Here is a 72,089-nt window from a genome sequence, read left to right as displayed (position 1 = left end):
GAATAACTTGAAGGAGGTCTTACAAAGGTTTAGAAGCTTCAAGTTGAAGCTGAAACCAAAGAAGTGTGAATTGTTCCGGCGCGAGGTAGAGTTCCTGGGCCGGAATGTAGGAGAAAACAAGATCTCTCTGAAACCAGATCAGATTGAAGCAGTGAGGAATTGGCCAGCGCCGCGCAACACGAAACAAGTGGAGAGATTCTTGGGGTTAGTGAACTATCACAGGACCTTCATCAAGAATTATGCAGCGGCGGCTGTTCCTCTGTACAAGATCACTGGGAAAAACATGTTCTGCTGGGGACCTGAACAACAGGAGGCGTTTGACTCTATAAAGGAGCTGCTTACCTCAGCCCCAGTGTTGACCATGCCCAACTTGCAGGATCCATTCATCCTGGACACCGATGCTTCGAATGAGGCTATCGGTGCGGAGTTACTCCAGGTTCAGGATGGACAAGAGAGAGTAGTGGCCTACGGAAGCATATCACTGTCTCCCGAACAGAGAAGGTACTGTGTGACAAGGAGAGAACTCCTAGCAGTGGTGAAGTTCACACGGCAGTACCGCCACTACCTTTTAGGTAACTCGTTTTTGGTGCGCACAGATCACAGTAGTCTCATCTGGCTGATGAACTTCAAACATCCTCAAGGGCAAATAGCCGATGGTTGGAAGAACTAAGTCAGTATCAGATGAAGGTGATACACCGCCCGGGGAAACAGCATGGGAATGCGGAGTACGCATTGTCTCGAGTTCCTGACACTGAGCTTTTCTGCGAGGAATTCCGGCTAGGATTCAAGTTAGAAGATCTTCCTTGTGGTGGGTGCCCCTACTGTGAGAAGGCTCACCGGAACTGGGCTCCTTTTGTAGAAGAGGTGGATGACGTAGTTCCCTTGGCATCAGTCAAAGGAGAACGGAAAAACACCATTGGCCAAAACCTTGAGTCAGGGTTTTGGACAACCCACATGGTGGTGAAATCGGACCCTGATCTACGGTCGGAAGAGGTAGTTGAGAGCTCAAGGCTGATCGCCGAGGAACAGAATATCTCCCAGGCGGTCGAAGAGCCAGAAACACCCCCGGCCGTGAGATCGGATTTACGGTCGGACGAGGTAGTTGAGAGCTCCAGACCGATCACAGAGGAACTGAATATCTCCCAGGTGGTCGAGGAGCCAGAAACACCCCCAGCCGTGAGATTGAAAGAAGAACAAGACAAAGATCCAGAATTTCTTCCATTACGGGAATGGTTGGCCACAGGTGAAGAACCTAGCGAGGGAACTATGATGTTATGGAGTCCCGAGCAGAAGAACCTGTGGATCAACAAGGATACATTTCACCTGGAAAATGGGGTAATTTACCAGAACAAGGGCGAAGGGGATTTACTTCTCATTCCTCACTCTATGAGGGAAGAATTGGTTAGACTTAACCATGATTTGCCCTTGGCAGGGCATGCTGGCAATGTAAGGGTGATCTCCAAGATGAAGAGGCGGTTCTTCTGGTATGGTATGGGGAAGGATGTGAGTGACTTTATCCGCAAATGTCCAACCTGTAACCAATGCAAGAAGTCTGCCAGACACGGGAGGAACCCTATGATCAGCTATCATGCTGGCTACCCCATGGAAAGGGTGCACTTGGATTTCTTGGGTCCCCTGCCAAAAACGGCGAATGGGAACGAGAATATCCTGGTAATGGTTGATCAATTCACGAAATGGGTGGAGTGCATACCTTTGCCTTCACAGACCGCAGAAGTGACAGCCCGAGCAGCGGTGGACCATTTCTTCAGCCGTTTCGGGTGTCCCCTGCAGGTCTTCACCGACCAAGGCCGTAATTTCGAGAGTCGTTTGTTTACAAGCATGTGTAAGATGTTGCAAATACATAAGGCGAGAACAACGGCTTATCGTCCTTCGGCCAATGGTCAGGTGGAGCGATTTAACCGGACGCTGATGGATGCAGTGCGTTGTTTCGTAGGCAAGAACCAGCGAAGTTGGGACGAGTTTGTTCCTCAAATCGCAGGAGCCATACGATCAACAGTGAATAGAAGCACCGGATTTACTCCCAACCGGCTAATGCTTGGAAGGGAAGTGACCCAACCGGTGGACTTACTGTTCCCGATGCCGCAAGCAGCACAACCAGTAGAAAGCGAGGAGTACTGTGCGAATCTGCGTAAGACATTAGCCGATGTACACTCGCTGGCCAGGTCTCATCTAAAAGAGACCCAAAAAAGACAGAAAAAGGACTATGACATGAAAGTGTTCCAGAGGAAGTATGAGGTAGGTGAACGAGTATACTTGTTGGACACTGCTCAATCCAAAGGGAAGTGCAAGAAACTTTGCCCTCCCTGGAAAGGTCCTGCATTGATTGTGGAGAGACTGTCTCCATTCCTGTACCGGGTCGAGTATAAGAATGTTAGGATGACGGTGAACCATGACCGCATGAAACCATGCAGAGATCGGACTATTCCTCCGAATAAGAAAGGGAAGAAGCACAGGCACGAGGAGGTGTATTGCCTTTGCAGGAAGCCCTGGGGAGGAAAATTTATGATCCAGTGTGATAAATGCGAAGAATGGTTCCACGGTCAGTGCGTGGGAATGTCCGAAGAGGAAGGCGAGATGCTGGGGTTGGATGAAGAGTACCATTGTCCGGGATGCGCATCTAGGACCTAGGGAAATCCACTCCTTTTCTCAAGAACCTCTAATGGACATGTGGGTCTTGGTATATTATTTATGGGGTCTGGGAGATAAGACAGAAGGAAATTGTGACTACCGTTCAGGCAAGCGTGCTGAAACGGATCACAGGATTGATCGATCAGAAGGAAAGTGTGACCATCGTTTGGGCAAATATGCTAAGACATGTCACAGGTATCATTGGTCAGAGGATGACTGTGACCACGGTTTCGGCCAACTTGCTGAAGCGGATCACTGGCGTTATTGACCAGAAGATGTCGCTCATAACCACCCTTTCGGCAAATGTGCTGAAACGCATCACAGGCACCATCGACCAAAAGATGCTCTCTTCGGTGTGTTTGACTTCTGCTTTGCATTTCAGAGCTAGAAGGTCTGGGTTTTGTCAGCTACAGGCGGATGTCCTCAAATCGACGGATAGGTTTTTCCTTCTGGAAGATTATGAGGTATTGGGCCAGGCTCACAGTGCGGAAGTAATAGCTCAGGGACTATCTTCACTGGGGATGGAGGAAGTTGGGACCCAGCTACAATCCTCGCCTCCTGAGTCAGACCCAACAATCAACCGCCTGCGAGAGGACAAGGTAAGTGACCACCCGCAAGGTTACTGGGGAGAATTGACTGGGCCTGTGTCCGTCACCTCTCTCCAGGACTGGTAGTTGTGGGAGAGCGGAACGGGTAGTGAGGATAAGGTAAATGGAAATTAGGCAAACGGAGTATCTTGGTCCATGGCAGATTTTAGGACTCTGAGATATATGTTACTGTGTTGTCAGCTGTGTTAGCTATGTATTTCCCTATTATTCCTCATGTCCCGCTCTGTAACTGAATGGTATGCCATCATGTGAAACATGTTAAAGATTACTGGAGATATTCCTTCGGTCGTCTAGTAGTGCCAGCCTCGCAACACCAATGGGTGAGGCAAGGAACCCATTTCCATCCTGTGTTCAATGTGGAGCCAAGTAGTCCACTAAGGAAGGGGCAGAGAACTTATCCTCGCTCGCCTTTAGGACTGGCATTCCAAGGAGTAGGGTAGGGAGAATGTTCTTGCCTGACTTATGGTGTGATGCTGAGTAGCTTGCATGAAGCTTATAATGTTTCCTGATGGTGTGCTTATAAGATGAGATGCATCCTTCTGTGTGCTATTCAGATGTTAGCTGTGTTAGCTGACCTGGATAACGTAGTGTTCTAGTTTTTGAGCTGTGCTGGCTTTAAGTAGCTATATGCCCTCACTAGATACTGTGTCAGAAGTGGATGATCGTGAAGTGATTTAAGTATATACCCTGAGGCACCGGGTGTTATATTTCATGTTTCGCTTCCGTCTTCTCTTACTGTGGCAGTGGCTGGCAAGAAGAATTCTTCTTTGCCAACGCCACGACAGTTAAGGAGAATACTTCTTGAGGTATGGTCGGCAGCTGGATTGTGCAGCCGTACCATGAACATGTTCGAGATGGGTTTACAAAGGATGTTCTTTCCAGGGCGAGATGGATACTCAGAATTTTCCATAATGATCTCCGAGCATTGCAGTTGCCACATGCTGATAACCCTGCTTTGGTGGTGCAGTACTGGATTGTCAATAGCATTGCTCTGAGCTTGTTGTAGGCTGGGCTTCTCTATGGAAAGAGTTTCTTTTAGTGACTAGTCTCGGATTGTGTCCGATCATGCTAGAATGAAGTGTGTAAGCCTGGAACTTACGGTTCCACTTGCCAGTAATTACTTGCCATGAAGATGGAGAATTCTCCTCTTCTGGGATAATTCTTCGAGAATATCTGGAACACGAGCGCCGTCCCTGTTGTATATTTTATACAGGTGGATGTTCGCGACTTATTGCCGTCGGATGTAGTGCGTTTTGCATAGCTCAGATTCTTGCTCTAGATAGTTCAGGATGTTGTCGAAGAGTTAGAGTGAGTAGGATTTGTATCCAAGCACTGGGTTAGTGGTTTACCCAGTGGGCTGGCATGGCATAATTTGCAGCCCTTAGGAAGTTTATGGGAAGTGAATACTAGGTTTGGTTCGCCTATGACTCCGGTCTAGATAATGGAGCCTTGCTCTTATCCCGTTGAGTCATGGATACCCTGTGCTCTGCGGAAGCTCTAGTGAGGACCCAATGTCCAAGCGGGGGTGCCGAGTGAGCAGTTTCCGAAGGTGGTTAACAGAACTACTGATTGTTGTGTTTTGGCTAGGTTCAGATAGGGGTTGTTGGCATTCCTCATGGGTGTAGCCATGGCCGAGGCACTTTCTTTCGGGTTCCAACGGTCTTGCTCATCCAGAGTTTGAGTGCTTCTTCAGAGATCCCCGTATCGATCCTCAAAAAATTGGGAAGGGAGCAGTGTAGTGAAAACGGCCAGGCCGATTTGGCGTTTTCAGCTACTGATCCTTGTCGTCTGCTACCATCGTCGTCTGCTGCTGGAGACCTCATGGCAAGCCAAGATGTAGTGCCGCGTGCAACTTCACCAGAGGTGACCAATCAGAAGCAGGGATTCGACACCCCGTGATAGAGGATGCGGACGGCATCGCCATCTTTGGATACTGCTGAGAGATGTACTGGAACCAACCTATTGAGAAGTTATACTGTTGTTATTGCTGAGTTATATTGCTGTTTTCTACCAGTTCAGTTGTTCTACTGGATTCATCGTGGGACAGAACTTACGGTGAGTCAATATACTTTTGACTGAATATATGTGATGCATGTATTTCGTCTTTTGTGCAGTACATTTCCACTTTTAAGATTGTTCGAACTGAGCACTCGAACAACACTGTCAAACGGCACTATACAACATTGTATCGGCATTTTTTTAATATCAATGCATTGATTATATAATTCTGAGTAATTTAATACCTTGATCAACCTTCTACGACAAGTAATAAAGGAATTAGCCTCCATCAAAGTTTACAGCACGCACGCGCGCGCGCACTAACCATAGACAATATATGTGCAAAAACATGCCTATACAAAACTCATCATAGCTCTCCAGGTAGTCCATTGACCCCCGATTTTTTTTTCATATTCCAATAGTGTATAAATGGGAGATATGATTTCATGTCACATTTGACCCTTAATTTTATCATGACGTCATCAAAGTGGCGTCGAAACTCAAAATTACCACTTTGCTACCTATGACGTCATCATAGTTATGCAAATTTGACACTAACTCCTCAAATATTGGCCAATTTTCGCTCAGTTTTCAATATATTGTAGCTGAGGACGTACTCTTTTTAATTTGATTGCTATATTTTCTTTTAAAGGAATGAATCATCCTGAAAAATGGCAAATTATAGAGGCATGTCATTTTCGCTCATTTTGTGTGCAATCTCTATGGGAAATGACTTTTTCTCAAAACTGGATTTTACATTCTTCTATTTCGCGAGCCATATCTCCATTTCTTTTTGTCAGTTTTCTCTGAGCTTGGAGTATGTTGTAGCTGAGATTGTAAGCTATCGCTAGTGTGGTCTTCATTTTCCAATCAGAAAATCAGATCATGCCCGTATTTCACTTGCAAAATTGGATTTGAGATCCTCTCAATTTGCTATGTGTAAAGTCTATGGGAAATAGTGCTTATGTGTATTAGTCTATGGGAAATAGCGTAGCTCAGTTGATAAGGCATCAGACTTGCAATCCTAAGGTCGAGGGTTGGAACCCAGGGGTGAACATGAGATTTTTTTGGTCAAAAGGAAAAAAAACAACAGTGACTACTGACTTACTTCGGCTGGCTGTCACGCAACTCTCACTTCCTAAGTTGGAGGCTTGGTTTAGATTCTTTCCAAACTTAATACATAAACATATGGCCATTGAGCACTCACACGTATTGCGAGGTTAGTATTAGTATACTAACCTCGCACCACGAACCGCGTTTGGCAGTGGATTTCTAACTAGTGGGTCGCGCGTGCTGAGATCTCACTTCTTGGGTCCACAACACACGACTTCTATGGCTTGATTTTTCTGTGCGCGGCGGCATGTAATGAACCCTTGGGTGATCTGTACAGGAACTCAATGGCCACCCAAGGGTTCATTACATGCCGCCGCGCAAAGAAAATTCAAGCCATAGAAGTCGTGTGTTGTGGACCCAAGAAGTGAGATCCCAGCACGCGCGACCCACTAAGGCACTAGTTAGAAATCCACTGCCAAACGCGGTTCGTGGTGCCAGGCGCGGATCCATGGGGGGGGGGGCCGAGGGGGCCTTGGCCCCCCCCCCTTCGGCTAAAAAAAAGAAGAGAGGGAAAGAAAGAGAAAAAAAGGGGGAAGAGGGGAAAGAAAAGAAGAAAAAGAAGAAAGGAAGAGGGGGAAGAAGGGAAGAAAAAAGAGAGGAAAAAGGGGGAAAGAAAAGAGGAAAGGAGAGAGGGAGAGGGGGAAAGGAAAAGGAAAAAAAAGAGAGAGGAAGAAGGAGGAAAGAAGAGAAGAGAGAGAAAGGGGAAAAAAAGAGAGGAAAAGAGAGAGGAAGAGGGGGAAGGAAGAAGAGGAGAAAAAAGAGAGAGGAAAGGGGGGAAAAAAAGAAGAAAAAGAGAAGAGGGGGAAGGAAGGGAAGGAAAAGGGAGAGGAAAAGGGGAAAGAAAGAGAAGGAAAAAGAGAGGGAAAGGAAAAGGAGAAAAAAGAGAGAGAGGGGAAGAGGGGAAAGGAAGAGAAGAAAAAGAGAGAGAGGAAAAAGAGGAGAGAAAAGGAGAAAAAAGAGGAAGAGAAGAAAAGGGAGGGGGAAGGAGAGGGGGATAAAAAAGAGGAAGAGGGGAAAAGAAAAGGAGAAAAGGGAGAGAGAGGAAGAGGGAGGAAAGAAGAGAAGAAAAAAGAGAGGGGAAAGAAAAGAAGAAAAAAGAAGAGGGGGGAAGAGAGAGGAAGAGGGGGAAAGGAAAAGGAGAAAAAGGAGAGAGAGGAAAAGGGAAGAAAGAAGAGAAAAAAGAGAGAGAAGGGGGGAAGAAAAGGGGAAAGGAAGAGAAGAAAAGGGAGGGGGGAGAGGGGGAAGAAAAAAGAGGAAGAGGGGAAAGAAAAGGAGAAAAAGGAGAGAGGAAGAGGGAGGAAAGAAGAGAAAAAAAAGAGAGAGAAAGGGGGGAAAGAAAAGAAATAAAGGGGAGAGAAAGAGGGGAAGGACGAGAAGAAAAAAAGAGGAAGAGGAGGAAAGAAAATGATGTTCGAACCAAAAGGGCGCCGAAATGATGTTCGAATGAATGTCAAAATGATGTTCGAACTGGGGGCGCCAGATTGATACTCGAACTAGGGGGAGGGGGGAGGGGCCGAATCGATGTTGGAACTAGGAGGACGCCAAATTGATACTCGAACTAGGGGGGCTCAGAATTGATGTTGGAACTAGGGGGCGCCAAATTGATACTCGAGCTAGGGGGGCCGAAATGATATTCGAACTAGGGGCGCCAAATTGATGTTGGACCTACATGTGGGGGCGCCGAATTGATATTCGAACTAGAAGGGCGCCGAAATGATGTTCGAAGGGATGTTAAAATGATGTTCGAACTGGGGGCGCCAAATTGATACTCGAACTAGGGAGGGGGCCGAATCGATGTTCGAACTAGGGGGACGCCAAATTGATACTCGAACTAGGGGGGGGGGGCTCAGAATTGATGTTGGAATTAGGGGGCGCCAAATTGATACTCGAACTATGGGGCGCCAAATTGATGTTGGACCTACATGTAGGGGCGCCGAATTGATATTCGAACTAGAAGGGCGCCGAAATGATGTTCGAAGGGATGTTAAAATGATGTTCGAACTGGGGGCGCCAAATTGATACTCGAACTAGGGGGGAGGGGGCCGAATCGATGTTCGAACTAGGGGGACGCCAAATTGATACTCGAACTAGGGGGGCTCAGAATTGATGTTGGAACTAGGGGGCGCCAAATTGATACTCGAACTATGGGGCGCCAAATTGATGTTGGACCTACATGTAGGGGCGCCGAATTGATATTCGATCAAGGAGGGCGCCAAAATGATGTTCGAAGGGATGTTAAAATGATGTTCGAACTGGGGGCGCCAAATTGATACTCGAACTAGGGGGGAGGGGGCGAATCGATGTTCGAGCTAGGGGGGCGCCAAACTGATACTCAAACTAGGGGGGCGCCGAATTGATGTTCGAACTAGGGGGGCGCCAAATTGATACTCGAGCTAGGGGGCGAAATTATTTTCGTACTAGGGAAGCCAAATTCAGTTCGAAGGGATGCCAAAATGATGTTCGAACTGGGGGTCGAATTGACGTTCGAACGGGGGGGGGGGGGGGGGCAAATTGATGATCGACCTACATGTAGGGGCGCCGAATTGATACTCGAATTAGGGGGGCGCCAAATTGATACTCGAGCTAGGGGGCGAAATGATTTTCGTACTAGGGAAGCCAAATTCAGTTCGAAGGGATGCCAAAATGATGTTCGAACTGGGGGTCGAATTGACGTTCGAACGGGGGGGGGGGGCAAATTGATGATCGACCTACATGTAGGGGCGCCGAATTGATACTCGAATTAGGGGGGGCGCCGAATCGATGTTCGAACTAGGGGTACCACATTGATGTTTGAACTAGGGGGCGCCGAATTGATATTCGAACTAGGAAGGCCAAATAGATGTTCGACGTAGGGGGACGCCGATTGAATGTTCGAAGAGGGAGGAAAGAAGAGAAAAAAAAGAGAGAGAAAGGGGGGAAAGAAAAGAAATAAAGGGGAGAGAAAGAGGGGAAGGACGAGAAGAAAAAAAGAGGAAGAGGAGGAAAGAAAATGATGTTCGAACCAAAAGGGCGCCGAAATGATGTTCGAATGAATGTCAAAATGATGTTCGAACTGGGGGCACCAGATTGATACTCGAACTAGGGGGAGGGGGGAGGGGCCGAATCGATGTTGGAACTAGGGGGACGCCAAATTGATACTCGAACTAGGGGGGCTCAGAATTGATGTTGGAACTAGGGGGCGCCAAATTGATACTCGAGCTAGGGGGGCCGAAATGATATTCGAACTAGGGGCGCCAAATTGATGTTGGACCTACATGTGGGGGCGCCGAATTGATATTCGAACTAGAAGGGCGCCGAAATGATGTTCGAAGGGATGTTAAAATGATGTTCGAACTGGGGGCGCCAAATTGATACTCGAACTAGGGAGGGGGCCGAATCGATGTTCGAACTAGGGGGACGCCAAATTGATACTCGAACTAGGGGGGGGGGGCTCAGAATTGATGTTGGAATTAGGGGGCGCCAAATTGATACTCGAACTATGGGGCGCCAAATTGATGTTGGACCTACATGTAGGGGCGCCGAATTGATATTCGAACTAGAAGGGCGCCGAAATGATGTTCGAAGGGATGTTAAAATGATGTTCGAACTGGGGGCGCCAAATTGATACTCGAACTAGGGGGGAGGGGGCCGAATCGATGTTCGAACTAGGGGGACGCCAAATTGATACTCGAACTAGGGGGGCTCAGAATTGATGTTGGAACTAGGGGGCGCCAAATTGATACTCGAACTATGGGGCGCCAAATTGATGTTGGACCTACATGTAGGGGCGCCGAATTGATATTCGATCAAGGAGGGCGCCAAAATGATGTTCGAAGGGATGTTAAAATGATGTTCGAACTGGGGGCGCCAAATTGATACTCGAACTAGGGGGGAGGGGGCGAATCGATGTTCGAGCTAGGGGGGCGCCAAACTGATACTCAAACTAGGGGGGCGCCGAATTGATGTTCGAACTAGGGGGGTGCCAAATTGATACTCGAGCTAGGGGGCGAAATGATTTTCGTACTAGGGAAGCCAAATTCAGTTCGAAGGGATGCCAAAATGATGTTCGAACTGGGGGTCGAATTGACGTTCGAACGGGGGGGGGGGGGCAAATTGATGATCGACCTACATGTAGGGGCGCCGAATTGATACTTGAATTAGGGGGGCGCCAAATTGATACTCGAGCTAGGGGGCGAAATGATTTTCGTACTAGGGAAGCCAAATTCAGTTCGAAGGGATGCCAAAATGATGTTCGAACGGGGGGGGGGGGGGGGGCAAATTGATGATCAATTGATGATCGACCTACATGTAGGGGCGCCGAATTGATACTCGAATTAGGGGGGGGCGCCGAATCGATGTTCGAACTAGGGGTACCACATTGATGTTTGAACTAGGGGGCGCCGAATTGATATTCGAACTAGGAAGGCCAAATAGATGTTCGACGTAGGGGGACGCCGATTGAATGTTCGAACTAGGGTCGCCAAATTGATGTTCGAACTAGGGGGCGCCGAATTGCTATTCGAACTTGGGGCGCCAAATTGATGTTAGAACTAGGCGGCGCCAAAATGACGTTCGAACTATGGGGCGCCGAAATGATGTTTGAACAAGGGGGAGGGGGCGAATTAATTTTCGAACTAGATGGGGGCACCAAATTGATGTTTGAACTGGGCGGGGCGCCAAATTGATGTTCGAACTAGGGGAGCGCCGAATTGATGTTCAAACTAGCGGGGCGCCAAATTGATGTTCGAACTAGGGAAGCGCTAATTTGATGTTTGACCATAAGGCGACAAATACATGTTTCAGAAGGGGGAGGGCAAAGTGATATTTTACATGGCGCCAAATTCATGTTCAACCAAGGGCGCCAAATTGACCTTGAACTTAGGGGATCCATGCAAATTCATGTTCGACCAGGGGCGCAACATTGCTCGTATTGTCTGTTTATAGTGAAATTTATTTCCTGCCCAAAAAGGTTAAATTAATGCGGCTGATTTAAAATATCCCGTTTTTACGATAATAGACAAAAATCAATGTGCTCGAGTTTGAAGTTTGTTTGGCAAGATAGGTATCCTGTTCAGGGTCAGAAAAGGGGTAAATATCAAATTCAGCTGGCGCTACGCGCTCGCAATATTTGATTAGTGAGGTGTATATCCTCTCCATCGATCACACGTACATAAGTCCTTAAAATGTTAGTGTTTTTCAAGTCAATATACATAGGCCGATCCAGGGGGCAAAGTTTTTGCCCCCCCCCATGGTGGCGCAAAAAAAGGAAAGAAAAAGAAAAAAAAGACGAAGAGAAAAAGGAAAGACTTTTAAAACAGGAATTATACCTTAAAAGAGTCCTTCCTAAGTCAGTACATAAAAAAATTGAGCTCGCGCTACGCGCTCGCATCACTGTTCAGTTATATACGCATCCCGACTTCAGTTTTTTTTTTATGCGAACGAGAAGCACAAGCTGAAAATATTTTATATTCTAATCTAACAACTGAAAATGTCCTTTTCATTTCATCATTTAAAAAGTTTTCAGCTAGCGCTTCGCGCTCGCATTCATTTCTTCATTACGTCAAACCCCCGTTTGGAGAAAGACCGCAGTTCAGATTGCAAACTGCGGTTCTATACCCCATTTTGCGTTTGTAAATCCCAAAATCATTTCCAAGCCCAGGGGGCCGTTTCATAAAGCTGCTCGTAAGTTAAGAGCGACTTTAAGAACGACTGGTGATCCTTTCTCGCGCGCTAGATCTTCGCCAATGGTGTGTACCATTTACCGCAAGACAGGATCACCAGTCGCTTTTTATTTACGAACAGCTTTATGAAACACCCGCCTGATCAATCCCGCTAGGCCAGGTAATCCCCGCTGTCTCAATTTTACCTCCACAGGCCAGATTATGAGCGTTGAGCCAAGGACGAAATGATAAACAACAGCTGTGCTATTACGTAAGACTTCTCTGCCTGTAGTAGGACCTTCGGAATGAAATTATTGTATTCGATATTTAATCACGTTTTCAAATGCATATTGTATTCAGAAATCCAATGTTAGTCCATTTTCAAGTTCGAACGAAGAAAATCGACCTCGAAATAAGGAAAGTAAGTGAATTAAAATGACGGCATGCTTTGCTCGGGCTGTTGTGTTATCTTCGGACCAGAAACAGGTGTTTTGATACTTAAATTGCTTGCTTGGGGCAGTTATGGTTTGTCGTACTTGGAGAAGAGAATTGATTGAGGGAATCTGGGGTATAGTGTTTTCAAATGAAAGGTTTTCGTCATGTAAAGGACAAGTCCACCCCCCCAAAAAAAATGTTGATTTGAATAAATAGAGAAAAATCAAACAAGCTTTATGCTGAAAATTTCATCAAAATCAGATTTTTAAACTAAGAAAATTATGACATTTTAAAATTTTGCTTATTTTTCACAAAACAGTGAGATGCAAATGAGACAGTCGATAATGTCCCTCACTCACTAATTCCTTTGTTTTTTATTGTTAGAATTATACAATATTTCATTTTTTACAGATTTTACAATATGAACCAACTTGATTGAACCATTTAGTATTAAACAATGCTAATTGCTCATGTTCAGGGAGGAATTAATCGTTGTTTCACACGACAACGGAGAAAAATTGAATATTTCATATTTCATATACTAAAATACAAAAAGAAGTAGTGAGTGAGTGATGTCATCAGTCTCCTCATTTGTATACCGACAAGGATGTGAATATAACTGGTTTGTGAAATTAAGCGAAACTTTGAAATGTTGTTGGCCTACCTATTATCTTTGTGTATTTTCTATAAGATTCTCAAAATATTCCTTTTCAGGTGTCTCGATTGTCAAAAATGAAGGCCTATGAGCTAGCGCTGTGCGCTCGCATTTTTATTGGTGATTTCTGTATACCTATACAGTGGCTTAACTACCAGGGGGCATGGGGGGCACGTCCCCCCCCCCCCCCAAAAAAAAGAAATTATTGTTTATTATAATGTTATTACATAAGAAGCATTTTTTCATGACTTTATGAAACAGTTTGCTCAGGGCCTATGTCTTCATTGTTCCTGGTGCTCGCATAGACTGTTTAACGAGATGTATAATCCTGTTGTACTAAAACCTCCCGTTTTTAAACCAATATACACCAAATATATTTCCTCGCATTTCGAGTTATTATTGTTTTATGTAGTGACATTTGCTTCTTTTTCATGACTACTTAAAGTGATTGCCCAATTTTAGGGACTTAATATAAAACATTTCCTGTCCGTGCTAACGTTCGCATTAGTTGATTGGTGAGATGTCTGCTCTTCATGAATTCCTAAAATCAGTTCTTAAAATGTCAATTTTTTTAATCTGAATATCAAAAATGTTTAGCTCGCGCTTCGCGCTCGCATCATTTGGTTAGTGAAATACGTAAGGACTTAGTGAATTCCTACAAACAAGCCTTAGAATGCCCCTCTTCAGGTCTGAATTTCATAAATTTTTAGCTCGCGCTTCGCGCTCGCAGTATTTGATTAGTGAGATGCGTATGATAATTATGATTACTATGACTACAAAAAGTGCTTCATACGTTTAGATGTAATTCTAACAAAATCAGCAAAGGATGCCACTATCATTAGATGACTATGCTGAGATATTTTTACTCTTAATGGATACCTAAAATATAGTCCTTAAAATGTCCTTGTTTGGGGGTCAATACATACAACAAGTGGAATGCCTCTGGCCGTCTCACCTGCATCACGCGATTCAATATAGCAGCAGTGCTGATTTTGAAAACTACTATGACTCGCACAAGATGTTCAGTGATACTTGGTTACTCTTAACTCTTGGAGCAAGTTAGCTTTTGTGAAAGCAGAAAAATCAAAGAATAAGATCAACAAAACTTTGAGTAAATTAGGACTAGCAATAAAAGAGTTATGAGCATTTGAATGTCGAGATCACTAATGCTATGGAGATCCTCCCATTGGCAATGCGATCAAGATCTGTGATGTCACACACGTACAACTCTCCCATTTGGACACTGAAAATATACCCCAAAACATCTCTTTTTGCTCATTCTAATCATATGACAAACGATTCATCAATGATATAATGTTGTGAAACCTCTGTACTTGTCATCTCATAAAGAGAACACCTCACCTTGTGATATACTCTATAAAAGTGAGAATATAAGTGAAATAAGTACTAAAGTAATGAGGGAGTTGTACGTGTGTGATATCATAGATCTTGGTCGCATTGCCGATGGGAGGATCTACATGGCACTAGTGATCTCAATATTCAAATGCTCATAACTTTCTTATTATTCATTCAATCTTCCTCAAACTTTCAACAATATGTTTCTTTGATTTTTCTCTTTGATATGGATTCAGCTGGTTTCAAGGGTTTCATTCTCCTTTAAAGAGATATGATGGCAATTCAACAAATACATGTACCAGCAACGTGGCCAAAGTTCTTTGACCTTACATGACCTTTGACCTTGATCATGTGACCTGAAACTCGCACAGGATGTTCAGTGATACCTGATTACTCTTATGTCCAAGTTTTATGAACTAGACCAACACACTTTCAAATTTATGGCTGTAATTCAACAAATACCCCAATTTGGCCAAAGTTCATTGACCCTAAATGACCTTTGACCTTGATCATGTGACCTGAAACTTGCACAGGATGTTCAGTAATACTTGATTACTATTATGTCCAAGTTTCAAGAATCAGATCCATAAACTTTCAAAGTTATGATGGTAATTCAACAGATACCCCCAATTTGGCCAAAGTTCATTGACCCTAAATGACCTTTGACCTTGGTTATGTGACGTGAAACTCATGCAGGATGTTCAGTGATACTTGATTAACCTTATGTATAAGTTTCATGAACTAGGTCCATATATTTTCTAAGTTATGATGACATTTCAAAAACTTAACCTTAGGTTAAGATTTTGATGTTGATTCCCCCAACATGGTCTAAGTTCATTGACCCTAAATGACCTTTGACCTTGGTCATGTGACATGAAACTCAGGCAGGATGTTCAGTAATACTTGATTAACCTTATGGCCAAGTTTCATGAACTAGGTCCATATACTTTCTAAGTTATGCTGTCATTTCAAAAACTTAACCTCAGGTTAAGATTTGGTGTTGACGCCGCCGCCGCCGTCGGAAAAGCGGCGCCTATAGTCTCACTCTGCTATGCAGGTGAGACAAAAATTACAGCTCGCACTTCGCGCTCGCATTGTTTGTTTAGCGAGACAGGTACGTATCACGATTACAAACAATTTGCTTATAATGTCTCTTTTTGGTCTGAATATCAAAAATTTTCAGCTCGCGCTTCGCGCTCGCATTATTTAATCAGTGAGATACTTATCCGTTCAATGGCATTGCATGTCCTTAAAATTTCTCTATTAGGTCAGCATACCTGGCAACTGAGCGCGCTCCCTAAGTGACACCAAATTTGTGGTGGTGCCCCCCCCCAATGCCGTGACCCACGGTACGTCAATGTACCTATATATTCTATAACAAACTACTTGAATTCCCCCCCCCCATTTAAAAATTTTGGATCGCGATTTGCGCTCGCATTATTTGCTATAAATGTATCAACCCATGAATGCTGTTCATGATTACAAAAAATATAAAATATCCAGTTTTTCAAGCCTCATGCACTGTCAACAGATTTCACGCACTCATTAGGCTTATTAGATTAATAAATGAAGAGCTCACTTGCAAAAGGGGTTAGGTCCATTTTTCATCAAATTTGATTTTTATGTCTCAATGTATAGATTTTTAGTAGCTCTATGAGATGATACCAAAGAAAAGTTGAAATTCCTATTAAAAAAAAGAACTAAAATGGCAAAGGGTCGAATTGACGTTCGAACGGGGGGGGGGGCAAATTGATGATCGACCTACATGTAGGGGCGCCGAATTGATACTCGAATTAGGGGGGGCGCCGAATCGATGTTCGAACTAGGGGTACCACATTGATGTTTGAACTAGGGGGCGCCGAATTGATATTCGAACTAGGAAGGCCAAATAGATGTTCGACGTAGGGGGACGCCGATTGAATGTTCGAAGAGGGAGGAAAGAAGAGAAAAAAAAGAGAGAGAAAGGGGGGAAAGAAAAGAAATAAAGGGGAGAGAAAGAGGGGAAGGACGAGAAGAAAAAAAGAGGAAGAGGAGGAAAGAAAATGATGTTCGAACCAAAAGGGCGCCGAAATGATGTTCGAATGAATGTCAAAATGATGTTCGAACTGGGGGCACCAGATTGATACTCGAACTAGGGGGAGGGGGGAGGGGCCGAATCGATGTTGGAACTAGGGGGACGCCAAATTGATACTCGAACTAGGGGGGCTCAGAATTGATGTTGGAACTAGGGGGCGCCAAATTGATACTCGAGCTAGGGGGGCCGAAATGATATTCGAACTAGGGGCGCCAAATTGATGTTGGACCTACATGTGGGGGCGCCGAATTGATATTCGAACTAGAAGGGCGCCGAAATGATGTTCGAAGGGATGTTAAAATGATGTTCGAACTGGGGGCGCCAAATTGATACTCGAACTAGGGAGGGGGCCGAATCGATGTTCGAACTAGGGGGACGCCAAATTGATACTCGAACTAGGGGGGGGGGGGCTCAGAATTGATGTTGGAATTAGGGGGCGCCAAATTGATACTCGAACTATGGGGCGCCAAATTGATGTTGGACCTACATGTAGGGGCGCCGAATTGATATTCGAACTAGAAGGGCGCCGAAATGATGTTCGAAGGGATGTTAAAATGATGTTCGAACTGGGGGCGCCAAATTGATACTCGAACTAGGGGGGAGGGGGCCGAATCGATGTTCGAACTAGGGGGACGCCAAATTGATACTCGAACTAGGGGGGCTCAGAATTGATGTTGGAACTAGGGGGCGCCAAATTGATACTCGAACTATGGGGCGCCAAATTGATGTTGGACCTACATGTAGGGGCGCCGAATTGATATTCGATCAAGGAGGGCGCCAAAATGATGTTCGAAGGGATGTTAAAATGATGTTCGAACTGGGGGCGCCAAATTGATACTCGAACTAGGGGGGAGGGGGCGAATCGATGTTCGAGCTAGGGGGGCGCCAAACTGATACTCAAACTAGGGGGGCGCCGAATTGATGTTCGAACTAGGGGGGTGCCAAATTGATACTCGAGCTAGGGGGCGAAATGATTTTCGTACTAGGGAAGCCAAATTCAGTTCGAAGGGATGCCAAAATGATGTTCGAACTGGGGGTCGAATTGACGTTCGAACGGGGGGGGGGGGCAAATTGATGATCGACCTACATGTAGGGGCGCCGAATTGATACTTGAATTAGGGGGGCGCCAAATTGATACTCGAGCTAGGGGGCGAAATGATTTTCGTACTAGGGAAGCCAAATTCAGTTCGAAGGGATGCCAAAATGATGTTCGAACGGGGGGGGGGGGGGCAAATTGATGATCAATTGATGATCGACCTACATGTAGGGGCGCCGAATTGATACTCGAATTAGGGGGGGGCGCCGAATCGATGTTCGAACTAGGGGTACCACATTGATGTTTGAACTAGGGGGCGCCGAATTGATATTCGAACTAGGAAGGCCAAATAGATGTTCGACGTAGGGGGACGCCGATTGAATGTTCGAACTAGGGTCGCCAAATTGATGTTCGAACTAGGGGGCGCCGAATTGCTATTCGAACTTGGGGCGCCAAATTGATGTTAGAACTAGGCGGCGCCAAAATGACGTTCGAACTATGGGGCGCCGAAATGATGTTTGAACAAGGGGGAGGGGGCGAATTAATTTTCGAACTAGATGGGGGCACCAAATTGATGTTTGAACTGGGCGGGGCGCCAAATTGATGTTCGAACTAGGAGAGCGCCGAATTGATGTTCAAACTAGCGGGGCGCCAAATTGATGTTCGAACTAGGGAAGCGCTAATTTGATGTTTGACCATAAGGCGACAAATACATGTTTCAGAAGGGGGAGGGCAAAGTGATATTTTACATGGCGCCAAATTCATGTTCAACCAAGGGCGCCAAATTGACCTTGAACTTAGGGGATCCATGCAAATTCATGTTCGACCAGGGGCGCAACATTGCTCGTATTGTCTGTTTATAGTGAAATTTATTTCCTGCCCAAAAAGGTTAAATTAATGCGGCTGATTTAAAATATCCCGTTTTTACGATAATAGACAAAAATCAATGTGCTCGAGTTTGAAGTTTGTTTGGCAAGATAGGTATCCTGTTCAGGGTCAGAAAAGGGGTAAATATCAAATTCAGCTGGCGCTACGCGCTCGCAATATTTGATTAGTGAGGTGTATATCCTCTCCATCGATCACACGTACATAAGTCCTTAAAATGTTAGTGTTTTTCAAGTCAATATACATAGGCCGATCCAGGGGGCAAAGTTTTTGCCCCCCCCCCATGGTGGCGCAAAAAAAGGAAAGAAAAAGAAAAAAAAGACGAAGAGAAAAAGGAAAGACTTTTAAAACAGGAATTATACCTTAAAAGAGTCCTTCCTAAGTCAGTACATAAAAAAATTGAGCTCGCGCTACGCGCTCGCATCACTGTTCAGTTATATACGCATCCCGACTTCAGTTTTTTTTTTATGCGAACGAGAAGCACAAGCTGAAAATATTTTATATTCTAATCTAACAACTGAAAATGTCCTTTTCATTTCATCATTTAAAAAGTTTTCAGCTAGCGCTTCGCGCTCGCATTCATTTCTTCATTACGTCAAACCCCCGTTTGGAGAAAGACCGCAGTTCAGATTGCAAACTGCGGTTCTATACCCCATTTTGCGTTTGTAAATCCCAAAATCATTTCCAAGCCCAGGGGGCCGTTTCATAAAGCTGCTCGTAAGTTAAGAGCGACTTTAAGAACGACTGGTGATCCTTTCTCGCGCGCTAGATCTTCGCCAATGGTGTGTACCATTTACCGCAAGACAGGATCACCAGTCGCTTTTTATTTACGAACAGCTTTATGAAACACCCGCCTGATCAATCCCGCTAGGCCAGGTAATCCCCGCTGTCTCAATTTTACCTCCACAGGCCAGATTATGAGCGTTGAGCCAAGGACGAAATGATAAACAACAGCTGTGCTATTACGTAAGACTTCTCTGCCTGTAGTAGGACCTTCGGAATGAAATTATTGTATTCGATATTTAATCACGTTTTCAAATGCATATTGTATTCAGAAATCCAATGTTAGTCCATTTTCAAGTTCGAACGAAGAAAATCGACCTCGAAATAAGGAAAGTAAGTGAATTAAAATGACGGCATGCTTTGCTCGGGCTGTTGTGTTATCTTCGGACCAGAAACAGGTGTTTTGATACTTAAATTGCTTGCTTGGGGCAGTTATGGTTTGTCGTACTTGGAGAAGAGAATTGATTGAGGGAATCTGGGGTATAGTGTTTTCAAATGAAAGGTTTTCGTCATGTAAAGGACAAGTCCACCCCCCCAAAAAAAATGTTGATTTGAATAAATAGAGAAAAATCAAACAAGCTTTATGCTGAAAATTTCATCAAAATCAGATTTTTAAAATAAGAAAATTATGACATTTTAAAATTTTGCTTATTTTTCACAAAACAGTGAGATGCAAATGAGACAGTCGATAATGTCCCTCACTCACTAATTCCTTTGTTTTTTATTGTTAGAATTATACAATATTTCATTTTTTACAGATTTTACAATATGAACCAACTTGATTGAACCATTTAGTATTAAACAATGCTAATTGCTCATGTTCAGGGAGGAATTAATCGTTGTTTCACACGACAACGGAGAAAAATTGAATATTTCATATTTCATATACTAAAATACAAAAAGAAGTAGTGAGTGAGTGATGTCATCAGTCTCCTCATTTGTATACCGACAAGGATGTGAATATAACTGGTTTGTGAAATTAAGCGAAACTTTGAAATGTTGTTGGCCTACCTATTATCTTTGTGTATTTTCTATAAGATTCTCAAAATATTCCTTTTCAGGTGTCTCGATTGTCAAAAATGAAGGCCTATGAGCTAGCGCTGTGCGCTCGCATTTTTATTGGTGATTTCTGTATACCTATACAGTGGCTTAACTACCAGGGGGCATGGGGGGCACGTCCCCCCCCCCCAAAAAAAAGAAATTATTGTTTATTATAATGTTATTACATAAGAAGCATTTTTTCATGACTTTATGAAACAGTTTGCTCAGGGCCTATGTCTTCATTGTTCCTGGTGCTCGCATAGACTGTTTAACGAGATGTATAATCCTGTTGTACTAAAACCTCCCGTTTTTAAACCAATATACACCAAATATATTTCCTCGCATTTCGAGTTATTATTGTTTTATGTAGTGACATTTGCTTCTTTTTCATGACTACTTAAAGTGATTGCCCAATTTTAGGGACTTAATATAAAACATTTCCTGTCCGTGCTAACGTTCGCATTAGTTGATTGGTGAGATGTCTGCTCTTCATGAATTCCTAAAATCAGTTCTTAAAATGTCAATTTTTTTAATCTGAATATCAAAAATGTTTAGCTCGCGCTTCGCGCTCGCATCATTTGGTTAGTGAAATACGTAAGGACTTAGTGAATTCCTACAAACAAGCCTTAGAATGCCCCTCTTCAGGTCTGAATTTCATAAATTTTTAGCTCGCGCTTCGCGCTCGCAGTATTTGATTAGTGAGATGCGTATGATAATTATGATTACTATGACTACAAAAAGTGCTTCATACGTTTAGATGTAATTCTAACAAAATCAGCAAAGGATGCCACTATCATTAGATGACTATGCTGAGATATTTTTACTCTTAATGGATACCTAAAATATAGTCCTTAAAATGTCCTTGTTTGGGGGTCAATACATACAACAAGTGGAATGCCTCTGGCCGTCTCACCTGCATCACGCGATTCAATATAGCAGCAGTGCTGATTTTGAAAACTACTATGACTCGCACAAGATGTTCAGTGATACTTGGTTACTCTTATTTCCACGTTTTATGAACTAGACCAATACACTTAAAGGAGAATGAAACTCTTGGAGCAAGTTAGCTTTTGTGAAAGCAGAAAAATCAAAGAATAAGATCAACAAAACTTTGAGTAAAATAGGACTAGCAATAAAAGAGTTATGAGCATTTGAATGTCGAGATCACTAATGCTATGGAGATCCTCCCATTGGCAATGCGATCAAGATCTGTGATGTCACACACGTACAACTCTCCCATTTGGACACTGAAAATATACCCCAAAACATCTCTTTTTGCTCATTCTAATCATATGACAAACGATTCATCAATGATATAATGTTGTGAAACCTCTGTACTTGTCATCTCATAAAGAGAACACCTCACCTTGTGATATACTCTATAAAAGTGAGAATATAAGTGAAATAAGTACTAAAGTAATGAGGGAGTTGTACGTGTGTGATATCATAGATCTTGGTCGCATTGCCGATGGGAGGATCTACATGGCACTAGTGATCTCAATATTCAAATGCTCATAACTTTCTTATTATTCATTCAATCTTCCTCAAACTTTCAACAATATGTTTCTTTGATTTTTCTCTTTGATATGGATTCAGCTGGTTTCAAGGGTTTCATTCTCCTTTAAAGAGATATGATGGCAATTCAACAAATACATGTACCAGCAACGTGGCCAAAGTTCTTTGACCTTACATGACCTTTGACCTTGATCATGTGACCTGAAACTCGCACAGGATGTTCAGTGATACCTGATTACTCTTATGTCCAAGTTTTATGAACTAGACCAACACACTTTCAAATTTATGGCTGTAATTCAACAAATACCCCAATTTGGCCAAAGTTCATTGACCCTAAATGACCTTTGACCTTGATCATGTGACCTGAAACTTGCACAGGATGTTCAGTAATACTTGATTACTATTATGTCCAAGTTTCAAGAATCAGATCCATAAACTTTCAAAGTTATGATGGTAATTCAACAGATACCCCCAATTTGGCCAAAGTTCATTGACCCTAAATGACCTTTGACCTTGGTTATGTGACGTGAAACTCATGCAGGATGTTCAGTGATACTTGATTAACCTTATGTATAAGTTTCATGAACTAGGTCCATATATTTTCTAAGTTATGATGACATTTCAAAAACTTAACCTTAGGTTAAGATTTTGATGTTGATTCCCCCAACATGGTCTAAGTTCATTGACCCTAAATGACCTTTGACCTTGGTCATGTGACATGAAACTCAGGCAGGATGTTCAGTAATACTTGATTAACCTTATGGCCAAGTTTCATGAACTAGGTCCATATACTTTCTAAGTTATGCTGTCATTTCAAAAACTTAACCTCAGGTTAAGATTTGGTGTTGACGCCGCCGCCGCCGTCGGAAAAGCGGCGCCTATAGTCTCACTCTGCTATGCAGGTGAGACAAAAATTACAGCTCGCACTTCGCGCTCGCATTGTTTGTTTAGCGAGACAGGTACGTATCACGATTACAAACAATTTGCTTATAATGTCTCTTTTTGGTCTGAATATCAAAAATTTTCAGCTCGCGCTTCGCGCTCGCATTATTTAATCAGTGAGATACTTATCCGTTCAATGGCATTGCATGTCCTTAAAATTTCTCTATTAGGTCAGCATACCTGGCAACTGAGCGCGCTCCCTAAGTGACACCAAATTTGTGGTGGTGCCCCCCCCCCAATGCCGTGACCCACGGTACGTCAATGTACCTATATATTCTATAACAAACTACTTGAATTCCCCCCCCCCATTTAAAAATTTTGGATCGCGATTTGCGCTCGCATTATTTGCTATAAATGTATCAACCCATGAATGCTGTTCATGATTACAAAAAATATAAAATATCCAGTTTTTCAAGCCTCATGCACTGTCAACAGATTTCACGCACTCATTAGGCTTATTAGATTAATAAATGAAGAGCTCACTTGCAAAAGGGGTTAGGTCCATTTTTCATCAAATTTGATTTTTATGTCTCAATGTATAGATTTTTAGTAGCTCTATGAGATGATACCAAAGAAAAGTTGAAATTCCTATTAAAAAAAAGAACTAAAATGGCAAAGGGTCGAATTGACGTTCGAACGGGGGGGGGGGCAAATTGATGATCGACCTACATGTAGGGGCGCCGAATTGATACTCGAATTAGGGGGGGCGCCGAATCGATGTTCGAACTAGGGGTACCACATTGATGTTTGAACTAGGGGGCGCCGAATTGATATTCGAACTAGGAAGGCCAAATAGATGTTCGACGTAGGGGGACGCCGATTGAATGTTCGAAGAGGGAGGAAAGAAGAGAAAAAAAAGAGAGAGAAAGGGGGGAAAGAAAAGAAATAAAGGGGAGAGAAAGAGGGGAAGGACGAGAAGAAAAAAAGAGGAAGAGGAGGAAAGAAAATGATGTTCGAACCAAAAGGGCGCCGAAATGATGTTCGAATGAATGTCAAAATGATGTTCGAACTGGGGGCACCAGATTGATACTCGAACTAGGGGGAGGGGGGAGGGGCCGAATCGATGTTGGAACTAGGGGGACGCCAAATTGATACTCGAACTAGGGGGGCTCAGAATTGATGTTGGAACTAGGGGGCGCCAAATTGATACTCGAGCTAGGGGGGCCGAAATGATATTCGAACTAGGGGCGCCAAATTGATGTTGGACCTACATGTGGGGGCGCCGAATTGATATTCGAACTAGAAGGGCGCCGAAATGATGTTCGAAGGGATGTTAAAATGATGTTCGAACTGGGGGCGCCAAATTGATACTCGAACTAGGGAGGGGGCCGAATCGATGTTCGAACTAGGGGGACGCCAAATTGATACTCGAACTAGGGGGGGGGGGGCTCAGAATTGATGTTGGAATTAGGGGGCGCCAAATTGATACTCGAACTATGGGGCGCCAAATTGATGTTGGACCTACATGTAGGGGCGCCGAATTGATATTCGAACTAGAAGGGCGCCGAAATGATGTTCGAAGGGATGTTAAAATGATGTTCGAACTGGGGGCGCCAAATTGATACTCGAACTAGGGGGGAGGGGGCCGAATCGATGTTCGAACTAGGGGGACGCCAAATTGATACTCGAACTAGGGGGGCTCATAATTGATGTTGGAACTAGGGGGCGCCAAATTGATACTCGAACTATGGGGCGCCAAATTGATGTTGGACCTACATGTAGGGGCGCCGAATTGATATTCGATCAAGGAGGGCGCCAAAATGATGTTCGAAGGGATGTTAAAATGATGTTCGAACTGGGGGCGCCAAATTGATACTCGAACTAGGGGGGAGGGGGCGAATCGATGTTCGAGCTAGGGGGGCGCCAAACTGATACTCAAACTAGGGGGGCGCCGAATTGATGTTCGAACTAGGGGGGTGCCAAATTGATACTCGAGCTAGGGGGCGAAATGATTTTCGTACTAGGGAAGCCAAATTCAGTTCGAAGGGATGCCAAAATGATGTTCGAACTGGGGGTCGAATTGACGTTCGAACGGGGGGGGGGGGCAAATTGATGATCGACCTACATGTAGGGGCGCCGAATTGATACTTGAATTAGGGGGGCGCCAAATTGATACTCGAGCTAGGGGGCGAAATGATTTTCGTACTAGGGAAGCCAAATTCAGTTCGAAGGATGCCAAAATGATGTTCGAACGGGGGGGGGGGGGGGGGGCAAATTGATGATCAATTGATGATCGACCTACATGTAGGGGCGCCGAATTGATACTCGAATTAGGGGGGGGCGCCGAATCGATGTTCGAACTAGGGGTACCACATTGATGTTTGAACTAGGGGGCGCCGAATTGATATTCGAACTAGGAAGGCCAAATAGATGTTCGACGTAGGGGGACGCCGATTGAATGTTCGAACTAGGGTCGCCAAATTGATGTTCGAACTAGGGGGCGCCGAATTGCTATTCGAACTTGGGGCGCCAAATTGATGTTAAAACTAGGCGGCGCCAAAATGACGTTCGAACTATGGGGCGCCGAAATGATGTTTGAACAAGGGGGAGGGGGCGAATTAATTTTCGAACTAGATGGGGGCACCAAATTGATGTTTGAACTGGGCGGGGCGCCAAATTGATGTTCGAACTAGGGGAGCGCCGAATTGATGTTCAAACTAGCGGGGCGCCAAATTGATGTTCGAACTAGGGAAGCGCTAATTTGATGTTTGACCATAAGGCGACAAATACATGTTTCAGAAGGGGGAGGGCAAAGTGATATTTTACATGGCGCCAAATTCATGTTCAACCAAGGGCGCCAAATTGACCTTGAACTTAGGGGATCCATGCAAATTCATGTTCGACCAGGGGCGCAACATTGCTCGTATTGTCTGTTTATAGTGAAATTTATTTCCTGCCCAAAAAGGTTAAATTAATGCGGCTGATTTAAAATATCCCGTTTTTACGATAATAGACAAAAATCAATGTGCTCGAGTTTGAAGTTTGTTTGGCAAGATAGGTATCCTGTTCAGGGTCAGAAAAGGGGTAAATATCAAATTCAGCTGGCGCTACGCGCTCGCAATATTTGATTAGTGAGGTGTATATCCTCTCCATCGATCACACGTACATAAGTCCTTAAAATGTTAGTGTTTTTCAAGTCAATATACATAGGCCGATCCAGGGGGCAAAGTTTTTGCCCCCCCCCATGGTGGCGCAAAAAAAGGAAAGAAAAAGAAAAAAAAGACGAAGAGAAAAAGGAAAGACTTTTAAAACAGGAATTATACCTTAAAAGAGTCCTTCCTAAGTCAGTACATAAAAAAATTGAGCTCGCGCTACGCGCTCGCATCACTGTTCAGTTATATACGCATCCCGACTTCAGTTTTTTTTTTATGCGAACGAGAAGCACAAGCTGAAAATATTTTATATTCTAATCTAACAACTGAAAATGTCCTTTTCATTTCATCATTTAAAAAGTTTTCAGCTAGCGCTTCGCGCTCGCATTCATTTCTTCATTACGTCAAACCCCCGTTTGGAGAAAGACCGCAGTTCAGATTGCAAACTGCGGTTCTATACCCCATTTTGCGTTTGTAAATCCCAAAATCATTTCCAAGCCCAGGGGGCCGTTTCATAAAGCTGCTCGTAAGTTAAGAGCGACTTTAAGAACGACTGGTGATCCTTTCTCGCGCGCTAGATCTTCGCCAATGGTGTGTACCATTTACCGCAAGACAGGATCACCAGTCGCTTTTTATTTACGAACAGCTTTATGAAACACCCGCCTGATCAATCCCGCTAGGCCAGGTAATCCCCGCTGTCTCAATTTTACCTCCACAGGCCAGATTATGAGCGTTGAGCCAAGGACGAAATGATAAACAACAGCTGTGCTATTACGTAAGACTTCTCTGCCTGTAGTAGGACCTTCGGAATGAAATTATTGTATTCGATATTTAATCACGTTTTCAAATGCATATTGTATTCAGAAATCCAATGTTAGTCCATTTTCAAGTTCGAACGAAGAAAATCGACCTCGAAATAAGGAAAGTAAGTGAATTAAAATGACGGCATGCTTTGCTCGGGCTGTTGTGTTATCTTCGGACCAGAAACAGGTGTTTTGATACTTAAATTGCTTGCTTGGGGCAGTTATGGTTTGTCGTACTTGGAGAAGAGAATTGATTGAGGGAATCTGGGGTATAGTGTTTTCAAATGAAAGGTTTTCGTCATGTAAAGGACAAGTCCACCCCCCCAAAAAAAATGTTGATTTGAATAAATAGAGAAAAATCAAACAAGCTTTATGCTGAAAATTTCATCAAAATCAGATTTTTAAAATAAGAAAATTATGACATTTTAAAATTTTGCTTATTTTTCACAAAACAGTGAGATGCAAATGAGACAGTCGATAATGTCCCTCACTCACTAATTCCTTTGTTTTTTATTGTTAGAATTATACAATATTTCATTTTTTACAGATTTTACAATATGAACCAACTTGATTGAACCATTTAGTATTAAACAATGCTAATTGCTCATGTTCAGGGAGGAATTAATCGTTGTTTCACACGACAACGGAGAAAAATTGAATATTTCATATTTCATATACTAAAATACAAAAAGAAGTAGTGAGTGAGTGATGTCATCAGTCTCCTCATTTGTATACCGACAAGGATGTGAATATAACTGGTTTGTGAAATTAAGCGAAACTTTGAAATGTTGTTGGCCTACCTATTATCTTTGTGTATTTTCTATAAGATTCTCAAAATATTCCTTTTCAGGTGTCTCGATTGTCAAAAATGAAGGCCTATGAGCTAGCGCTGTGCGCTCGCATTTTTATTGGTGATTTCTGTATACCTATACAGTGGCTTAACTACCAGGGGGCATGGGGGGCACGTCCCCCCCCCCAAAAAAAAAAGAAATTATTGTTTATTATAATGTTATTACATAAGAAGCATTTTTTCATGACTTTATGAAACAGTTTGCTCAGGGCCTATGTCTTCATTGTTCCTGGTGCTCGCATAGACTGTTTAACGAGATGTATAATCCTGTTGTACTAAAACCTCCCGTTTTTAAACCAATATACACCAAATATATTTCCTCGCATTTCGAGTTATTATTGTTTTATGTAGTGACATTTGCTTCTTTTTCATGACTACTTAAAGTGATTGCCCAATTTTAGGGACTTAATATAAAACATTTCCTGTCCGTGCTAACGTTCGCATTAGTTGATTGGTGAGATGTCTGCTCTTCATGAATTCCTAAAATCAGTTCTTAAAATGTCAATTTTTTTAATCTGAATATCAAAAATGTTTAGCTCGCGCTTCGCGCTCGCATCATTTGGTTAGTGAAATACGTAAGGACTTAGTGAATTCCTACAAACAAGCCTTAGAATGCCCCTCTTCAGGTCTGAATTTCATAAATTTTTAGCTCGCGCTTCGCGCTCGCAGTATTTGATTAGTGAGATGCGTATGATAATTATGATTACTATGACTACAAAAAGTGCTTCATACGTTTAGATGTAATTCTAACAAAATCAGCAAAGGATGCCACTATCATTAGATGACTATGCTGAGATATTTTTACTCTTAATGGATACCTAAAATATAGTCCTTAAAATGTCCTTGTTTGGGGGTCAATACATACAACAAGTGGAATGCCTCTGGCCGTCTCACCTGCATCACGCGATTCAATATAGCAGCAGTGCTGATTTTGAAAACTACTATGACTCGCACAAGATGTTCAGTGATACTTGGTTACTCTTATTTCCACGTTTTATGAACTAGACCAATACACTTAAAGAGATATGATGGCAATTCAACAAATACATGTACCAGCAACGTGGCCAAAGTTCTTTGACCTTACATGACCTTTGACCTTGATCATGTGACCTGAAACTCGCACAGGATGTTCAGTGATACCTGATTACTCTTATGTCCAAGTTTTATGAACTAGACCAACACACTTTCAAATTTATGGCTGTAATTCAACAAATACCCCAATTTGGCCAAAGTTCATTGACCCTAAATGACCTTTGACCTTGATCATGTGACCTGAAACTTGCACAGGATGTTCAGTAATACTTGATTACTATTATGTCCAAGTTTCAAGAATCAGATCCATAAACTTTCAAAGTTATGATGGTAATTCAACAGATACCCCCAATTTGGCCAAAGTTCATTGACCCTAAATGACCTTTGACCTTGGTTATGTGACGTGAAACTCATGCAGGATGTTCAGTGATACTTGATTAACCTTATGTATAAGTTTCATGAACTAGGTCCATATATTTTCTAAGTTATGATGACATTTCAAAAACTTAACCTTAGGTTAAGATTTTGATGTTGATTCCCCCAACATGGTCTAAGTTCATTGACCCTAAATGACCTTTGACCTTGGTCATGTGACATGAAACTCAGGCAGGATGTTCAGTAATACTTGATTAACCTTATGGCCAAGTTTCATGAACTAGGTCCATATACTTTCTAAGTTATGCTGTCATTTCAAAAACTTAACCTCAGGTTAAGATTTGGTGTTGACGCCGCCGCCGCCGTCGGAAAAGCGGCGCCTATAGTCTCACTCTGCTATGCAGGTGAGACAAAAATTACAGCTCGCACTTCGCGCTCGCATTGTTTGTTTAGCGAGACAGGTACGTATCACGATTACAAACAATTTGCTTATAATGTCTCTTTTTGGTCTGAATATCAAAAATTTTCAGCTCGCGCTTCGCGCTCGCATTATTTAATCAGTGAGATACTTATCCGTTCAATGGCATTGCATGTCCTTAAAATTTCTCTATTAGGTCAGCATACCTGGCAACTGAGCGCGCTCCCTAAGTGACACCAAATTTGTGGTGGTGCCCCCCCCCCAATGCCGTGACCCACGGTACGTCAATGTACCTATATATTCTATAACAAACTACTTGAATTCCCCCCCCCCCATTTAAAAATTTTGGATCGCGATTTGCGCTCGCATTATTTGCTATAAATGTATCAACCCATGAATGCTGTTCATGATTACAAAAAATATAAAATATCCAGTTTTTCAAGCCTCATGCACTGTCAACAGATTTCACGCACTCATTAGGCTTATTAGATTAATAAATGAAGAGCTCACTTGCAAAAGGGGTTAGGTCCATTTTTCATCAAATTTGATTTTTATGTCTCAATGTATAGATTTTTAGTAGCTCTATGAGATGATACCAAAGAAAAGTTGAAATTCCTATTAAAAAAAAGAACTAAAATGGCAAAGAAAAGCCACTTTTTTTCAAAAGGGGTTAGGTCCATTTCAGTTTAGTTGCAAAAGGGGTTAGGTCCAAACATAATTTTTTGGGAAAAGTATATCATAAAATATATGAAGACAGGTAGATTTCTTTTATACCCAATTTCATGTTCTCATGGAAGGGTATCATGAAAATTCAGTTTCGCATAAGAATATTGCAATATGGGAGAATTAAAAAATGATTTTCTTGGAGTGGACCTAACCCCTTTTGCAAAAAAACTCTTCTGAAGAACTCATTTGTCAAAATGGGTAAGGGCCATTTTTCATAAATTTTATTGTTTTCTGTCTCTAAACCTCTAAATTTTTAGTCACTCTGATGAAACGAAAGAAAATTTGAAATTCAAATGAAAATGTGAATGAAAGTGGCAAAGAAAAATCACTTTTTTAATCAAAAGAGATTGGATTCATTTCAGTTTAGTTGCAAAAGGGGTTAGGTCCACAATGATAATTTTTTTAAAGATATATAGAAAAAAATTGAAGACAGGTAGATTTCTTTTATACCCAATTTTATGTTCACATGATAGGGTAGTACATCATGACAATTTAGTTTCTCATAAGACTATTGCAATAAGTGTGAATAAAAAACATGTTTTTTCTCGGAATGGTCCAAAGTAGACCTAACCCCTTTTGCAACTAAACTCTTCAAATATGAAATAAAATTTTTTATGAATTCATAACTAAATTGTCCCTTTTTCAGAAAAAAGTATCGACACGTTTTAGGAAGAGGAATAGAAGATAGGCATCATTTTTATATGACAAAATGTCCTTAGGCCTAAAATGTCTCGATCCTAGTTTAAAATAATAATAAAATATCAGCTCGCGCTTCGCGCTCGAATCATTTATTAAGTATTTTCCACATTCACTTCACAATTCCCCTATATACACAGTGCTTTAAATATTGCTTAAGTTGACCCATTTCATATCGGAATTTCAAATATTATTTCCAGCTCGCGATCCGCGCTCGCATTATTGATTTTCATGATGAAAAATGAAATGTATTCAGAATGCCCAAATTCTGTCTAACTCTAAAACACGTGCATGCATGTTTATTGAGATACGCATCTTGATCTTATTAAAAAGGTGCTAAAATTATCCAGTTTTAGATCAGAACATCAAAAATTTTCTGCTCGCGCTTTGCGCTCGCATTATTAATGTAGGAAGATACCAAAAACTACCCATCATTTTTCATGAGTGACAAAACATGAATCGAGTGTCCCGTTGGGGGTTTGAAATCTATTTTTTTAGGTTGGAATATCATAAATGTTCAGCTCGCGCTTCGCGCTCGCATTATTTAATCGTTGAAATATGTATCGTCTTAATGGCTAACTGCAAAACTTCCTTAACAGGTCCCTTTTCGACCAGGTCAGAACGCACATTAAAAATTTCTCCTCGCGCTTCGCGCTCGTAGTAATTATCTAGTTACATACGCATCTTGTTCAGGTTCACAAACATTGCCCAGAATGTTCAATTTTCAGGTCAAAATACATGAAATTTAATTATTTTTTTTATCTCGCATAGGGCTTATGAGATTATTGCACATTAATATTGTTTATAAAGTAAAGCTAGGAAATGACTGTTAGGACATGGGCGTTTTGTCCCCCCCAAAAAAAAAAAAAAAAAAATCACGACCAAGAAAAAAAAGAGAGAAAAGGAAAGGGATTATGGTGAAATATAATATTATTTTCCAAATATTATGTCAAATATATCGCGCTTCGCGTTATCATTATTTATTTAGACCTTGTGAGATACCTCAATGTGTTTAAAAAAATATAATTTCAGAATTTCTTCAACTTCTACCCCCCATTTTATTTTTATTTTTTTATCTTGGTGCCCTCTACAAAAGTTTAACAAGCCCCCCCCCCCCCCGTGCAACCCTGCTGAATAAATCACAGCTTCGCCACTGATGAGGAGATTGAGTCGATTGCTTCGAGATTGCATTATTCCCAAGAGGTTATCACTGATATTAATGAGGGCTATTCTAAACAACTAGTAAAGAAACTACAGCTCCCGTTCACACAATATTCAAGTAGGGCCTACTCTGGTGAGAAGCACTTGTTCACTGCAACCACCCTGCCTGTGGGGAATCTACAGGTTGGACTATGGCATGCCAATGCTGTACAGAGCACACACTTTAAAAAATGATTAAAATATCACTTTTGTGACCAAAATTACTAATTTTAATACAGTTGCAATTTATTTTTTCATTAGAAACTTGGGAATAATTTTTGTATTCACTAGAGCGCTCAAAAACGTTAATTTTGGGCATATTTTTGTATACGCCCTCTATTGGTGGTAAATAATATGGCAAGAAAATTTTCATTTTTTATCTCTATTTTTAATTAAGAAAAAAATAATTTAAAGAATCAAATTTACTTAAGGGCTGAGTTGTATGACAAATAGGTGTAATGTAAACTGTCAGTGTAAAAAAATCAATTTGTCCCAAAGAAAAAGAGAAGATAAGCCAAACATTGCCATCCTTATTTTGCCACACATGGAGATACAACTGAGAACAAGGTTATATCATAACCTTGTTCATTGAATGAGTGGTGAGAAGTTAAACCAAATTGAGACCCCCCAAAATCGCTCGCGCTTCGCGCTCCCATTGATACTACATTATATATTCATGGATTTTTTTTTCAAGAACACATAAAAAAGTGGTCTTTAATTGCCTTTTTTTAACGTGATTATGTAATAAGATAATTCAAAATACATTCAAGGCATTTAAGTTACATTTAATTTAGCCTGGCCGGGAGGGAGGGGGCGCCATTTTTTGAAAAGTACACATGGGCGCCAAAAATCAGGTCAAATTTGGGCCCCCCTCCCCACAAAATCTTGGATCCGCGCCTGCGTGGTGCGAGGTTAGTATACTAATACTAACCTCGCAATACCACTCTGGGGCTACACCGCTATTCCAACGCGTGTTGGAAAAGTCGACGCCAGACTGGTACGTTTTGGCCTTGAATTTCCAGCAAATTCATATAAATTACGGCCTAAATTTAGGTCTAACTTATTCATTATATACTAATTTCTTAATTATAATGTAAAATGGGTACTCACGGGTTCTTTTCTTTCAAAATTTTGTGTTTTCATCGCCTCTTCTGGCCAACTCTTGCGATGGCTGTTGTCGCCATAGGATCCTGTACATGCAAATCCAGGGCGAGTTGTCACATGACGCTCGCGAGTCTCTAGGGGTAATGGCCTTTAATCAAGGCGTTCTTTTTGCTATAATTTTATAATGACGCTTAAATATCGAAATCAATGTAGACGAGTCTGTGCAGGGGCATAACAGGGGTATATAAGAGGGGGCATAGCACATGTCGCGTGTGGAAGATAATAGTTACGTAATGTAAGTCCCGAGCACTAGCGTACCTAGGGGGGCAGTCTGCCCCCCCCCCCGATGAGTCACAAACCCATGCAAATTACGTATCTCTGCCCCCCCTCCCCTGACGAGCTTGAAGACCTTTTTTTTTTTTTTTTTTTTTGCTTGTCAAATTTTTTGGCGGCCGATTTTGCCCCCCTGTGGAAAATCCTAGGTACGCCACTGCCCGCGCTACATGTATGTTGGTAGCCCTGGGACCTCTGGATATTAACTAATCCAATTTAATTACAGATGGCAGATTTTTTTATTATCTGAGTAGCCCCCCCCCCCCCGGGATTATTTGTTCTCACATGACTTTCCTTCCATTTTACATTTCCTTTCGTTCCTTCTTTCTTTCATTTTTTCTTTCTTTCTTTCTTTCTTCCTTCCTTTGCTCTTATCATGTTTTTTTTCAGGTGAAATCCACTCGGGGGATGGCCAGCCATGCCCCCATCTGTTTACGCCTCTGAGATGTAGGCTATACTCATGATCTTAATCTTCGATTTTCCAAAGTAGGGGGGTGCATTTTCTCAAGTAAAATTTGACAACCCCCCAAAAAAAGGTTATCACAGAAAAATTGTCATTTTGTCTCGCGTAAGATTTGACAAGTAAAACAAAAAAGATGGTTACTAAAAATAAAAGACTGTCATTTTGTTATATTTGGCAAGCCCCCCCCCCCCCAATGTTAACATATCGGAGGCGCGATAGCTCAGTCGGTAGAGCGGGGGTTTCGGATTCCGGTGACCCGGGTTCGATTCCCAAGTGGTGCGCTAGTGCCCTTTGGTAAGGCATTTATCCTCATTACCAGGTCCCTCGGAGAGGACCTTAAGCCGTCGGTCCCCTGGTTGCTTGCTCACAGGCATTCGTGCTTGTTTAGCAGTCAGGTATAAAATCTCGATATAACATAACATTAAAAAAAAGTGAAGGTCATTTTGTCCTGCGTGAAATTTTAAAAGTAATAAAAAGATGGTCACTAAAATTGAAGTTCATTTTGTTTGTGAAATATTTGGCAAGCCCCCCCCCAAAAAAAAAGGTTTTAACTAAAAATGATTGAAGGCCATTTTGTTCCTCTTAAAATTTGTCTAGTATAAAAAAAAATCACTAAAAAATGAAGGTCATTTGTCCCACGTAAAATTTGACAAGCCCCCCCCCCTAAAAAAAAAACAAATGAAAGGTAACTGATAATGATTGAAGATCATTTTTTCTAGCGTAAAATTTTACAAAAAAAGTGTGTCACTATTTGGCGAGCCCCCTACCCCCCCCCCCAAAAAAAAGGTTTAACTAATAATGATCGAAGGTCATTTTGTCTCTCGTAAAATTTGACAAATAAAAAAAAAGTTGTCACTAAAAAAAGAAGGTCATCTTGTCGCGCGTTATATTTGGCAAGCCCCCACCCCCCCTAAAAAAGTTTGTCATTAAATATAGAAAGTCATGTTGTTCAAAGTAAAACAAATTTGAGTAGTAAAAAAGAAAAGGACAAAAAAGAGCAAAGAATATGAACAAAATATCCCCATTACAAATATTGCTGTGATTCTCATAAGGAGGTGGGGGGGGGGGACATAACTTTGTACGAACGACATATTTTTTTTTACATCCAAAATATTGACTATGAATCTCAAAAGGTGGAACGGGCCAGAAATGCTGAACCATCCCCCCCCCCCCCCCCCCGATCTGCCACTGATTCCAATCGATAATGACTTTTCCCTGCAAATACTGATGCTTGAAATCAAGATACTGAAAATTGATATATTGTAATATAAATTATGAACGTCTGACAAAAAGATAACCAACCGATCACCTGACCGATCAGATCAGCTGACCAGTACGTGAATCACATCGGAGTTGATCAGTCCCCACAGCGTTTGGAACGCTCACCAAGAATTCAAGAAAAAAGACTGAAAATGTAAGTTTAACGGTTTTAACCTCAATCCATTAACTTTTAACCATTGTAATAGATTATTTAAGATGTTAAGAACTAATTTATACCAGAATTTTTACCATCCAATTTGTATTAAGGCGTACATTTGCCAAAGTCCTTGTGTGCAAATAGAAACGGCAATGTCTAACCGGTTTTATCACTTATGTCGCCTATGACTGAGGTCCATACATGTAATGTTTGGACCTCATTGGTACCACTCCTAGTACCAATGAGGTCCAACATTACATATTACATGTATGGACCTCATAGGCGACATCAGTAGTATTTTTGGTTAGAAATCTCTGAGAACAGGATATTTATATATTATATCACAAGTACAAGCTATATTCCTTTCTCTTATTTAAATTATAATTTTATAGTGTAAATGCATCGTTAGCAACAACAAAAAATGAAAGAAATGAAGGGGAACTTACATTTTCACGGCTTTTTCCTGATTTTCTGGGCAGCTGCTCTTCTCTTCTGACTCGCGATCGAAGCTGATATGAAGATCACGTGATTCGCGTTCTCGTCAGCTGATCGGTTGGTTATTCTTTTCGTCAGACGTTAATAATATATATTTTATAATGCTAGCATTCATCGCTAATTTAGGTGAAAGAGATTGAAGTTAAACAGCGCCAGGTCGGAATCATAATTATTTTGGAAGAGTGTATTTATACACTCGATCTCATACCTGACGTAGACGGCGCTATTCAACAAATGCACAATCTTCAATATAAAAAATAAAACAGAAAGAACGCCTTGAACACAGGCCAAAATGCCTAACGATTTCTCCGCGGCATTAACAACTATCATAAAGGGCGCTCCATTTATCAATAAAGATGGATGCTAAGCTGTCTATGGCGACAAAATTTGCCGCAAATATTTACGAAGAATTGTGAGAAATGGTCTGAAAATGCAACAAAAGAACCGGTGAGTACCGATTAAACATTATCAATTTATTTAATAGAACATATTTAATGACTACAATGTAACAATTTCTAGATAATATTGCTTAGTTCTAAGCTAGGGCGGCCCAAATGCGCGTGAGTGGAGTCCCAGTTTATTAGCACGGGTAACTCAGCCTCACTGGTAGGTACGTGACAATCCAAGCCTCAGCGGCGCACTGCTTTGGTATCGCCGTACGCTTCGCTCGATATCCATTGTATGCATGACAGGGGTGCGTTCAAATTGCCGTAGCACTGTTATTTTTGGCTCTTACATCATCAATTGGATATCGATATTATCGTGGGGAAATTCCGATCGCAACACATGTGGAAATTTTTTCGTCAGCCGAACAGAACCAGAGATACAACTGTCTGAAGTTTGAGGACAATTTCGAGGCCAGGCATTTTGATGAAATAACGTGAGTACCCTTTAGAAATTTATATGTCTCGTTAGCATATTTATCGATTGAACTGTGTGTGAAATATCTAAGTGATTTTTTTACCGAAACAATATTTTTTCGCTCCGAAACTTGCACCGTGTTCCGAGTCTAAATTTCAAGATTGACCGAGACGCGTGCAGCGGGGGTGTGTGTGTGTGTAAGCGATACCCGGCCGATTTTCCTGGGCCCGCGCTGGCGTTGAAGTGGCTGCCGCCCGCTGATGAGAACATGAATCCTGCTGCTTGTTCACACGGTTGAACTTTCTTTTCTTCACCGAATTTCTCGAGCTAAATTTATTTTAAGCTAAATTTGATATATTCTAGATCTATATTTAGAAATATATCTATCAATTTTTTTATATCCCTAAATTTTAAATCTCTCTTGGTAGGCTATATTTTTCTTAGATTATCTGCTTATCAAATTCAAAAATGACAAAATTGAGATTAATTTTAACTCTGAGTTAAGTCTAACTCTAAGACAAGTTTTAAAAGTACTTAATTTTTTTTTTTTTTTTGGGGGGGCGGGGGCTGTTGCAACAGGAGTGTACATGTACTTGATTTCATATCCAGGGGGGGGGGGGCTTAAAAAAAAAATTTATACCCCCCCCCAAAAAAAAAATATTTTGCTTGTCAATTTTTTTTGGGGTAGAAAACGATGACCTAAAATTGGTTGTGAAGTCCTTTTTTTAATTTTTTTTTGTTGTCAACATTTTCATTCAGCTTGAACCCCCCCCCTTAAAGATTCCTGCATATGCCACTGAAAGAGGTTTATTTTTTTTTTTACTTGTGAACTGATATTCAGTCAATTCCATTATTTTTTATTTTTTTATTTTAGGTCAATCATGCCTCCACCTGGTAAGGAACGATTGGGGGCACTCTCAAAACAGCCAGGCAAGAGGCGTGAGTACCTGAACAACAATTTTGCTGATTTACCAGGCAACTCGGAAGACTTGAAGAAGGGGCATGTGCATCGCATCTATCTTGAGAATGATAAGAGTCGAGCCAAAGCCATGAGGATCATAACTGAGCATTATTCATGCAAGAACATCCAAGCTGAAATGAATGCACTTATGAAAAAGATGAAAAAGTACTCGGACAGTACATCAGAGAGTGTCATGAACAGATTTAAAGCTACTTGCTGTGAACCATTTGTACTTCAAATGCCTGAAGTGTGTGCACCACTACCTGACTTACCAGAACCATCAGAGAGTACCGGTAAATAAAATAATTATTTCAGTAGAGAAAGTTGAGAAGACATAAATTCAAAAGACAAAATAAAATGAAAGAAACAAACAAAATATTTATATTTTGAAAATGAACAAGTTATTAAATAGATGATTCACCTCTAAACCTCATATCTGTATTTATGATAATGCCCACCAGTAATTTGGAAAAAAAAATTAGATTAGTTCCTTCCCTTTAACATTTAATACAATCATTAATCTTTCCAGAATCACAAGTTCATCATGATGAGCCTATGGTCTCATCATCTGAACAGCCACACAATGTGACAGAGGAAGCTCAGACACCAGTGAAAGACGATGATGTGAGCCTACCTGGACATTCAGGTTCTGCAGATTGTAAGTAGAATGAACATACTACACACATTATATTATTCTTTCCCATGCTATGATAATATGATTTTAAAATTGTAATTTTCATCTTCACTTTAATTGAAAATGCACAAATGACATAAAATAAAAAATGATCAAAAACACTTATCTTTAATTGATAACCGACATCAATTCACCTACTAGTACTTTTATTTTTGCACAATATTGTAGTATATAAATACACTTTCAAAATAGCATTTACCAAAATGAATACTACAAATGCTGTATTCTATATTTCACATTTCTAATTTTGTTAAAACATGTCATATACTTTTATACTGGGACTGTAAAGACACTTGTATTTATTTCTTGTTAAATTCAACAGCTGGACCTTTACATTCTCCATCATCCATTCGCTCTTCGAAGCGCAAGCAGCCTGCAACACCCAGAAAACGTAAACTGAAAGAGCGATTACAATTTGTTACACAATCAAAATCCGAAATGAAGGAGAGATATAAGTTGAAAGTATCGACCCTAAGAAGTCTTGTCAATTATCAACAGATAAACAAAATCAAGCGACTCAACCAAACTATTGCCCGAAAGAACCGGCAAATAAAGGAGGCAAAAGCTCAAGTCGCTCTAGAAGTACAAGAGGAAATGAATAAATACAAAAAGAGATCAAAAAATGCCCAAAGGAGACACAAGCGGGCTTGCCTAAAGACAAAGTCTGCGATTGTAGAAACAAGAATGCAAAGTGTGTCTGAATGCAATGACTTGAAGAAGAAATTACAGGAGTTGAGACATAATGTTCAGAAATTAGAGAATGATATTCTTATAACCGAAGAATCATTGGAAGTTGGATCAGCGGTTCAGTTTCAAAAGGAAGGCAAGACGTACAGTGATGAGATGCGAATGAGCGTTTATGACCATGTTGTAAACAATGTTCCCACATCAAGCATCCCCACCTTGATTAAGAAGACTGGGAAGAGATTTGGTATTGACATCCCCGATGTTCCTCATAGAAACACTGTGGAACTGATGGCACGAGAGCTCGGCATTGTCTCTGATCTCCTTAGTTCCGAAGTGCTGGTCGACCAGGAGGATCTCACTATTGCCTTCGATGCCACAACTCAGGAAGGTGTACACATCAACAGCATTCACATCACAAGCCAGGAGAAATGTTACATCCTCGCTGTTGACCAGTTACCTGGTGGCATGGCAGCAGATTATGCAATGCACATCAATAACACTGTAGATCATCTTAGTAATGTTTACTGTCAATTTTACAGCACAGACTTCACTCTAACACGCCAAAAAATAATAAATCACGTATCAAATACTTTAACAGATCGTGCTGCTGTCAACCATGCCACAATTCGACAAATTGAACTTGACTGGGGCAAACATCTCAACGAATTGAATTGCCATCTTCATCCCTTGGACACCATAGCCAGCTCTACTCGGTCTGCTCTCAAGGCTAACGAACCCAGCAATCTTGGGAAGAAGTTGTTTGGAACAGACTGCATCGCCCACCAGTTAATTCTGAGTTTTAACAAATTCAGGTACAAGGATAGCCGCGGTGATCCCAAAGGTTTCGTCAGTGCACTAGAGAGCGCCGGTCTTCCAAAGGGTCTGCTCCCACGTTACAGGGGAAATAGGCTACACGTTATGTTCCACATCAGTGAGCAGCTCCACCATCATGAAGATTTCTTCATGAAACTCCTTACTGAAACACCGGTAACATGTGGTGGTCTTCTCAAGGCTCTGCTCCATGACTATTCAACTCCAGTGGCTAAAGTGGAACTTCACGTTCTTGGCCTTCTCGGCAAGCTCCTGTCAGGCCCGTGGATGCAGAAGTTTTACCAGTCCAGCGAGTCAGACGTGAACCACATAGATGGGATCGAAGTAGTGAAGGAGGTGCTGGCCCAGTTGAAAGAGTTTTCACAGGATCCTTCAGCTACACTCACCACCAAGACTGATTTCTTTGGAAATTTGCTTGCTGAAGATGCCATGTTAAAGTCATTGCAAAGGCCACCAGTAGATCCCGAGCTCTTCAACTCAATGATGAAAGCGTGCCTTTTGAAAACTGTTGAAGTTCTCCAACGCCAGTATGCCCGTTATTTCACTCTCAATGTAACTGAAACACTTAGAAAAGAAACTGAATCTGCACGCTGTCATAATATAGATGCGGAGAGTGTAATGGGCATGTTCAGTGCCGCAAAGGAGCATGCCCCGAATGCCACATTGTGTTTTCTGTCTGCACGGATCAAGGCGGTCAAAAATAATGTGGTTGACTATCTGGATAACCTGCAAGGAGAAAAAAAGAGAAAGGTTATTGGGCTTGCAACAACCCTAGCCAGGAAACGGAACACAAATAGAAGAAGGAGAACACATGAGATCAAGACAGAAATTGCAAAACGAATGAATGATAAACTGCAAAAAAGGAACCAAGTGAATCGTAAGAAGTTGGAAAGGAAAATCAAAGATTGTAGCTTGGCCAACCTTCATACTGAGTTTAAGGAGTTTGGAGAAGAGGTTGTGAATTCAATGTCTGAAATATTGACCGGTAGGGTGATTGGACATGAGATATGCCATATTTGGTATGACAATGACACGCAGCAAAGGACTTTGTACTACGGAAAGATTGAGGACCTGAAGAGAGGAGATACTTACCAAGTAGCGTATTGGGGAGAAGGGGAGACATACGAAGACGATGCTGAAGACTATGATATGCCAAAGTTTGCCCTAGCTGCGGACTTCCTCTGTGAAGATCTCACCTTGTCATAATAAAATCCCTTGAAACATTTAAAGACTAAAGGGCAATGTATTCAACAGATAAATGAGAATTGTAAGTAGATCCATTTATTTAATAGTCTGAGACATGAACATTTCAATTTCCCTTTCTTTAGATCTGTTTCCTTCTTTGAGCCATGTATTGACGACTTTCATTATTTTCTTTTAGTTTTTTAAAGTCTTTTTTTGACTTGAATATTCTCAAACTAATGGAAATAGAGCTCTAAAAGGAAATAAAATTTACAACAAATTGTCATATTGTAGAACTTATATAATGGATGATTTATGCAAAGTTTCAGCCTGTAACGACTTGTTATTGATTTTATATGATTTTCCATCGATATGTCAGAAAATAAAATGGCTGCCGTTGCCATTAATATATGCATGATTTGGTGGTTGATTAATTAATTATTGATTAATCAAAATTTGCTATTTTATATTTGGATGTTATTTTCTATCCTTCATTCTTCCAAAGGTTTTTCGTTCCATTAGGATATGTAAAAAAACAAAAAAGTTGCATTCTTTCAAATTGAACACCATTTTCACATCAGATTGGTCACTAACGGTCACACAACCCTCCATTGATGCGTGTAGTTAAGGGAGACCAAAAACGAGCATTTTGGTAATCATTAAAGTACCATTATTTCACTAATCCTTGACCTTGGGTGATGATCTTGGCATTATTTTACATGTATTTTTTATGCTCTTTCCAATGGTACTGGTTTCAAGGAGATTCAATGAGTTTTATTTTTTTGTTCACATACACTAAGTATTGGTAGGCAGGACAACAAGAATTTCAAAATGTGTTTGTTGTCGAGAGAATGATATCAAAATATTCCTTAATATCTAATTTATCATGTGAAACCACTTAAAACTTACGTAAAATTCATTTAAACTGTAAAAAAAAGGAAATTCATAGCACCAACATGGTCCGAAAAAGCCATAGACATCGCGGTACCTTTTTAATACACTGTACGTACTATCGATAGTTAAAACGATCACGATGTGCTCGCTAAATGCGCGCGCCCATCGGCGTCTGCTAGCCGTCATCTGCTGTGACTCTCCAATAGCCCCGCATGTGCAATTTTTTGTAAGATCGTCCCATATGCTGTTTTTCATGTTAGTACATACATGCGTGCACGTTATTTGCGGACGCAGATCATGTACGCATCTCCGTCGTCTGCTACGGCTCTCTTTATCAGTCCGAAGTGTGAAATATGTGTACATGGTGTATGTTCATTTGGTCTACATGCAGTTTGCCCACTTGTCATTTAGTCTAATGCCAAATGGGCTAAACCCATTTGGTCTACTGAATTGCCATTTGGTCTACACTACACTTGGTCTAATTCTCATTTAGCGAAATGTCCAGTTGGTCTAATTTCAGCATAACCTACATAATTACAATTTTTTTACTTTGTCAAATACCGGTACATAAAATTGGCTTTATATCATGCAGTTCCACAGTGTGAAATATGTATATATTCGTTTGGTCTACATGCAGTTTGCCCACTTCTCATTTAGTCTAATGCCAAATGGGCTAAACCCATTTGGTCTACACTTGGTCTAATCCTCATTTTGCGAAATGTCCAGTTGGTCTAATTTTTTTTAATTGCCATTTGGTCTACACTTTGTGTAATCTACATTTGGTCTACACTACACTTGATCTAATTTTGAGTCCAGTCCAGGGTCTAATTTCAACATGACCTACATCATTATGATTTTATACTTTGTGAATTTTTTTTTTCTTTATATAATTTCATTTCACCTTATAGTCTTAGCATTGGTTTCAAATAAATAATACTTGAACAGTGGCAAAGTCATGATAATGGAGCCAAAAGTTTTGAAAGGTCCATATATGGTGTATCAGGTAAAGTTATAAAGTTGTAAGCAGGAGAAGCAAACAACAAAAAATGTTGAAGCGGGGGGGGGGGGGGGGGGGGGGGGGCGGTGTTCATTAATTTCCTTTTATTTTCCAATGCCAGATCAATCTTTGTTTTTGCTTGTCATTTTTTTTTAATGATATGTTCTGTTCACTCTACAATTTTTACTAATGATCTTTTTTTTTTGGCTTATCATTTTTTTCAGACACATTCGCACCCGAACCGACTCACAATTAAGGGAAGAGAAGGAATTATTGAACCTCTTGAGAGAATATACTGGTCAAGGGCTGTAATAGTATACAGGGGCACTTCCTGAGAGAAAGTTAATTTTATTTTAATTATGTGTTTTCAGGATATCTAATAGTACTATTGAAATGGCGGTGAAAATTATTGCCCCTGCTGATGAGATTTTTCAGCTGCACCCCTCCTTTATTTTAGTGAATAAGGTGTGGCACTGCCCTATATGATTCATTTTGAATTTTAATGGGCTCCAAAATGCAGTAATTTATAAATTATAGCATAATCTTATTTCGATAAAGCCTTTGACATAAACAAAGCATATTTAAAACAGATTTAGTTATTGCATATCAGAATGTTATGTTTGCCTGATGTTTTCTCAATAACTCTAAGCTGTTATTAATGAATTCTTTCTAGAAACAAAAATAAGCAATTTATTCAAACATGTCAGTTTCATTTTGTAGACTTATGCATTGAATTTACCATTTCAGTATAAGGTACGTATGCCATCTTTCACAAATGTTGATTTTTATCACTGGTGGATCTGGGGGAGGGCACATCTGGCTCACCCCCCCCCCCCCTTAGAGAGCTTCAGTCGAGATTTGTAATGAAAATATGCCATTTTCACCAAAGTATGCCCCCCCCGGAAAGCAAGGCCCTTTTTTTGCTTGACAAATTTTCATCATGAAAATGTGCCCCCCCCAGGATAAATCCTGGATCCACCCCTGGTTTTTATTAAGTTTACATGTATTTTCATTTTGAAAAAAAAGGTTTCCTAGAGATTTATAAACAGCATGATTTACACTGAGCGTGTCATACACTTCTGTGCAGAAGAATATTATCTTGAGAAATTTGGTTATTAAATTATGGAAAATATCTTTTGCAAATGAAATTACTTGATTGCAATTATTTCTTATATTGTATTGTCATTTTACTTGATAGAAATTCATTATTTTTTATAACCATGACAGTGTTCTAATTTCATATTTGCTAAATTGTAATAATTCTTTTGATCTTCCTTCATCATCATGAAAGTATGAATTCTAGTCATCTGCTTCAAAGTCTGCCCAATACAATGGTTACAAAGGGCCTAAGCATCACTTGTCATTTTTTAATAAGTAGTTAAGTCAGTAGTCAAGTAAGGGGTCAGACAGTTTGGCTGTATTATATTTGTTTAATTATCTTACTAGTGTCAATTTACTAAACTTTTGCTGTTTGTGATTGAACCCCCAAATTGCTCGATAGTACCATTATGTTGGACAGACGTTAATATTGACTAGAGGACTATTATTACTTTCCAAACCAACCTGAAGATAATATGATACTTCACGTAGTACAGGGGTATATTGTCTCCCTTCCATTGTTGTGATGTATGGGCTGGGTAATATCATCTAACTTGTCCTGGAATAATCATTCTCTGCAACAAGTTCCACTTCAGCGACTCTCAGTTGAACATCACCATTCCTGGCATTGGCGGCGGAAGCCAAAAATTTTAGGGGGGAACCGCCAAAACTTTTTGACAAAAAAAAAAAAAAAATAGTGACCAAAAATCTTGGGGGGGGGGGGGACACAGGAAACAAAAGTGAAAATTGACAAGCCAAAAAAAAAAAAAAAAAAGGTTATCAACAAAAAATTGAGGGGGGGGGGGGGGGTCGTCCCCTCCCCACCTAAAATTTAGTGGGATACGTCCCCCCCCCACTTCCACCGCCTATGATTCCAGGTGCTTGGAGATCTTCGAAAGGCATGCTATAACATCCACTTAAGTTCCAGTTCCTTTCATGTTTTTTCCTCATCTTAGTGAGCATCTCCAAGTGTTCATATTTTTAGTGTCCTTTTTTAGATTTACCAAACTCAGTTTTATTACCTGATAAATGAAATTACAAAATTCTATCCCAAAAATTGAACACTTTGATCAAGTTTGGTTACTTAAACTTAATGTTAAATAAACTGAAAATATGTAATAAAAGGCAAAATAATAATAATGATGAAAAAAATACCGGTAATAAAAACAAAAGTTACTCAAATTCACTCAAAACCATACACTTATCTACTCTCCTCAAAAATCAGTTCTCACTTTTAGGTATTGATCATTCATTCAGTCAATGAAATAATAAAAAGAGACAGGAGATCCTCATCAAAATAAACACAAACAGTGTCTCACACACACACTACACATTAATAGTAAAATCAGTTTGTATCTTTCGTGGGATTTGTTTTTATGTAAATCTGGATTCTTCTTGGTAGTAGGGCCTTAGGTCGCTCTGACTTGAACTTAAAACTTCCAATCTCAAGAAGGCAAGATATATCTCGGGAGATAGTCATCATCAAGATGTTTAGGAGTTCAACCTGGTGGTGAGGTTATTCATGATGGCATCTGGTATTCTGGCAGAAAGAATCAGAAATATAAAATGCATAAATACAATTGTTTATTTTTTTCAATACAAATTAAATTACCTGAGTCATTCAAGATAGTGGGTATTTTTTTTAGGGGGGGGGGGTGATGGCATGACAAGTTTTTAGTCAAAATTATTTTTATCTTCATTTATCTTTTTTTTCCCACTTTGTATTACCATTTATTCAAAAATTGCAATAAACATATCAATAAATGAGTTTTTAATCTACCGGTAGTTGGCAAAAGTAAAGCCAGTATTGGCAGTAAAACACTGACACCACGGCACTGACACCGACAGTGAATGTTCATTTTCCAGTGCATGCACATCACTGCCCCATCATCTTCACTCGTTTTCAGAAAATATTTAGTTATTTCTCAAATATGACCATGATTATCTTATTCATGTCATTACTCTGGTGTTTATTCATGATTTTAAATTCAGGAAATCATTCAGCAAACGAAGAAAACAAAGCATTTCTTGACTGTGATTCCGTGTGATTCAAGTTCAATTTCATTTCTGTGTGTATCACAGGTACGCACGTACGTGACGTAATCTTAATCTCTATTATGATGTAAATTAATCATCCCGCGCGCGATTAAAATGGCTCGAAATTCGACCAAATTCAAGGACAGCTCAGCTTGCAAACCTCACTGAGAAGGGCTTCCCCAGCCCTTGCGATTCCCCGCGCTGCAATTTCACTGCAATACACAGAAAGGAAATCAACTCAAGTTTCACAATCAACGGAAAATCCGGAACCCTTCGAGACCCATTTTACAAGAAATACAACTAAATAAGGTAAGAATTGAAAGCAACTCAAGACATTTTCGACTTACCGACACTTTCATGTTTATTTTCGGAAGATTTCATGGAATTTGGGGCACGAAAATGGTATCGGTAGCTCGCGAGAGTCCTGTGCAATACGATGACATATTTTTCATCGCACGGGAGGACAATCACAAAGAGAAAATATCATACACATCCGCGCTAACAGGGGCTTAATTTTGACGATATCGCATCGCTATGCGATTGCAATGATTGACATGCGAACGAAGCTTGCGTACAAATTTTGAGCACTTCCGCGACAGCGCCATCTAGTGACTACGGCCGTGCCTAGTATTGGGGTGTCGCCTAGAGTGATTGGTACTACTACTAGGAGTGCGCAATACGTGTGAGTGTGTACAGATCGAGTTAGAACTTCGATCTCAGTAGGCCAAAATTGGTGAGTGGAGCTAAAAAGGTTCGTCGGAATTCGAAACAAACAATATAACAAACAAAGTCGTCAGAGACAGAGGCCGAAGCGCCTCAGGCTCAGTAGAACTAGAAATTACTGCACCAAAAAGAGTAGACGGGACTAGGACTAGCGACAACGGCATCTAAGCCTTATCGTCTAGCGTTAAGTTTACATAAAATTCTGACTTACCGTTGCTTTTGTGATCAAATAGAGTGATTCTTGACTGATCGCACTAATTTCTGGGGAGCTTTTCATGATTGTCCTTATCCGGAGGGCAGGAAGAAGCGTAGAATTCTTGTTTTGAGACATTCTGCAAAGCCAAAGCACAGAAACTCGACAGCTACAGAGTCCGAGTATCGAATTTGGCGGGCTGGGCTGTAGATGGCAGCAAATATTTCGTTCAAAAATACAAATAAAATACTGATAAAATAATTATGTGGAGGTTGCCCATGCAGCCATCCCATAGCCATGTCACTTTACTCATGAATAGTCCATATTTGGCATATTTGCTCTTCATTGAAACATAACATAAAGAAACATAATTGAGCCTTCATTGATCATACCACTGTCTGAACGTTTTATATTATTATTATTAGGCTTATTTTGAATTTAAATATTTATTATTATTACTAATATTATTATCATTATTTTTATTCTTATTCATTTATTATTATTGTTATTATTATTTATTCATTTTTTTTTGGGGGGGGGGTTATTAAAATCATAAAAATGATGATGATGATGATGATAATAATAATAATAATTATAACAATATAGGCTAAGTAATAATATTAAACGCCATAAGGCCAGCGTAGCCACTTCACTGTTCTGTGAAAAGACTGTTCTGCCAGCGGGCCCTAGCTGCTTAACATGTTAGGACCTATGTTAATTTCTAATATTATTACCTCAACTTAAGTACTTTAATTTGGTGCTCAATTAAGCATTCGAGAATTCACTTCCTATCGTATTTACCACACTATTTGATAGAGATCGAATAGCATAGGCCTATGTAAATTAACGCCTTAATTAATTGCCAAAGGACGCGAGTGTTGCTGTGTGGTAAATCGACTGACTTCAGACCTCTGGCTTCATTGTCCGGAGACTTATCCACTGAGCCCCGTGAATTTTCATGAACTATTTCTTTTCAATATCTCTGTCTTTTTGTTTTATAATGTTTTTTATTCGAATCAAGAATTGATTCAAATATCATAAAATAACTTTAAATCAAAGATTTTTCTTACACTCTAATTGATTGATTGATATTATTTGTGAGGTAAAATATAACAATACATGAATAATGTGAAGTATAGTAGTAAAATGTTACCCAATATTGGGTAGAAAGGGAACTTGCATGTTTGCTGTGTATTTTTTTCCTCATATTGAGCTATTTCAACGCGCAACATTGCATAAAATTTTCCCAACAAATATGCATGTTCCCATTGAATATACAGTTCTTGTATAGCGCATATCACATTATGAATAATGTCTCTGTGCGCTTTTAAAGGACTTGGATATTATTATCCCAGCTGTAGCTTGGCAGCCGTAATTACTAAGATTACAGCGCACACGCATTTTAAGTAATAAATCACTGCCAGGTACCCATTCACCTCACCTGGGTTGAGTGCAGCACAATGTGGATGAATTACTTGCTGAAGGAAACTACGCCGTGACTGGGATTCGATCCCACGACCCTCTGTTTCAAAGTCAGGAGACTTATCCACTGGGCCACCACGCTCCAATATTGGGTAAACCCTTTTTTAGAGAGTACTCGGGCTTTGTTTTAAGAAAAAACCTTGATGGAAATAAAAATATCATCGGATTTCATCATAACTTTTCTTTAAAAAGTTTTTTTTTTATAGTCGATTCTGGGATAATATATATATTATTTTCAAAACTTTGTGTCTCGATTTCGAAATACTTCATCGTGACCACGGCATTAATAGAAAGTTCGTGGCCTTCAGAAGCTCGAAATACGTCATCCGAATTGCTGGTGAGGGCGGAGGAATCAACGGGAGCTATCTAGAAGATGATGTACATGTAGATAGGATAGAGGTAGGACAGTTTGTGAGATGATTTCTTTTCTCCCCCACTCTCCCTCTCTCTCTTTTTTTGGGGTGTATATTTCGGGAATATTAGTCTCACCCTCTCTCTATTGTCGCTTTTCAGGCCTTTCACTCACTCGCAAATCTATTCTGACGGATATAAATTGTTTTAATGACGAATACTGCAGTTAGTATCCTATAAACGTTATCGCTCCATTTTTCCCTATGCCACTCCCCCATCGCTCTATTTACCCACCCTCCCACTTCTCCTCGAAGCCACCCCTCATCGCTCATCTCTATATCTATTTAGACAATCATTCATCGCTTCATTTCTCCACCCACTCACTCTCTCCCAAATCACCGCCTTTTCGCTTTTTTTTCTACCCACCATCCCTGAGGCCACTCCCTCATCACTTCATCTCTCCATCCCCACTATACTCCCAAAGCCATCCCATCACCATCGCTTTCCACCCCCATGCCTCCAATAAGCCACCCCTCATCGTTTTTAACTCTCAACCATCCAACTCCTCCCCCTAAGCCAAGCCCTTATCACTATCTCTCCACCCTCTACCTCCTCCCCTAAGCCAAACCCTCATCTCTTTATCCCTCCACCCTCTACCTCCTCCCCGAAGCCAAACCTCATCACTTTATCCCTCCACCCTCTACCTCCTCCCCTAAGCCAAACCTCATCACTTTATCTCTCCACCCTCTACCTCCTCCCCTATGCTAAACCTCATCACTTTATCCCTCCACCCTCTACCTCCTCCCCTAAGCCAAACCTCATCACTTTATCCCTCCACCCTCTACCTCCTCCCCTAAGCCAAACCTCATCACTTTATCCCTCCACCCTCTACCTCCTCCCCTAAGCCTAACCTCATTACTTTATCTCTCCACCCTCTACCTCCTCCCCTATGCCAAACCTCATCACTTTATCCCTCCACCCTCTCCCCTAAGCCAAACCTCATCACTTTATCCCTCCACCCTCTACCTCCTCCCCTAAGCCAAACCTCATCACTTTATCCCTCCATCCTCTACCTCCTCCCCTAAGCCAAACCTCATCACTTTATCCCTCCACCCTCTACCTCCTCCCCTAAGCCAAACCTCATCACTTTATCCCTCCACCCTCTACCTCCTCCCCTAAGCCTAACCTCATCACTTTATCCCTCCACCCTCTACCTCCTCCCCTAAGCCAAACCTCATCACTTTATCCCTCCATCCTCTACCTCCTCCCCTAAGCCAAACCTCATCACTTTATCCCTCCACCCTCTACCTCCTCCCATAAGCCAAACCTCATCACTTTATTCCCCCACCCTCTACCTCCTCCCCTAAGCCAAACCTCATCACTTTATCCCTCCACCCTCTACCTCCTGCCCTAAGCCAAACCTCATCACTTTATCCCTCCACCCTCTACCTCCTGCCCTAAGCCAAACCTCATCACTTTATCCCTCCACCCTCTACCTCCTCCCCTAAGCCAAACCTCATCTCTTCATCCCTCCACCCTCTACCTCCTCTCCTAAGCCAATCCCTCGTCACTGTCTCCACCCATCCCCTAAGCCAATTACTCTTCCATTGTCATCGCTTTATCTCACCACGCTCACAGTCCAGTCGCTTTCTCCTCTTAATCTCTTAAAATATTATCAGGATCCTTTTTTGAAAAATGCTACTTCACATTTTTACAACATAATTGAATTTATTTTGGTCATTCAAATAATAATACAATGTAGTCACAGGCAAATATATAGCATAAAAATGATTATCATTTTATTTGGCAGCTGCTTTTTAAAAGTAAAACATAAAATACATTTTGGTAAAAATCACCATACATAAAAACGAAGACTACTCACCAAGATATGGTAACATGAAAAGAAATTAAAGTAAACATGAAATTGGTACACTGGGGCTCTTATAATTCCATTAAATCACGACAAATCTCGACATTTTTTTAGTCAACGAGGACATGCATGCCTTGCCCGGTACATCATCTTAGAAAATTAATCATCTCTAAAAATTCTTTATCACAATAAGTAACTAAAAACGACGTGAATCGTGAACTAAAGTTTCAAACACAATGTACGATTACAGCCGTTACCATGGTTACGCAAAAGCAGCGAAAAATGCATAAACGATAATGATAGAAATGATAATAATGATATTAATAATAATACTGATAATAATGATAATAATTTGATAATAGTAATATATACCATTTATGAGGCGCCGATTATCTAGTTACCTATTCGATGGTGCACTATATATTACCCCGGCTTCAGCTCCAGCTGCTAGGGCGCTTAGTGAATTCAAAAAATTAATCCTGTCGGGCACCCATTCACCTCACCTGCATGGGTTGATGCAGCACAATGTGGATGAATTTCATGCTGAAGGAAAACATGCCATGGTTAGGAATCGAACCCACGTCCCGCTAATTGAAAGACGAGAGTCGTAACAACATGGCCATGACGCCCCATCACATGGTACAATTCATTTTACAGTGAATTTTGAGAAAGACGTTGAAATTTATCATCCATCCCGACTGTCACTTGGTTGTAATAAAGACAGAAAAACATGAGAAAGATATAATTTTTATTACATGACACCGTCAGCGAACAGACTCTGAATAATGCAATACAATTTTAATTTCTAAGTGTATTTTTGGATAAAATGGAAATCTATTCCAACTGTATATTGAATATATATACCTAATATGTAGCAGACACATTGCTCTTTCTTACTCAATGAAAATGAAAGGCTGTTTTTTACCATCTTTCTGTGAATCTTTATTTGACGACTACAATAATACTATTGTAAACTGTGAGAAAGAAATTCGGGTACCCGAAAACATTCCAGAGCCAAATTTACAACAAAAAAACTCGAAGGATTCAAGTTTACTTTATCAAGATTTTGAAAACATATTTGCTGTAAAAGGCCTTCACTTTGTACATCTAAATGTTAGATCTATTCTTCCAAAAATTTCAGAACTTCGAATTCTTTTTAAGAGAAAGAATCTTGCAGTCATTGCTTTCACAGAAACATGGCTAAATAACTCGGTGAACGATGAAGAAATCAATATAGATGGATACAAAGTAATACGCAATGATAGATTATCAGGCTCTGGGGGTGGTGTATGTTTTTATGTCCGAAATGATATTGCATTCAATATCATAGATGTTTTAAGTACAGGTGATTCTGAATCACTGTGGATTAATTTGCTTCTACCAAGATCAAAACCAATTATTGCTGGCGTCATTTATAGGCCTCCGAAAAGCAATCAATTTATTGAGAAGATGTCAAATATTCTCGATATATTAAAGAAAGATGATGAAATTATACTTTTAGGCGATATGAATGTTTGTCTTTTTCAGAAATCTCCACTGGCTAAAAAATATACTGACTTATTGAGTCTTCATGGATTTAGCCAACTCATCAAAGATGCAACCCGTGTCACTCACACATGTTCTTCTTTATTGGACCATGTGATTTGTAATAACGAACAAAAAATAAGTCAAAGTGGTGTTATTGATCTTGGTATAAGTGACCATTCTTTTACTTTCTGTACACGAAAGAAAATTAGGCTGGCTATAGGTGTTCACAGAACCACTGATATCAGATCGTTGAAAAAATATAGCGAAGAATCTTTCAATCTTAAACTGTCTGCCGTTGATTGGTCAGATTTAACCCAATGCACTGACGTAAATAAGGCTTGGTCAGTTTTTCAAAATACTTTTATTTCAACGTTGAATATGATAGCGCCTCAAAAACGGATTAGAATTAAACAGAGATCAGAAAACTGGATGACTAAAGATATTATTTCTCTTATTCGAGAAAGAAATGTGGCGTATAAAAAAATGAAGAAAAATCTAAGCGATCAGGATTATGACACGCTTTCCAAAAGATACAAGAAATTAAGAAATATGGTTCAAAGAGAGGTGAAAAAGGCCAAATTAGAATACCTACAAAATAAAATAGAAGAAAATAAAAATGATTCTAAAAGACTTTGGCAGAATCTAAAAAGTTTGGGATTAAAAAAGAAAAATGGAAAGGACCAAGAATTAGTCGTTTCAATTGACGGAGAATTATGTCATGATAAGATAACTATTTCCAATGAATTCAATTCCTATTTTACAAATGTCGCAGCTACGTTGGTAGATAAACTTCCATCTTGCAAAGACATTTTCAGTGCAGACAGTGAAAACATTCGTAAATTTTATGAAAAAAAGGGTATAAGCCAAGATAAATTTGAATTATTACCTGTTAGTGATCAATTCATTTTTAATGAGTTGCGTAAATTAAATGTATCAAAAAGCACTGGGTTAGATTTGATACCTGCTAAATTTCTAAAAGAAGGAGCAAAGAGTTTGTACAAACCATTAAATTTCTTAATAAATCTATCTATCTTTACTAGCACTTTCCCAGAGGATATGAAAATTGCAAAAGTAACTCCTATTCATAAGAAGAAAGATAAAACTGCTGTTGAAAACTATAGACCTATCAGTGTTTTAAGCATAGTATCCAAAATTCTAGAAAAGGCGGTATGTGTTCAGATCGAAAAATATTTTAAAGAAAATGATATGATTTACGAATATCAGTCAGGTTTTCGACATGACTATTCGACTGAGACATGCCTTATTCACTTGACTGATTATCTGAGAACAAATATGTCTAAGGGACAATTCGTTGGGATGGTACTCCTAGATCTTCAAAAAGCATTTGATACAGTTAATCACGGCATCTTATTGAAAAAATTACAAATAATGGGTTTTAACCAGGCTACTGTAGCATGGTTCAAATCCTACTTGTCGAATCGACATCAAGTAGTGGCTATTCGCGATATTTGTTCCAAAATTATGCCTATAACGTGTGGAGTTCCACAGGGAAGTATTTTAGGCCCAATCCTATTTTCAACTTATATCAATGAAATGTCTATTTGTTTAAAAGCTGACTGTAAATTATTATTGTATGCAGATGATAGCGTACTACTTTGTTCAAATGCCAACCCAAAATTTGTTGAGGAAAAACTTAGCGAACAGCTGTCTACATGTGTCGATTGGATGACTGATAATAGATTATCGTTACACTTAGGCAAAACCGAAAGCATTCTGTTTTGTTCTAAAAGTAATCATAAAACTTCATTTGAATTTGAAGTATCATACAATAATAAGATAATTCATAGGAAAGAATCTGTAAAGTATTTAGGCATTGAGTTGACTAGCTCCCTTTCATTTTCATCTTTAGTAGAATCAATCGTAAAAAGGGCGAATGCCCGTTTGAAATTTTTGTACAGGTATCAAAGTTGTATGGATCAAAAAGCAAGGCGTATTCTCTGTTTTGCTCTTATTCAGAGTTTATTTGACTATGCCAACCCTGCTTGGTTTAGTGGCATAAGCGAACTCGATAAAAAGAAGTTGAAAATTATACAGAATAAAATGGTTAGATTCATTAGCTGTTCTGGTCCCAGAACCCATGTTGGCTACACCGAACTCTCTGGAGCAGGTTTTCTTGAAGTCAACAAAAGATCAAAACAGCTTATTTTGCACCACGTGCATAAAATCTATCACAATAGATCGAATCATTACATTGGATCAAACTTTAATCTAGTTACCGAAATACATAACTATAATACAAGAAACAGCCATTTCAATTTTTGCTTACCAGAAAGGGTAGGTAGTATTGGTAACTCATTTTATTACAATGCTATAAAACATTGGAATTCCCTTCCCAATGATATAAAGGAAATAGGAAACTTTTTGCATTTTAAGAGGAAATTGAAAGAATATCTTTCACTTGAGAGTCAAAAAGAAGATGCAAATGATATGTTGTACGGTTGATTTAGCCTGAATACTGACCTAGTTCTTTTCTCTTCTCTACTAGGTATTATTATGTATTTTACATAGTTTGATTGAAGCTTCGATATGTCCTTTCTTCTATTCTTTCTATTTCTTGTATTTCTTCCTATTCTCCTCTTCTTGTTGTTATTGTCGTCACGTTTATGCTGTTGTTCTTCTCCTTATTTATTTCCCTTCGTTATCAGTTTCTTCCGTCTCCTTCTACTCCTCGTCCCCTCTCTTCTTCTGTTCCTCCTCTTCCTTCTCCTTCTTTTCTTCTTCTTCTTCGTTATATTCTTGTATATATCTTATTTATTGTCTATATATCTTATTTATTGGTAATAGTAAATTCTGATTTTTTTCTTCATTTTTAATATGTAAATAGTATAATTTTAACATTTTATTATCTTAATTCTGTATATTGAGGACCCCACTGGAAATAAGCTTTCGAGCTTTCGTGGGTCATCCTGTGCAAGCCTGTTGTTTTAATGCTACTGTATATATGTTATGGTGACTTGCCAAATAAAATCAATCAATCAATCAATCAAGGCTCATCATTAAATATCTTATATTGTATCATATTATATATAACATTATTATGGCCATAAAATCTACATTTCGAGTTCAATATAAAAAATATTGGGTAAAATTTTAACCAGCACGAGGGTAATTATGTGTCCAACCATTTTGGGGCAATATTTTCCACAATGCGGGAAGCATATTGTCCAGTAAGCATGGTAAAGTTAAAAAAATAAGCAGCAATTATTTTAGAATGGGCAAAATTTTCTTCACACTGGATAAATGAAAATGCCCAAGAGAAATACCCAATGTTAGTTGGAAACATAATTACCCTCATGGATCTTTTTTTACCAAATATTTTCAGAGTGTTCTTAATTATAAACATATTTCGGTCGGGTGCTGTTTTTTTTATACAAAATCATAACAGAACAATAAAGCCCTTGACATATTGTGCATTAATTTTGGAAGCCAGCACCCCGACCAATATGAAACCATACAGCTACAGTCGATTCGAGTAAAAAAAAAGGCGTTTTAGTGGCATCACTGTCTTGAAGGCAATAGAATAGGAATATTTTTTGGTAGGAGAAAAATCCACAAAAAATTGTTATTTACATCAAAATATAATTGAGTAATTTATGATCATGTTACCATGGTTTCCATCCCGGAAGAATATTGATAATCCTAAGCATTGATAGAACAGTACTTATAAAATCTCCTTGAACTTGACTTTGAGACTCTGGATCATTTCTGCTTTTTGATCGTCGGGTAAAAAACTGGCTCGTGCTGCATTTAGAGTCTGCAAAGAAATACACAGTTACATAGATATTATCATCTCATAACTCATCGATGGAAGATACCTTTATTGTTCATCGGTTAATTTCTTTCTTTTAACAATAAATTGCACACATTGTAAACAAACGATAAAAAATATGTGTTGTGTTCGATTAAAGCACATTTGGGGGAAAATCATCATGAAAAGGATGTGCTGGATGAATATATTCACGACCCCACGTATGATCTTTGTTGATTAGAATTTAAAAAAGTATTTGTTTCTGGAGATAAAACAGAATATCTGGGATTGGAAGATGGTGTTTCCTCAGTTTCTCAGTTTATATGATATAGGTTTATAGGCAATGAAAAACAAAGTTAAGAAGGTCTAAAAAGAAAAAAAATCAATAGGCCTCCTGGATGGCACAAGACCTAATGAAGGGACATCCTACCCTTCTTGTCAAACGAGAGGAAATATATATTGCAGAACATACAGAAGTACGATTTAACCAAAGTAACCACATCCAACCCACGTTACTTCCCGCATATGACATGTTTTTATTGTTCTCACCATCAATGCTAAGGCTCTGTCATCCATGCCGAAATGATTACGAGCAATACTAAACTCTCTTGTGAGTGTCGCACCAAACAACGTTGGATCATCTGTATTTATTGATATATTCATACCTTCGTTGAGGAACCTAACATTGCGAATGGGGAAAAATAGAGAAAGAAATATATTAAACTTTATTTCACCGCCACCATCTTCTGTCGCTATTCATCCTTTTGTCTCCCACCACTGCTACCATGACCTTTATAATTGTCATCATCATTGTCATTATGGTCACATCAACTTCATCATTAATATCATCAACACGAGTCAGCCATAACACCACCACCACATGCAGTACCACCATTAACAGCCCTGCATCATCATCATAATCATTATCACTACATGATGATGAACATCATCATTCATCATCATCATCATCATCATCACCATCAATCATCATCATCACCATCAATCATCATCACCACCTTCATCATCATTATCACCACCTTCATCATCTTCATGATCGTCATCACGACGACGACGACGACCACCACCACCACCCCCATATATACAAAACTATTTAATAATTCTATTTTTCTCACCCTTCTAAACTATTTCCCATGATGATATTCTTCCACTGCACAACACAATTAATCGAGTGAATACGTGTGTATTCTGGCTTTGCCAAAAGGCTTAAAGGGATGATCCGGGCCGAAAATATCTACATGTATATCTAAATAAGGAGTTAAATTCACTGGGCAAAATGCTGAAAATGTCATCAAAATCGGACAATTATTGAATTTTAAAGTTTATCAATATTTTGTGAAAATATTTATATTTACATCATCATGAATATTCAGTAGGTGGGCGGATGATGTCATATCCCCACTTACGTTATATATACATGAAATCATATTTGATTTATTTTTTTCATATACATGTGTAAATGATGTGTCTCCATTATGATGAAATAAGTTACGGCAATAAATAACCAATGCACTTTATCAGTTGTCAATCCAATTGTTTTAGTTCTTGGAAGATTTTTTTTTAATAAACCTAATTTCATATAATAAAATACAAAAGAACAAGTGGGGATATGACATCATCAGCCCACCTGATGAATATTCATGAAGACATTGCCTAGAACTGTTTCACCGGAATAATGCAAATCTTTAAAATTCAATAACTTCGTTATTTGTTATCCGATTTTGATCAAATTTTCAGAATTTTGCTCTGTGAATTTTATATTTATTGAAATATAAATATTTCAGCCTGGACCATCCCTTTAAACGTAAAATGTTATCTGTACCTTTTAGCGCAATGGTTGTCAAAATCATCTTCGAGCGCTCCCGTTCGAGTACTTGAAGTTGGACATACCTCAAAATGAATAGACTTTTCCTTAGCGAGCTAACAGTGAAATAACCAAAAATTAATAATGACAAAATTTCATTCATACATATAAGAACATAACAACAAGATTTTGTGTTGAGCCCAATGCAACACAACTTGACAAGTTGTCGCAACGCCAATTTGGCTAAAAGGTAAAATGACAGAACGGTTGTGAAATGATTGACGACGCAGGATGGACTACCTAGACGTGCGTGTGCATTCAAGATTTCGCGTCGTGAATGAAAAGTCTATAGGGTTCACTATCATCATGATTATAAATGATAAAGACACATATTTACCTTCACGACGCTCTCATCATCAAAGATGTGATAACCGTGACCAATCCTTTCAGCTTCAAGAATTTCAATGGCAGTTTGTACACTACTAGCTGGTCCCATCTCACCGGCATGGCATGTACGATGTATACCAGCCGTCTTGGCTCCCTAATAAGAGAATAATTGAGTTCATGAAATGATAATTTTAGTATCCTTGTCATTTTTCAGTCATTTCTGGCACCGATCAGCCCTCGGAAGAGTAAACGCGACACGCAAAAATCACGAGTTAGACAAACACAAGGTTAGAGATGCACTATAGTTAAATAATAGTTTGGTGATTACGAGTGCGAAACCTGAATTGAAATATTTGGCGATTTCGACTTTAGAACATTTGAGCAGTTTTCGTGATTCTCACCAGGATGAATATTTAATTTAACAACATGCGTGTTCAAAGCGCAAGCAGACCCCCCCCCCAAAAAAAAAATCGATATTCCGATCTGAAAAAAACTAAAGAGTTTCATGATGATTTTATTAGACAAGATATATACAAAAATAAATAATTATTGAGAACCCAAAGCGTGAGGTGAATTTTTATAAGCTTGACCTACAAACGGGACATTTATTTCTATTTTATTTCATTTTTCATTCTAACATATTTATTCAGGATAAAGATAAAACATGATCAGCCGAGGCTGCTTTACATCATGGTCCTGACACACACAAAAATATATACAAAGCACAATATTATCAAACAGAGGTAATGACAATGTAACGACTGTAAAAGTTCATTAAATGGTCTGATCTAGAAGGAAAAACAAGAGAAAAGTAAAAAGAAGGAGGGATCAGTCACTGGTCATGATCGTAAGTTTGATTTCATTTCATTTATTTTCATATTTCTCATTGACATTTGATTTAAATAAAAAGCAGCAACACTAATGCATAAGCATTAAATTATAGACAACTGAGAGGTATACAAATAGCACAATATAATGATACAATTATCATTCGAGTGATAAAGGAAACGCTTAATTCAAGTCAAAGAAATATGATGGGAGTGGGACCTCCATAAAAGCAAGCTTGTAAAACTGCAGGCCCTGGTGAGATAAGTTTTGAGTTTTAATTGTGGAAGACGGATGAATGTATTACCTTAAATTTACAGATTTGATTTTCATTTTAATACTTTAATTATATACAGATCTAATATATCACTATATATTGGATTTGTAACCTTTAAAACAAGATGTGGTACCAGGCAAACAACCAAACAAATGTCAATCCGTGATCAAAAGATTTAGTCCTACTTTAACCATACCCATTAAAGTCCTTTTCTGATATATAGGGAGAATGGGAAAAAGGAAGGAATTGACTGGGGGGCAGTTGGATTTACCTTGAAACCTTCTATATGTTGTGTGTAAAGTTCAAGCATTTCATTGTTGGCTAGGTCAATACCAACGACTGTATCGTTATGGAACTCTTTGCACAATTCAAGAACTTCAGCAGACCATTCTAGGGAGACAAACAGAGTAATATGAATTATATAGCAAGAGAGAACACCAATAATTAAGTACCAATTAAAAAAACTATATCTTATCTGTGCAAGATCCGTAAAATCCAATTAAATAAAAGGGAAGTCGTGAAAATTAATTCTACTGATTTTTCATGGCATTGAAAGTTTTACAAAGAGTGTTTCAAATTAATCCCTCCTAAATTTTTATGCTCCAAAATTTTGCAAAAGGTTTTTTTTAAAGTAAATACTTGAGACCTTTATATTTATCACAATTTTGGAACCACTGGGGGCCGTTTCATAAAGCTGTTCGTAAGTTAAGAGCGACTTTAAGAACGACTGATGATCCTTTCTGACGCGCTAAACCGTCGCCAATATACCATTTACCACAAGAAAGGATCACCAGTCGTTCTTAAGGTCGCTCTTAACTTACGAACAGCTTTATGAAAAACCCACCTGGATCCTTACCTGGTTTGTCACGAATCATGCATAATACTGTCCGGGCCTGAAGGCCGAAGTCTTTTGATCCTTCTCGGATACCTTCGTTGACTACTCGGACGACATCACGTGGTGTTACGTCACCTTCAGGTACATTGAAAAAGTTCTTTACCCTTGGTAAGTTTGAGAAGAGATGAGGACTGTAACGAGCCTCGAAGTAGACCGCCCCTTCCTTAGACATGTCCTCACAGAGTTCATAACTGATGCGCTTTATTGATTGCAGGTCCCCTCTGAGAATACAGTATCAAGACAGACAATAACGATAATTCCATTACACGAAATACAACAATAATTACACCTATTCATCAAAGTAATATTGAAAGTCGCTCAAAATCAGTATTTTTAATGAATTAAGTTCTTAATGTGATTTTAAAAAGTTCTATCACCTCTTTTTTTCTTTTCAGTAGTATGTCTACATCTTCATGAGACAACAATGCCCATCATTAAGATTGTGTCTGTGCGCTCCTGATCACCGGAAAATGTATATGTCAATGTACGTTTATTTTTAATTCTATGTACCAGCTTAATGTAAAATATATTGGGGGTGGAACAATAATTTGTTAATTTTTTCTGCAAATCTTTCAATATTAATTATATATATTATTAGGTTACAACAGAGGGTCGGGGCTCAGTTCATTTTAAATACATATATATATTTTTTAAAGGTATTTCATTCAATCATTTTTTGCTTCAGTTTTTTTTTGTAAATATTTTTGTATTTTGTTATTGATATGAAACGAGGATTTGTCAATTTTGTTTGTATTTATCTTGAGTTTGAAATCCTTGATAGAAACATTTTGAAAAAAAATTGTTAATGCATGTGGCAATGTATAGGATCCATGGCCATTTAACTGGTCTCAGAACTTAATGTTGTCATTAGACATTCTTTGATTTTGACTTAATATTTGGTCATTTCTTTTTATTCATTATACTGTAGAATCATTCATTATCATTATCATTAACTTTATCACTGTAGTTGTCTTATAATTGCTATTATTATTATTTCTAAATGCTTTTCTTTCGTATTTTTTTTAACAATCATCCTTATATCATGTATATACTCACAATACAGAGACTTACATGAAAACTGGCATAAATCTATTAAACTCTGATAGGAATGTGCTAAGATCTCCCGTTTTCCATTCCACAAGGTCCTTTTCAAGCTCTTCCAACGATGAGCAGCCGACACTGATACCACGCTTCCTGTTACCATGGAAACAAACAAAAAACGATGGCAAACTTTGATTTCTAATAAATAACGGTGGTCAGAGGACTTTGTATAGAGTTTGGGAATAAACGACATGATGAAATGACCTGATTATGTGAGTATGCAGGTAGGAAAATGAGCTGATCAGGGGCACGTTGACAAACAAAGCCGGGAAACAGAGTTGCACTCAACTGCTTCTTAATTTTTAACCAATCAGAATCGTGTAATTTTAGTCATAACGCTTTTTTTAATAGACCCGTTCTGTTGTCTTGCGGAACATTTACTGTCATACCAATTTACAGAATGATTCTTTTATTTTGTCAGTAAAATCTTCTCTTTTAAGTGCAAAGTCTTCCGCTCTTTAACGGTAAGTATTAGAGAAAATGGGGCATCGTCTTCTCATCATCTAAATCATTTAAATTATATGATATTTTCGTATATATATTATTAAGTTTCAGAAAGTACAAACGTAATTATACAACATCCAATTTGAATATAAATCTATTGCAACAAGATTAGTTGACGAGAGGCAGAGGGAATAAGAAATCAACTATGTACATGTTACGGACTATAAAAAACGAGAAGTCGATGAATGCTCTTTTCACTAAGATATGAAGATAGATAGCACTTTGAATATTAATGCACACATATAATTTGATGAATATCAAAGAATTACAGTTAAAAGTATATAAGCATACAATGAGAAACACAAGACAAAAAAAAAGAAAAAAGCATAAGCAATGATTGGTAAAACGAAATAATTCAACATCGCAAACACGAGACTTCTTCGCACACATAATTTAACCTAGGCGACAAAATCACTGCAATTCAATTTCTATTAAAAAACATACATATCCTTCAAATTTTATTATGATAATCATTATATCTGATTATGATATAATGAAAATTCATGACAAATACATTTTTAATGAAATTTGTTAAATAATAAAATATTTGAAAGATTTTCCCATGGTATTACTTATGGAAAAAATTTGAACCCTGAAGATTGCGGGACTATGACCACAAAAAATTTTACGCCCCCCAAAAAAAAAAGGGAAAAGAAAAGAAAAGGAAAGTGTGAAATATGATATCATTTTCTGAATATTATGACAAAAGCTATCAAAAAATGTATTTTTGTATTTTTTGTATTAAAACGGCAATTTGTTGCTCGCTCGCTTCTTTATTAAACTTTTGCTCCATCCGCCTCATCTGGCCCCCTCAAAAGTTTTGATTCGTTACGTCACTGAGTTCAATTCTTTGCTTCCAAGTTTGATTCCACAGGATAGACAGACTGCCGTTGAAAGAGAACAAAAGCTATTGGTAGAGAGAATGGAATAGGTATAGCCATTAACACGGATGAAATTATTTGATAAAGAACGTAATAGCAGGACCCACTGTGAGAAGTTTTCGGAACTAAAGTGGCATCCCTGGGTAACTATTATCATTATTAACATTAGCAATAGGGGGGGGGGGCATACCTAACATGATTACAGGGGCACTTAGAAAATTATGTGATTCGCAAATGACTCACGGGTCCATTCGCCGTACAGTTTTTTTTATAAGCAAAACAAACAAACCAAAACATAAAAGAGGGGGCGTATAGCCAACTATTTTTTACACCTAGATTCGTGACTGCCAGTGAGCAGAATGAAATATGTATATGTAGTTTTTAAATTTGAAGATAAGTAAGGTATAACTTTATAAATCTAGAGTTATTATTTTTTGCTAATGCATTCTATGATATAAAACATTTAATTATGATGCACGCAAAATGTGTGCACGCTATAAAAGAGAAGTAAGCAAACGGCATTTTAAGACAGTTTGATAACTTATTTGCGGGAATACTTACTGTGAAATCTCCCATATTGTTGAAGATCAAATGGCTCCTTCAATGTGAAGATGAAGTTTTACCTGAGGTTTAAAAGGAAATAATTAAATGATTCTGTGTCATGAATAAATACTTACTTTGAAATCTCCCAGATTGTGGCTGGCCGAATTCCACCATCAAGATGAAGATGAAGTTCTACCTGAAGTTGAAAAAAACATATTGATTTGGTCAACGAAAATCTAATTCATTTTTCATTCTATATGATAAGCATATTACTACGAAATTGAATTGAAACGAGCTGATTAAAGAGAATAATGTTTTCTATTCAAGACATCTTGAGACCATAAATTCCACATTTTAAATATTCTTTTGCAAAGTTAACTTCGGCCAAATGCGAGTTCCATTTGATTTGAAGAAATCACGAATAAAATTCGAACTTTACCGTCAATAATATTCCGCAACCTGTTCTTCAGATATGGGTTGTGCATGATAGAGACAGGCGCGTAGCCAGGGGGCGGTGGGGGGAAGTCGCCTCCCCCAAAAAAAAACTGCCCCCCAAAAGAAAAAAAGAAAGGGAAAAGGAGAAAAAGAACAAAGCGAAGAGTGAAAGGAGGAGATGGGTATAGCTTTATTGTTTTTTTCTTTTTCTTTTTGTCAAAAGAATAAAAACCTTAACGAGGCGTTCTTTTCTCTCTTCATACAAAATTTTGCTTCCGCACTCCGCGCGGGAAAAAATATCTAAAATGCCTTTCCCACACGTTTTTCCCCTCCCGGTCATAGGAATCGTATATTCTTGCCAGATATTATAAAGTGAAAAGAATATGAAAATATTTTTTTAAATCGCATTGACACAAAATTTCGGCTCTTCTTTTCGGAGCGGGTAAACACCGTCACTCTCCGAGTCCCCAACGCTATATCTTCCTCTTTTCAGCAAGTAATTTTTTGCAAAGTATCTGCTCAAAGGGGGAGGCATTCCCGTGCTATATGAAAAAGTATTTACGATGAAACTTTAGTTTATTCTATATTGCTGCATATCCACCTCCCGTTTCGTTATGCACCATTAATTTGAAATTTTGAATGTCACTGAAATTATCTAAATCATACAAAGGGAAGCGCTTAATATTGAGCGAAATTACACAATTTTTTTCTTACAAAATAAAACACAGAGGTTACTGTTCGCGTGCATAGGAATGGAAAAGTTCCTCTTCTAGCATCATTCCTTTCACAAATTGAACTCTTGAACTTTTTTCGTAGCAGAGTTATTATGATCTAAGAAATATCAAAATTAGAGTAGGTTAAGGTTTCAGAAAAAATTCGAAAATTCAGAGCTTCAACGTCATTCGCGGAAAGGAATATTTTCTCCCTGCATATAGGCCTACCCGTCTTCTACTCTGTTTTGCGAGGTAAAGAATTTGATGTGGCTAAAGTTTTTGCAAACAAATCTGATGTGACCAAGGTAAACATTGTATACCACTTCTGTTCTCAATTTTTATCAACGTTTTAGTGTCCGCGCTTTGCGCGGTAAGAAAAATTATTTCAAATTCCTCAATCTTTTCCCATTTTGGAGCGCTCATTATTTCTTTCGAAAACAAGATTTTTTAATCACATTAAGTCAGTTCAATTCCAGTTGATAAGGGTAATAGAGACGCAAGAGACGTCTTCTTTTGATTTAAATTTGATGAGATATCCAAAAACCCTCCCTGCACCCCCCCCCCCCCCTAGGGAGCTGTAAGTGTTGGCACGCTTCGCGTACACTTACCGTCCCCTCAAAAATCAAATCCTGGCTTCTCGGTTGGATAGTGATAGCATTTTGTTATATGAATCAAGGAGGTATTAAATTTTGTTATAGCTCGTATAATGATTTCGGTAAGCAAACGAAATCAGCAAATTTAGTGACAAACGTTATACGCATTTGTAATTCTAACAGGTAATTGGTGCATTTCTTCAAGAAATGAATTAGATGTATGTCGATAGTCAGTCAAAAGTGCATTTTTATTTCACTTGTTACGCTCAATCAAAATATGAAAAATTGTGAATTCAGACGGCAACAATATTGGACCAATGAATGAATAATGTTAGCAACCGACTGGCTTGATCGTTGTTTGTTGATATATATATATATATATATATATATATATTTAAATAAAAGAGTTGCCAAAGCTGTTGTACATGTATAACTTTACACATTTGTATACGTTCTCCCTTACGTGTACTGTATCAAAGCAATAGCTTTGATCCAGCTGAAGCATGGCGGCTTGTCATTGTTCGAAACCCACCTTCACCCGACAAAGGAAATTATAATTGGTATAGTGTCGAAAATCTGTCTATCTGACGGTCAATCGGATCGGGGTCGCCCTAGCCACTAACCCGTCTCTGTGGTCTAGTGGTTAAGGCACCGGCGTTCAAAGCTGGGGGCCCGGGTTCGATTCCCGGCAGAGACATTTTTTCGGCATCACCAATTTTTCCAAAGGGTAGATAGCTCTGGGGAACCTTGATTTAAGCTACGCCTACCATTGTTCTCTTCATCCATTTCTTTACAATATATATATATATATATAATATATTTTGAAATAATAGATTGTGTGGAGGAATGGCGGCTGGGGGGGGGGGGTGCGAAATTCACGTAAATTATATACTCTTAACCTATGGTAATTAAAGGAGAATGAAACTCTTGGAGCAAGTTAGCTTTTGTGAAAGCAGAAAAATCAAAGAATAAGATCAACAAAACTTTGAGAAAAATAGGACTAGCAATAAAAGAGTTATGAGCATTTGAATGTCGAGATCACTAATGCTATGGAGATCCTCCCATTGGCAATGCGACCAAGATCTGTGATGTCACACACGTACAACTCTCCCATTTGGACACTGAAAATATACCCCAAAACATCTCTTTTTGCTCATTCTAATCATATGACAAACGATTCATCAATGATATAATGTTGTGAAACCTCTGTACTTGTCATCTCATAAAGAGAACACCTCACCTTGTGATAGACTCTATAAAAGTGAGAATATAAGTGAAATAAGTACTAAAGTAATGAGGGAGTTGTACGTGTGTGATATCACAGATCTTGGTCGCATTGCCGTTGGGAGGATCTACATGGCACTAGTGATCTCAATATTCGAATGCTCATAACTTTCTTATTATTCATTCAATCTTCCTCAAACTTTCAACAATATGTTTCTTTGATTTTTCTCTTTGATATGGATTCAGCTGGTTTCAAGGGTTTCATTCTCCTTTAATATCGACAATGTAAGATCATTCTTCCATAGCTACGTTCGTGTACGCTGATGATAATACCCTCTACGTAAGTGCTACATCTATTTATGAAATTCAAGAAAAACTTCAGAATGACTTTGATGATATCGCTATGTGGATAGGTAAAATAAGCTGTGTTTAAGTGTTGATAAAACTAAATATATGATCATTGGCAGTAAGAAAAGACTTAGCGTATTAAAAGATATTTTCATTTCTATAAAGTATGAAAGTATTGCTATTGAAAAGTGTAATAGTTTTAAATGCCCATCATTGGGCATTTCTTTGGGTATTTTTATTTATCCAGTGTGGTGAACATTTTTCCCATTCTAAAGTAATTGCTGCTTATTTTTTTAACCTTACTGGACAATATGCTTCCCGCATTAGGTAAAATACTGCCCAAAATTGGTTGTCCACATAATTACCCCCGGTAATTACCCTCGTGGTGGTAAAAAAAAATGCCCAATATTATTTTTTACAGTGTATGTAGAAAAGTATTTGAATGACTTGTCATGATCATATAAGAGTCACATCAAAAGTTGATGAATCATCAATGAAGTTTTATTCAAACACAAACGGATTACCGTTGTGAAATTTGGGGAATTTGTATTTAGGTCAAATTGATAAGTTGACTAAATTGCAAAAGAGGGCAGCAAGGCTTATTTTGAACTGTAATATATACACCCCCTCTAATATTTTTTTTTCTCGTCAGATGGATGCCTTTTAAGAAAAGAGTAGAATATTTAAGGTGTATATTGTGTATATATATTTTTTTATAAATGTCTTAATGACTTTTCAGCAGATTGTTTCAAAAATGTTTTCAAAAAAATGTCTAAAGTTTATAATGTAAATACTCGACAAAGTGCTCATCATGATTTAGTTTGAGTTAAATTTCACACAGATTATTATAAAAGTGCTTATGTTATGATGGCTGCGTTCTATGGAATAGTCTCCCCATAGTATTAAGAATGTTACAACCTAAATAATTTCAAACTGTAAAAAGACATTTCCTCAATCTTGTCTAGGCCGATCAACATAACAATCCCCTTTCAGAAATTGTTTTTCTATACTGATCTATTCATTTTGTATGTATTAATTGATATAATGCTGTTGTTACTTTATATGTATTTAACAATATCTTATGACTTGATGATTGTATATATGTATTATCATCATTGTTTTTAATTGTATATAGTTATCCAGGGCCTCATGGAAGATCAACTATTGTTGAATGAGTTACCATGGTGAAATATTAATAAATAGATAATAAAAAATAAAAATTCAACATCATAAAAATGAACAAGGAAACATGTACGACTGGCTACACAGATCAAAGGTAAAACATGAAAGTTTTCAAGTCACATGACATCCCAATGATCTGGCTCGGAAATAACATGTTTCTCTTGCTTGCCTTTAAAAATATGATATCCAGGAAGTGGGAATAATCTCTCTTGAAAACACACGAAAACGCAAGTGCACAAAAAAATAAACTCGACAATTCACAATGCGGAATTAACATATTATATTATTCAGATAATTCATATCTTAAGATTACATTGAATTATGCCTTGGTAAGGCCTGCCAAAGTCATGAAATGTTAAATGGCATAAAAATAATGTATGTCCACATTGATTTGAAAAAATGGGATTGGAACAGCTCATCTGACATTGTAAGTGGTTTCGAGCCAGGTTCAAGATCAAATCGACAAAAAGCATCCTTTGGCAAGGCATCAATCCTCATTGTGTCTCTCACAAATTGTAAAACCGTCTCCTTGGAACTCTGATGGTTTAATTGCAATAATCGATTCTTTAGGTCTACACTCTTAAAATTTTGGGCAACATACTGTCCACACAACAATTGGTTAATTTTTTTATTTATCCAACTCTGGGTATATATTATTGGTTTAAAACTACCCAGGGGCCGTTTCAAAAAGCTGTTCGTAAGTTAAGAGCGACTTTAAGAACGACTGGTGATCATTTCTTACGAGCTAAACCATCGCCTATGGTGTATACCATTTACCAAAAGAAAAGATCACCAGTCGTTCTTTAAGTCGTTCTTATCTTACGAACAGCCTTATGAAACACCCACCAGAATTTGATAAAATTTTAACAAATTATTGTTTTAACAGTATGTTTCCCAACATTTTAAGAGTGTATAGGAAACCATAGAAGATAGGCCCAAACATTCATTGCTTATTCGAAGTTTATCTAACCCTAACACTCGTTCTTTCCTACAGTCATAACGGTTAATATGCTCCACCTCTTTATCCTCTCTGATATGTCGATATTCAACCAAACAATATACGGTTACCTTAACTCTTTATACTCTCATAAATAGGGAGTCGCATCGCAAAAAAATCCTTTCAAATTATTCAGCGTGCCCTCGCTTTCACCTTTGCTCTTAAACCCGTATCATATTTTGAGGCAAAATAAAGGGGACCGTCCCCCCCCCTTTGATCTCTGAGTTTCTCTCTGTCATAAAAAGAAGAATACATGAATAAGTGAAATGTGAACTTTAGTCTATTTTCCCTATTGCTCAATCCACCCTTCGCCCAAAGAGCGCACCTTCCTATATTTACAGAGAATCAACCGTTAAAGGTGAATAGAAAGATAGATGTGACTAGACAAACAACGATGCAGGAAATCTTGATGGATAAACTCTGAGGCACTCAATTAAGATCTTCACCAGTCTTTGTTTTCGGTTTACATTTTCCCTCAGTCATTGTCTTAGGAAATGGTAGTGAACATGCCTTTAGAACACTCACTCCCCATAAGCAGAGGTGGATTTAGGATAAGGGCAGGGGCATGAACGGGAATAGTAAATGCAAAGGTGTGTGTGGGGGGGGGGGCGGTGAGTGGTACCGCGCCACATTGGTGACCCCGCCAGTACGATAGTTCGGAGATATCAAAGATTATTCACACATGGGCCCTTATTCTGAACTTGGGTTTAAAGTTGTGGTTTAAATATGGAGAGTCAATTGGAGCACAAATCCCTTACAGTGTCATTCAAATAACTAACTCATGTGACAGCAAAATTGTTCATAATTGTCTGGGAATTATAACTGAAGTATTTTTCTTCATTGTGAAAGCAAAAGGACATTAAATAGTAAACATAAAAAATATACATTATAAACATAATTCTTGAAATTCTGGCTCCCTATAATTTTAGCACAGAGTTAGCTGTTCTAAGTTAAACCTGACTTCAGAATAAGGGCCATTGAGTTTCCTCTCAACTCCCTGACTCACATAACTGCATCATGTGCGTTTAACCAATTTATAAGTGTATGATAACGTTGGGCTTACTGATTTCGAAAAAAATTGACCCTTTGATAGCAATAATTAGCATCATAGTATCGCTACCACCTTAGAATACATTTATGTCCTCCCAGATTTAACACAGAATGATTGCAGTACACTTTAAACCTTCTAAACCAGGAAATAACCATTGTGATAATGATTGCTAATAACGTGTCATTTAGCAACAGATAACAATCCTTTTAAAGCGGCTCTAGTTGAGAACTAGTTTTGAAAGAGTCACGTTGATTTAAAAAATAATTATGAATAAATAAAAAGGTTGAAAAAATCGTGATATTTGATATTAAGATCAACATGTCTTGAGTGAAAGTCATGTTGAATGCATGGTGACATTGTCCATGCATCCATGGTCCATGCATGAAGAAGAACGTTATTCAGCAAGTGATTATAATAACGACATGAACGAGGTATGATAGAGATATGGCAACGTTGAATAGGAGGAGTAAACAGTTGTACTGTACTTCAGACGCGGTTATCTGCCACTACAACTGTCCAAGTGACTTTTTTATTTGCCAACATAAATGTTGTTATAGTTTGACACCACTGTCTGTTCGACAGAGAACACTTTAAGCATTCACTGAATAATAATTTCAAACCACTAGATAAATGGGTTTTAATAATTAAAAGAAAAAAAAACCCAGAATATTGGTGCATAGGTTTGATGAGAATTCATCACTAAGCAAGAGATTTGTGAGTTTTAAAGTTCATATTGGTGGCGGGTGTCTTGAGTATAGTAGCTGCAACGTGTTAGCATATTATTAGTAATACTAATAATAGTAAAAAAAATAATGATAATGATGATAATAATAATAATAACAATAAATAATAATGATGATAATAATAATAATAATAATACAATTATTATTTCTAATGGTAGCTACTTTTGCTCTTCAGTTGGGACAAATCTTGCCCCCCCCCCCTTCCGAAAAAAAAAATGATTAGCCAGATGAACCGCATACCGCAAAGCGGGCGCAAAGCGCTTCATTGATTTGCTCGCTTATTCTTTGGAAAGCCAATCTTATAAAAGGAGAACGCGAAGTTGAGTGAGAAAAGATTCCGTGTCTATGGGCTAAAGGTTGCGAAACCTTGAAGGTCCCTGAACGGAGTATACCCTGACGGACTCCAAGCAGGATGGATAATATTCAACGCAAGTCACGATATAATGTATAGGCTAACCTACCTTTGGAAATGTTCTATCTGTGAATGTTGATTGTGCCATGTCCTTACTAAGATATTAATTATCACAGATCCCAGTATTCAGTCTTGCACTCATCAAGCTCTTCTACACTGAGTAATGCACACAATCATGGATGGCAATGTTTTAGTAACGCATTCCCACATGTAGACTGAGATCTTTTAGTCTTACAGCAGCGGCTCTGCTCAAAGGTCAATTATAAGATGCCCTACCACGTACTGTTTAAACTTCCTATATTATATATGACTACATATGACTATACAATGTGAAAGGCCAGCTAGTAGGCTTAGTACAAGTTCATAACAGGGAGGTGGAGCCCGGGGGGGGGGGGAGGGGCACTCGACCAAAAATGTGGTGGGGGTGTGCCGCGGGCGAGACAAAAAACGGGGGCCTTGGAGCGGGCTTATTGTAAAAAGGAGGGTCCTCGGAACGGGCTTCGGAACTACAAATGTTTGTGAAAACGGGGGTCCTTGGAACGGGTCGCCTGCGTGTGCATCCCAATGGAACGGGCATACATGCATGTAGTCTAGATTCTAGACGTCGGTGTACTTGTTATTTCTCTCCCCTTCCTTTATTCTCCCCTGCGCGCCATCTCCAGTGATCGCGCTATCCCCTCTTTCACGCCCCTCAAAATCGTGTGGCTGTTTTCATTTCGGGCGTAGAGGTCGAGGATTGTGTTATTGATCAACTGAAAAGTAGAACAGTCCTGGCAAAGGACTAACATGCATGCAGCTAGCACGGCGCACGGGCGCCGGCTGCGCTAGCGCAGATGCGATGGTCGGACATCGCTCTCCGGCCGCTTTTCACCAAAATTGCGGCTCATCGAAGCAGATCAATGCGACCGGAACGGCGTAACGGAAAATATGCGAAGCTTTGGAGCGGATATCTTTCTTCTTTTTTCTCGATATGAAGAAAATGCTATGCTTTGGAGCGGCTTTCTTTGTTCTTTTTCTCAATAAGACAAAAATGCTATGCCTTGGAACGGAAATTTGAGTGTGAAAATGGGGGTCCCCTCCGCGGCACATACCCACTATGCATTATATACTGAGTGCCCCCCCCCCCCCCCCCCGGGAGGTGGAGCAGGTGTGGGATCGGTAACTTGTCGCCTATTGTCACCGTACTCTCCAGAATGTTTGCTCTAAATGTACCTTAAAAATTTCTAAAGAGCACCTGCTCGCCATGGGAGCGTTTCATAAAAGGAC

The 72,089-nt window shown here is 39.3% G+C and overlaps 2 protein-coding genes across 3 annotated transcripts; one reads left to right on the top strand and one right to left on the bottom strand.

The window, feature by feature from the left end:
- The first annotated feature begins 36,521 nt into the window (after positions 1–36,521).
- On the top strand, positions 36,522–41,872 carry LOC135153131 (uncharacterized). Its single transcript, XM_064094959.1, has 4 exons — positions 36,522–36,613; positions 37,469–37,848; positions 38,085–38,213; positions 38,572–41,872. The coding sequence occupies exons 2-4, from the start codon at positions 37,476–37,478 to the stop codon at positions 40,971–40,973; spliced, it is 2,904 nt and encodes a 967-aa protein (XP_063951029.1). The 5' UTR covers positions 36,522–36,613; positions 37,469–37,475; the 3' UTR covers positions 40,974–41,872.
- A 12,214-nt stretch (positions 41,873–54,086) lies between these two features.
- On the bottom strand, positions 54,087–71,105 carry LOC129254690 (adenosine deaminase-like). 2 transcript variants are annotated; one of them, XM_064094944.1, is made up of 10 exons: positions 70,873–71,005; positions 63,260–63,321; positions 62,534–62,608; positions 61,168–61,290; positions 60,058–60,317; positions 59,473–59,591; positions 58,110–58,253; positions 57,731–57,828; positions 56,440–56,569; positions 54,734–55,896 (listed from the first exon to the last, which is right to left on the bottom strand). In XM_064094944.1, the coding sequence occupies exons 1-10, from the start codon at positions 70,909–70,911 to the stop codon at positions 55,804–55,806; spliced, it is 1,143 nt and encodes a 380-aa protein (XP_063951014.1). In that variant the 5' UTR covers positions 70,912–71,005; the 3' UTR covers positions 54,734–55,803. The 2 variants fall into 2 exon arrangements, with proteins under 2 accessions (XP_063951020.1, XP_063951014.1); XM_064094950.1 differs by lacking the exon at positions 62,534–62,608 and having other exon boundaries at positions 54,087–55,896; positions 70,873–71,105.
- Between the last annotated feature and the right edge of the window lie 984 nt (positions 71,106–72,089).

This window comes from Lytechinus pictus, chromosome 1, assembly GCF_037042905.1.
Source record: "Lytechinus pictus isolate F3 Inbred chromosome 1, Lp3.0, whole genome shotgun sequence".
NCBI classification, from domain to species: Eukaryota; Metazoa; Echinodermata; class Echinoidea; order Temnopleuroida; family Toxopneustidae; genus Lytechinus; species Lytechinus pictus.
This window is presented reverse-complemented; position numbering and strand designations above follow the sequence as displayed.

What these genes read in the sequence shown, in the direction of transcription:
- LOC129254690 (XM_064094944.1), bottom strand. Translation starts at nt 70,911, where the DNA reads ATGGCACAATCAACATTCACAGATAGAACATTTCCAAAG. An exon ending in CATGATTCGTGACAAACCAG is followed by an intron (nt 59,592 to 60,057) that starts GTAAGGATCCAG and finishes TTGTCTCCCTAG; the next exon opens with AATGGTCTGCTGAAGTTCTT. An exon ending in GACAACCATTGCGCTAAAAG is followed by an intron (nt 56,570 to 57,730) that starts GTACAGATAACA and finishes TCGCAATGTTAG; the next exon opens with GTTCCTCAACGAAGGTATGA.
- LOC135153131 (XM_064094959.1), top strand. Translation starts at nt 37,476, where the DNA reads ATGCCTCCACCTGGTAAGGAACGATTGGGGGCACTCTCAAAACAGCCA. An exon ending in AGAACCATCAGAGAGTACCG is followed by an intron (nt 37,849 to 38,084) that starts GTAAATAAAATA and finishes TAATCTTTCCAG; the next exon opens with AATCACAAGTTCATCATGAT. An exon ending in ACATTCAGGTTCTGCAGATT is followed by an intron (nt 38,214 to 38,571) that starts GTAAGTAGAATG and finishes TAAATTCAACAG; the next exon opens with CTGGACCTTTACATTCTCCA.